General features: G+C 36.4%; 5 protein-coding genes, 1 long non-coding RNA gene and 3 pseudogenes across 7 annotated transcripts; 2 read left to right on the forward strand and 7 right to left on the reverse strand.

Annotated features, from left to right (window-relative positions):
- Positions 1-5,219: 5,219 nt before the first annotated feature.
- Positions 5,220-7,076, reverse strand: LOC110671598 (cinnamoyl-CoA reductase-like SNL6). Its single transcript, XM_021834099.2, has 5 exons — positions 6,802-7,076; positions 6,442-6,614; positions 6,163-6,348; positions 5,907-6,060; positions 5,220-5,806 (listed from the first exon to the last, which is right to left on the reverse strand). Exons 1-5 carry the CDS (start codon positions 7,010-7,012, stop codon positions 5,502-5,504), a joined length of 1,029 nt encoding a protein of 342 aa, XP_021689791.2. The 5' UTR covers positions 7,013-7,076; the 3' UTR covers positions 5,220-5,501.
- A 701-nt stretch (positions 7,077-7,777) lies between these two features.
- LOC131174465 (proline-rich receptor-like protein kinase PERK8) lies at positions 7,778-14,944 on the reverse strand. Its single transcript, XM_058137912.1, has 8 exons — positions 13,854-14,944; positions 12,137-12,547; positions 10,320-10,406; positions 9,824-9,894; positions 9,477-9,559; positions 9,051-9,198; positions 8,480-8,641; positions 7,778-8,392 (listed from the first exon to the last, which is right to left on the reverse strand). The coding sequence occupies exons 1-8, from the start codon at positions 14,896-14,898 to the stop codon at positions 8,174-8,176; spliced, it is 2,226 nt and encodes a 741-aa protein (XP_057993895.1). The 5' UTR covers positions 14,899-14,944; the 3' UTR covers positions 7,778-8,173.
- Positions 14,945-17,637: 2,693 nt separating this feature from the next.
- On the reverse strand, positions 17,638-20,540 carry LOC110671597 (glucan endo-1,3-beta-D-glucosidase 1). Its single transcript, XM_021834098.2, has one exon. The coding sequence runs from the start codon at positions 20,142-20,144 to the stop codon at positions 17,928-17,930; it is 2,217 nt and encodes a 738-aa protein (XP_021689790.2). The 5' UTR covers positions 20,145-20,540; the 3' UTR covers positions 17,638-17,927.
- A 4,124-nt stretch (positions 20,541-24,664) lies between these two features.
- Positions 24,665-29,804, forward strand: LOC131174477 (uncharacterized). Of its 2 annotated transcripts, XM_058137953.1 has the most exons (7): positions 24,666-25,134; positions 25,969-26,091; positions 26,272-26,457; positions 26,549-26,630; positions 27,200-27,264; positions 27,385-27,617; positions 29,680-29,804. In XM_058137953.1, the coding sequence occupies exons 1-7, from the start codon at positions 24,850-24,852 to the stop codon at positions 29,690-29,692; spliced, it is 987 nt and encodes a 328-aa protein (XP_057993936.1). In that variant the 5' UTR covers positions 24,666-24,849; the 3' UTR covers positions 29,693-29,804. The 2 variants fall into 2 exon arrangements, with proteins under 2 accessions (XP_057993935.1, XP_057993936.1); XM_058137952.1 differs by lacking the exon at positions 29,680-29,804 and having other exon boundaries at positions 24,665-25,134; positions 27,385-27,887.
- LOC131174476 (protein trichome birefringence-like 19) lies at positions 29,172-30,551 on the reverse strand (annotated as a pseudogene).
- Positions 30,552-32,542: 1,991 nt separating this feature from the next.
- Positions 32,543-34,374, reverse strand: LOC131174805 (protein trichome birefringence-like 19; annotated as a pseudogene).
- Positions 34,375-34,895: 521 nt separating this feature from the next.
- Positions 34,896-39,277, reverse strand: LOC110671572 (protein trichome birefringence-like 19; annotated as a pseudogene).
- Positions 39,278-67,551: 28,274 nt separating this feature from the next.
- LOC110671602 (protein trichome birefringence-like 19) lies at positions 67,552-69,190 on the reverse strand. The gene is made up of 2 exons (XM_021834103.2): positions 68,589-69,190; positions 67,552-68,473 (listed from the first exon to the last, which is right to left on the reverse strand). The coding sequence occupies exons 1-2, from the start codon at positions 69,042-69,044 to the stop codon at positions 67,664-67,666; spliced, it is 1,266 nt and encodes a 421-aa protein (XP_021689795.2). The 5' UTR covers positions 69,045-69,190; the 3' UTR covers positions 67,552-67,663.
- Positions 68,956-69,315, forward strand: LOC110671604 (uncharacterized). Its single transcript, XR_002498121.2, has 2 exons — positions 68,956-69,093; positions 69,190-69,315. It is a non-coding gene; the product is annotated as an uncharacterized LOC110671604 (long non-coding RNA).
- The last annotated feature ends 1,879 nt before the right edge of the window (positions 69,316-71,194 follow it).

Below are 71,194 nucleotides of genomic sequence, written 5' to 3' on the forward strand. Positions count from 1 at the left end.
CCATTTTATGGCCGGACTCTGTCCGTTTGTTTTCTTGAAATTGGGCCCAAATGGGCCTTAGAGTTGGGTTAATGAACAGTTAGGCTTACTACGGGCCTCGGGGGCTTTAGGCTGGCCCAGGTCCTAGTGCCTGTCCGGCCCATAGGTTGGGTCGTGACAAATGTGGTATCAGAGCTTAGGCTCCAGATTCATAGGGAAAAATTATCTAAGTGTTGGGAAGAGTCTACTAGGAGTCACATGCGGAGTATAGGATTCTGTTTCGTCTTTTCCTGTAATTCTTTATTTCTAGATTCTACGTTATACCTCGGGAAATATAAGATTACCTCAGTTAGTGTCTTGATTTTCGTGGAGTACACAGAAATGTGAAATAGAGTTAGTAGACATGTGAGGTCTATCATGAGGATACGTACTCCAAGAAATGTTATATTTTGTCAAGATGGGTTTAAATGGTGTGCCCATTTCGTAAGGCACGAGTACATAAAAGTGAGTCTTAAAAATCAGTTGCCTAGATAAGGATGAGGATACCACTCTGGCGGTCATCGGTAGATGACCTAGTCGAGAATAAGTTTGTGATAATAGAAGATTCGGAGAGATAAGAAATTAGGAGACCTAGTCTGCTAGGGCGTATCGTAGTAACTATACAATGTTCTCGATGTCCGCTCTGTAGCAGTCTGATGCGACATGAGATTATTGTGTAGAGCTGCGTGCATCCCGTAGTGCTCCATAATGAGGGTGTTTGAGATGGCTTGTTTTGGTACGATTATGCAGAGCGAGTTCTATATTTGCAGAGGAGTTGGGAACTCTGGCTAAGAGTCTAGAGTTAGAATATTGAAAGGTCACGGTTGGGTGATAACTAGAGTCGGTGACTCGATTACTGACATAAGCTAGAGTTACATCAAGAGTTGCCATCGGACTGGAGGTTTGGACTAGTTGCAAAGTAAAGGTGACACTTATAGAGTGAGAATAGTATACCTTGTGTGTATCAAGATGGAATAAAGTACAACTCTACTACCTAGAGAAGGTCGAAACTATGAATTGATGATTTATAGAGCTATGATATAATAAAAGAGTCATTAACTTGACATGGTTACGCAAGGTGGTAGATGTAGTACCTTTGTTGCGCAAGTTAGGATATAGTCCTATCTTTTGGAATGGATCGAAGGTTATTCGATAATGATGACTTATGGAATAGTGTCCCAGATGGATTGTAGAGTGTGGTAGAGAGTAGGTGGCTCGGGTATCACGGAGAGGATACAAGTTCCATTATAGGAAGCATATATAATCGATCACGATGGATGTAAATCCTTTGAATTGGATGACGGTTTGGGTGCGAAATCTTAAGTTTTTGAATTGATTAAACATTGAAAATAATAATAATAATAATAATAATAATAATAATAATAATAATAATAATAATAATAATAATAATAATAATAATAAATAAAATTACTGCAGAATCAGTTCTCGAGGTAGTAAGGGTATTATGTAAGCTAAAGGATAAGAATAAAGATCATACAATAAAAGTATGACTGTAATTTGCTGAGTTCCTTTCTAATTTTAAATTATTCAAAACAATAGTATAATCTAATTATAATAGTGTTAAGAGTAATAAATTAGCGAAGATAAATCACAGAAGGCCAATGGATAAAGAAAGTGCAGAATGAAAGTTTGGGCAATTGATTGCAGATGCTTTAAGCAGAAAATCTTCTGGCAGTTTGGCGCACATTTCAGCAGAGAAGAGACTGTTGATTCAGGAAGTACATGAGTTGATGGATCAAGGTTTAATCCTAAATCTTTCAGATGTGGTGGTCTTGTTGGCTCATTTTTCAATGAGGCCAGACTTGCGAGATAGAGTTAGAGTTTCCCAGCACAGAGACCAACAATTGATGAAGATTATAGAAAGAGTACAGCAAGGTGAAGGTGGTGAGTTTGGATTTGCCAATGATGGCGCCTTAGTGCAAGGTTCTAGGATATGTGTGCCCGATGTGGACAACCTCAGGAATGAAATCATGCGAGAGGCACACTACACAGACAAGTCTGATATCCACCTGAGTTCCACCAAGATGTACCATGATGTGAAAGATAGCTATTGGTGGAATGGCATGAAGAGAGACATAGCAGACTTTGTGTCCAAGTGCTTGACTTGTCAGAAGGTGAAGTTTGAACACGAGAGACCGTCGGGAAGGCGCAAGAGCTCCCTATCCCGAATGGAAGTGGGAAATGATCACTATGGATTTTGTGGGGTTGCCTCGTACCACGCGAGGATATGATTCAATATGGGTAATTGTAGACCGCTTGACCAAATCGGCTCACTTCTTACCGTAAAGACTACATACTGCACAGTATGCGGCTCTACATTCGAGAAATAGTCGATTGCATGGAGTTCCGGCTTTCATAATATCACAGAGGGCTGATTCACTTCTCGATTTTGGAGAAAGTTGCAGGAGGCACTTGGCACCTGATTGAACTTGATGCGGCTTTCCACCCTCGGACAGACGGACGATCGAAAGGACAATCCAAACATCGGAAGACATGCTTCGCATGAGTGTCTTAGATTTTGGAGGTCAATGGGATGAGACTAGCTTTGGTGGAGTTTGCCTACAACAACGATTATCACTCGATAGGGATGGCACCCTATGAGGCACTATATGGAAGAAAGTGTAGGTCTCCTCTGTGTTGGGCGGAAATGGGAGAAGCGAAGGTGCATGATGTAGACCTAGTGCGGTACACTTGAGGTAGTTCCTTTAATCGAGAGCGATTGAAAGCTTTTGATGGCGGAAGAGTTATGTAGACCCCAGACGGAGGGATGTGGAGTTTGCAGTAGGCGACTATGTATTCCTGAAGGTTTCTCCGATGAAAGGAGTCATGAGATTTGGAAAGAAGGGCAAGTTGGCACCTCGGTATATCGGACCTTTTGAGGTTACTGATAGAGTTGGAGCAGTTGCCTACTGGTTAGAGCTACCACCCAACCTCTCTCACGTTCATCCCGTGTTTCACATCTCCATGCTCAGGAAATACATTCCCGATCCTTCTCATGTCATGATCGGATGTGATAGAGCTAAAAGAGAACTTGACATTTGAGGAGCAGCCTGTAGCCATAGTGGACTACCAAGTGAGACAGCTGAGATCAAAACAGATCCCTATGGTTAAGGTTTTGTGGAGGAGTCAGTCAATGGAAGAGTGCACCTGGGAGTCAGAACGGGACATGCATAGCAAGTACCCTTATCTGTTCAATGTCTAATCATGTACTTTATTCTGCCTTGTGTAAAATTCGAGGACGAATTTTCTGTAAGGGGGGAAGAATGTAACACCCTGATTTTTATATATTATTATTGGGTTTCGTGTAGGTATCTTCAATTCGCGGAAATTCGACAGATGTCCGGATCTGTGAATTTCCGTCCAGACAGACCAGCTACCGGAAAAGTCTCCGAATTGGGCCGAGGTTTTGGCTAGCCCCCCATTGTCAGACATCCCGAGCGCGTTTCCGAAGTCGGAATTAGCAAAGGTAAACCCGAACCTTGCTTTTTCGTAATTTTCTAGTGCTTAAATAGGATTAAAAATCCATAAAATATTCATGGTAGCTTAGAAAATTATGATTCTTTTTGCAATAGCTTAGTAATATTGCTAAGGACCGCGGGGCAAAGTTTCAGAATTTTTAAAGCTGATTTAGGCAGTTTTTGCAAAAATGATCAATAATAAGGACTAAATTGAAATTTTACGTATTGTGATGGATGACTGATTTGATGGGCCCAGGAGGGGCTGTGTGTTGTGATTGAGTTGTGGACATATGGATGTGAATATAGAAGTGTGTTTTGAGCCATTTTGCAGGTTGGGTAGGTCCTAGGTATAGGGGAGACTCTGCCGGATTTTCGACACGACTTAGGACGTATTGGTCTTTTTCTTTGTTTGTATTGAGTCAGATTGTATTAAATAATTGTAATATAATTGTCAGGTGAGCCGGGACAGCCTTCTTCCTCCGCCCAGCTGCCACAGTGATTGTCGTCAAGTCTGTGAGTAAAATATTAATTTTAATTGTAATTTCGATATTATTATATGTTCAGCATGCCCATGCATCATTTATATGCATATAATTATGTAGTTAAACTCTAGGCACGATTTATGTTGCATTGATAACTGTTAAAGTGCCATGAATGTTGTTGCGGTAATTTGGAGCAGTGTGCGTGCGTTGGCGTGCGTGTGATGTGGTGTGGACTATGGATAGGACGGGTAGTCACGGCTTGAGTTCTTCGCTGGGACCCGATCCTTCGAGGGGTAGTCACGGCTTGAGTTCTTCGCTGGGACCCTCGATTTGGTTATTAAGTGGAAGTCAGATTTGAGTTCTTGGCACGGGTTGGATTTAAGAGAGCTGTATAGGGGATCAGCTCCCATATATTATGATTGATGCTACAGGGTGCGTGAGTGCTCCAAATTACCTTTTTGATGTTATGATGTGAAAATGTTGTTGATATTGCATTTCATTCCACAGGTTGCATTAGTTTTAGATAGTTATAGAGATTATAGTTAAAATTGATATTTTACTCTCTGAGTCGAACGCTCACTCCTGTTCAAAAATTTTTACAGGCCACAGGAGGATATTTTTTTGAGGTTAACCTGCTTTCTCCCTCGCAGGTCAATTATTACTATTTGTATAAACTTGTTAAATCTTAGAATTTCCGCATGTGTTAGAAATATTTATTTGATTTGGGTCTGTAAACTAAATTATTATTTTGGGACCTGTAAACTTAATATACTATGCATGTTTGATGGATTGGATGAGGGAGCTGAGCTCCCATTTATTATTATGTTGATGAGTATGTGGAGGGTGAGCTGAGCTCCCCAATTGACTATATATTGTGTTTACAGGTCGGGTGAGTCGAAAACTCCCCGTTGGTAAGTCCATTTTATGGCCGGACTCTGTCCGTTTGTTTTCTTGAAATTGGGCCCAAATGGGCCTTAGAGTTGGGTTAATGAACAGTTAGGCTTACTACGGGCCTCGGGGGCTTTAGGCTGGCCCAGGTCCTAGTGCCTGTCCGGCCCATAGGTTGGATCGTGACAATGAGTTTTTAAAACATAGTATAACACGTGTGAAAAGTCTCATAACACATCTCAATTTCTGTAAAAATAAAATTAAAAAACCTTAGGATTTTAGTAAATGGATTATTATGTCAGCGTGATTGAAAGTATATAAGGGACATTTTAGAAGTTTAGGTGCCATTAAATTTGATTTAAATTCAAGTATGAAATGATGTATTTAGTCTTCTTTTCATCATAGAATTATGAATGGGAACTTCACTCCATTATGATAGATACCATAATTGGCTTACAAGTATTAATTAATTCTCATTACTTGTTTCACTTCCCACTCTCATAATTTGAATTTGAGACCTCCTAGCGAAGAAACTAATGGGTGTTGTTGCAAGCTCTTACATCTCTTGGAAGCCCAACAAAGGTCAAGAATTAGCGTCGCAAAAGGCATATATCATCCATGATGGACTAATGGGTCACTGTCTGCAAGATTTGCATTGTGAGCTTTCAAGTAACAATTTGGCTAGCTTTGAATTACAAAGCTTGCTGTGTACTTCTCGTGTTTCTTCCGCTGAGACCACACTTCCAGGCCGCAGTCCATGCCTCTTCAATTCATTTTCCAGCTGCATGCCCTCATCCAATCTTTCCACTACCTTATCAAAGCAAAGATATCGCCCAAAAGCTCCATCATCCATAGCTTCATAAACGCGGACGTGTGCGTCTGCAACCTTATTCACATCTCCAGTTGCTAGTATGCCTCGTTGTAGCATGACCGAGCCCCCTGTATACCATCAACAGCTAATGATCATCAAGGTTTTTCTGGAATCAACAAAGGTATGGACTAAATAGAGTAGAAATAGATCCATCACTGTGATTATTACCTTTAAGATATGGTAGAGAAGTGTCTTTGTGAGCATAGGGGAACGAAGGAGCCATAAGAAGGCCAGGGCAGACTGTTACAAGCTTCACTTTCAATTCCTTTGACTTCCCCCAAGCAGCCTTCTCTGCGGTCGTCTTCCCTAAGGCAAGCCAAAGCTGTCCTCCATTTTCATTATACATCAAGATTAGATGATTCATCTTTGAATTACATGGATTTTTCTGCTAATCTGAAGTGTCAAATGCCAAGAATTTAACTACCTTGTTTTCTCTGCAGAATTCCTCGTTGCTCCAACAACCCTCATCAATAGTTCTGTCTAGATTGTCATCACTCCAGATTGATGCAAGAAGAGAAGAAGTGAAGATACACCTCCTCATGTATGCTGCCCCACTGCAAGCTTTAATAACATTCCTTGCAACCTCAGTCTCCAGGAATGCCATATGTTCCTGCAGATTGTACAGTACAGTAAATTTATTTTTTATTTTTTCAATTTTGCAGTCAAGCAGAATCAGGATCCAGTTTTTGCATAGTAAACTTACTGAATAACCTGAAACTCCATGCGGATCTATGAAAGATGAGGTGTGGAAAATAGCATGACAACCTCTAAATGCATCACAAAGACTTTCCAAATCTTGCATCTTTGCTACCACAACACTTTCTAGTTGGTTTATCTCTTCATCTTTCATTAGTTCCTTAATGTCTTCAAAATCCACTGTTAATGCAAAAACAAAAGATGGGTTTGAAATAAAATCAAAATAGGAACATATAGAAGAAAATAAAATGCATGCTGTTCATCTAGTTAAAATTGATAATAAAAGAATTACAAGAAACCAATAAAAGGAACGCCTCTTTACAATCCATTCCTAAGCACAACCTTGGAAAATATATGTTTTTCCAACCTGGGTTTTGAATGGTGACTCGAACAAGGTAGCCGTTAGCCAAGAGCTCCTTCACTATATGAGAACCCAAGCAAGAATTGCCACTGGTCACACAGACTAGCTTCTTCTCTCTTGCACTCAAACTGGAGCTAAAAGCTCTTCCAGTACAATGGACTTCTTCTGCCCGGAAAGCTGGTAGGATTAACGGTTTTGATAGCGTCGCTCCTTCCATCTCTCTCTCTCTCTCTCTCTCTCTCTCTCTCTCATGTGCGGTATTTAAGAGGGAGAGGCTACCGGATATTGGTGGCGGTAGTAGATGGAGAAGATTAGATGAAATTGCACGAGGGTGGTAAGTGTAGTTTCTTGTGAAGACGAGGAAATCATTTCCGTTATCCGCGTGTCATTTTTCTAAGTTGATGTTACAAATGGCACCCATTCAGTGGGTCAAAAGCCTAGAATCCCAGCCCCACTCAAGAAGAGATGTGTTCTGGAAGAAAAAGAACTAAAAAAGAAAAAAAAAGTTCTAAAATTAACAATTATTAGCATTCCCTAAAATACAAACAAACAACAGGCTGCTAACTGTATATGTGAGAATGACCTTTGAAGGATGATTGTGATAACCTAAAGGTGATAAGCCCATTGTTGATAATATTTAGCAGGTGATTTGCTGCGGTATGCAAAATTTCATGAAATTGATCAACCTGTGCAGACCTTAGTTCCACTCAATGGACCCAAACGCGTCTAACCAAGCAAGGCTACCCCCTTCATATAAGTCGTCACCTCTGTGACACAATGGACCCATCCACCCCATCACTGGGCAACTTTTTAGACTTTTCATATGATTAAGAATTTAAAAATCTCAGAAGTAGAGATAATTGGACTCCAGCTATAGTCAATGCATCTTATCCGATAATGATCTATACCAGTTCAACGAACATGGAATTCTTTTTCCTTTGCCAAAACAGGGATAAGTAAGGAGTATGAAGGCACTTGCATAACTGCAAAGTGCAAAACGCACACAATATGGCCTCAGTAGAAGTAGAAATATATGCATAACTAGGTTCAGAATAATACAAAAAGAAGACTTACATTAATTGGATATATAAATACACAAAAAAAAAAATCAATGAATTTAAATAATAAAGAATACAAAATGGGGCAAACTTAGAAGGAAAATCGTATTGGCCGAGAAGGAGGGGGTGGAGGGAGACTGGACTTGGTATGACCGGGCTCCAAGATGAACAAAATGGTCAAGGGGTCTCAAAATCCAGGATTGAGCCTGTAACCCTTCAGAAATTAGCTGCTATCAAATTCCATTTTATAGATCAGAAATTTAAGATAATTGTTTGCCATGGAAGACTTGAACTCATATCAATTCTGTACTGAGATGCACTTATGGTATGAAGTTACTCTGGCTATGCTCCCAACTCCTCCAGCTACTTTGATTGTTATCAAAAAAATCTGAACTATAGTTCTGACTACCAAATGCCAACCTCTGAAACATTCTAATCTGAGCAGAATGTTGTCTTGAGTCGAAGATTTCACTTTGGCCAGGTTTCATTCCATTAGATAGATCTGACAACTCATCTAACGAGTCCAAAGCTCTCACCACCTGTGGAAGTGAAGCAAGAATCTATTACCAGGTTTGTCCGTTGGAGTAAACAAGTAAGGAAAATACATATTAGAAATACCCAATTACCTGACTCATTCGTGGCCTTTTTGCAGCTGAATGACGCACACAAGCTGCAGCTGCCTCAATCATCCGAAACATTTCTCTAGCTACATAGTTCTTCTCCAGCCTTGGATCAACTAGTGCTACAAAATCTTCATTATCAAGTGCTTCAGCAAGTAATGGTCGAGCCTGACAATAAGTTTCAAGCTGGGTAAACTATATGATATTATTATCTAACTTACCAGAGACTTTTTTCTATAACATCTTCCCTACACTTCTCTATCAAAGAACCCCAATAAAAGGACGGGCAAAGTAGATGATGCTATGCATAACCATCAAGAAATTAACACAGGCAGAATAAGTGAATAATTCAGAACTACTTTGAATTTAATAATGTAAAGGTAGAAAAAGCGGATCAGAATATGTGAATAATTCAGAACTACTTTGAATTTAATAATGTAAGGGTAGAAAAAGCAGATCAGAATATGACACACGTAGCATCAGAATATGTTATAAACCATAAAATATGCATAGACTCTCGAACACATAGCATCCAAAAGACAATAAGTTAGAAACTTAAAATTTTTACAGAACTTACCCATTCAACTACGCTTTCATCACCCAGTGGCTGAGAGGCATCAACAGGCTTACGGCCTGTAATTAGCTCCAAAAGCACAACCCCAAATGAATAAACATCAGATTTTTCAGTCAACTTACCACTTGTTGCATACTCAGGGGCCATATACCTGGAAATTGAAGATCCGTTAAAAGTACAAATAGAGAAGGTTTTGCACGCACCTTAAGGATTTTTTTAACATTGTCTTTAATATATGCAAGTTATGAAAAGCCTATAAATATTACCTTTGTACTAAAAACAAAATCAGACTTATAAAAGAAAATTATAATATAAACCATTAAAGTAATGCCAGCCTTCTTTCGATGTTTTCCTAGATCAATGTTTATGATGCTAGTTTTACCACATAACAGCATCTATCAAAGTTAGAAGCACTTGTGGTTCACCTACCCAAAGGTTCCCATCACGCGTGTTGTTACATGTGTATTTGAATCCAGTTCCAGTGCAATCTTTGCAAGCCCAAAATCTGAAACCTGTAAGAAAACACAAATTTTCAGAAACACAATTCGCTAACAAAAGAAATTATAGTACTTAAGGCCAAAGAATCAGCTTTATTTGCTAAGGCATTGTAACAGGACACATCAGCTACTCTCTAAAATATGATATGCCAATTGCCAGGAAGACACTACACATGACAGGGTGAAATATTCCATCAGCAGTCAAAAGGCATTTGCAATTTTCTCTACAGCAAATCATGGTTCCTAAAAAAAACTTAGATTTTGCAGAAACAGGCATACCCGTGCTTCAAAATTGTTATCAAGAAGGATGTTTGATGACTTGATATCCCTATGGATAATGCGGGGATGACCTGATATGTAGGACAAATTAGAAAAAAAAGTCTCAATATATATTGTAAATAGGAATTCATGTGAGAAAGGAAGGAAGAATATAGTAAATCATGCAAATTCGAGAGTTGAATTTAACTTGTGTGGTGGGGAAATTGCATCCTACAAATTTCCCAAGCTTGTATGCTGTCAGCATGTTAATTTTGGATCAGAATTAAGAACTATTTCAATTTTTCATCAGTCTCTATTCTCATTATTTAAGAAGGTTATACACATATTTATCAATCTTATTGTAAATATTTAGTTGATTTACATTTAATTTTGCATTTATAATTCACCTCTGTATTCTGATTATAATTTTTAACTTGTAGGTAAGTGCTTCAGACTTTTGGGACTCCTGCTGGCAACCAAAATCACAATGCAACTAAGCTGAAAAGGTTAGTCTTACAGTCTTCATGTAGGTAAGCGATGCCACGAGCTGCCCCAGTAACAACCTTGACCCGAATTGCCCAATTCATAACTGGCCTGCCTTTACCTGCAAGAATGCAAGAAATAAGGTTACTAGATTTACAAGAGAGCATAACTATGAAACAAGAAGAAAGAAAGAAAAACTAGCAATAATGAAAATAAATTAAGATTGATTAAGTCATTAAGCCCATGGAGAAAGCAACAATAGGTAGGTAATAGTCCCAAGACAGCACCAAACCCTAATAATCTCAGAAAACCCTAATTGATCATTCATCCCCTAGTCTATACTTTTATCAAAATGTTCCTGATTAAACAGATAAAATCAAACATAGACAACTGGCCAATAAGCAAAAATCACAGGGCTGCATCAACCCTCAACAGAGAATAACTAGGCTATAAGAAGATGAAATTCAAATAAAGATAATAAAGATAAAAAAAAAAAACACGTCATTGTTACTCTGCCAATACAACACAACTATTCTCTGTGAATCTGTTAATTTTTCCAGTTGATGATACCATTAATTTTTTAATTTTCTCCGAAAGATCTTCAAAGATCATCATGCCATCCATGAAAGGTTCAATGCCTAAATTATTGAGCACAAAAAGTTCTGCTTCTGCGTAGAAATACCATATCTGGTCCCCAACATCAGTTGCTTTTTCCCTCTTAGGTTGATTAACCCTATCTTCTACTCTGCCGCTGCATGCTCCAATGGTCTCACTTGCTTCTTCATTGTTACACATGAAAAGACTATTCAGTACAACAATATCACGTCAACCAAAGGGGTCACATTATCCTCATAATGTATATCAAACTTATTGACATGAGAAACTTGACAGTGGTTGAAGGATTGAATTTGATTGTATTTGCTGTGTTTGAAAATTAGTTGAACACCATGGGGGTTAAAATCCACAAGTCACTTGATCATTTAAGCCTAGAATGATACTTTTAAGTCCTTTCTTAAACTCTTGGTGGGCATCCTATTTCTTGCTACTTTCTTATTGACAAGGTTATTAAGAACGTACACCTCTTACAAGTTACACTCTCATCATTGAATTAAATTTCAAAGATTGGTGAATAATCCAATCCATGGTTCGATCTCTTTTAACCTTTCTACTTCCATAGGAAGGACTGATAATCTTGTTTGTGGCATTAAATCCAACACCTTCATTTAGAAAAAATAATTGTTTTAATTATCCTTCCTAAGGGTTCTTGTGCCACAACTGCCGATTTTAACTTGGCAAAAACATCACTCTGTTGCTTTATTTACTGCTTTCGTTGTGAAAGGGCAGCTACTTGCCTAGTAAAATCCAGTGAAATTGGTCCATTATCAAAACTTAATGGAGGAATAAGAAAGAAGGAAATGCAAAAATTAAAATGAAACAAAATCTATTAAGATTGATTTAGAGAAACAAAATAGCAAATAGCAATTAACACATAAGAACAGCTCAAATAAAAAAAAAAAAAAAAAAAAACACTTCAGATTATTCGTCCTTGAAGCTTTCATTTAATGTTTATCTGTACTTCCCGATAAAACTTGTTTAAAGGATCAAAACATCATACGCTTAATAGCCTCTTCTCAGCAAATACCTCATAACCTAATATTTTACCCCACTAACTGCTGTTCTTATAATATATCTGCCAGCATCACATGAATTCACCTAGCAACTTAGTGGGAAATAATAAGTTCAAAGTCAATAGGAAGACTAAGGGTGAAAAATCCACAACTGACATTCATGGAGCAAAAAGTATTCAAATTGAAGAATTTATTCTCTTTTAAGCTCAGAAACATATCTTACCATGGAGATGGTAGTGAAGTGTATCATTTGGGACGTAGTCGTAGATGAGCAATCTTTGATTCTCTGATACACAGTAACCCACTAATGAAACTAAATGGCGGTGATGCACTCGGCTAATAATCTCAACCTCCGCTTTAAACTCACGCTCTCCTTGAGAACCACCCACCTTTAATTGTTTTACAGCAACTTCTCTACCATCCACCAGGATGCCTTTGTATACACAACCAAATCCGCCTTCACCCAAAAGATTTTGTGTTGAAAACCCATTTGTGGCTTGGGCTAGCTCCTCATATGTGAAACATGACCTTGAAGTGTTTACTCCTCCTGGCTCTGAAGGCGAATAGATGAAATCACTGCCAGAAGGGCTTCCTCCCAAAGGTCCATGAGAAAGGGGTCTTAGAAATACCGACTCTGCATGGTAAATGCAACTTTCATCAATTTTTGCTGCAGTTGCAATACAATTCACAATAGATGCCAGCTGTGTCATTCAACAAAAATAAGTTTGATAATTCAAATCAATTTAGAAACAACCTGAAAAGAATATTTGACACTACCTGACCTTTGAGAACAGAATATGAGAAGAACTTTCATGCTAAATTTATGTTCATATCCACAAACTAAATTTTACAAGATGGAAGACAGAAACTGTACCAGTCTGCTTCAAGTTAAGGCTCCACAAAGATTATGGTGGCTACAATTCAAGAATCGAAAATGGATATGGCCTCAAACAGAGTGGAGTGGCAGAACAGAACTTATGAAGCTAAGCCAAAAGGATCAGATACATAGTTATTAAAGGCTCAAGGGGCACTAAGGTGCCAAGGGGTCCTGGAGCATAGGTGCAAGGCGCAAGGCACAAGGCATAGGTGCGCGCTTGAACGAGATGAAGCGCAAAAGTAAAAAAAAAATTAAAAAATCCATAAAAGTCAAATAAATGTGATGCTTTTCCTTTTTCCTTTGGCATATATCTTGAAATAGGTGTAAATGTAATATTTTTAAAAAAAAAAATAATAATAATAGAGTGCTAGTGTTAGAAATATGGGAGGTTTGTGATCTTAGGTGTGCTAATGACTAATTATTAACAATAATACTAATTCTAAAACTCCTAGTGCATCAATATAGGATTCTTATAGATCAACAAATATCAAGTTTAAGTAGTAGTCCTTTTTACCAATGATAATGTACATTAAAGGTGGAAATAAAAAAGGAATGACTTTCTAGAACCTTATGCCCGGAATAAAGGCACATGCCTTAGGCACATAAGGTGCTAGGGTTCGAGTCTGGTGAGGCTTGAGCCTGAGGCATGCCTTTAATAACTATGATCTGATAGATTTTTAAGTAAATTTTTATAAAATTTAATTAATTTGAATAGATTGTATAGCTTTTATCTGAGTTGTCAAATCGCTAGATCTTAGCGACCAAGACTAAAACATCAGAAATCCTTTTAACTCATAAACTAAGCTCATATTTCATTGTATATGAGATAATAAATCCAGTGCAGACACAGGGAAACTTAAGAAAAGACAAATGGATTAACTTTCTAAATTTACTGAGATAAAAATTTACATCAAGATTGAAGTTCAGAGTCCACATCTAGTAAATTAGTAATTATAAACTAACAAAGCCTCTAACAACAATTATAACTACTTTCAATATTCTAGAGAATCAAAAAATGATAGCTGTATGAGGTGTTAACAATAAAGCCGCATCAATTCTTTACCTGAATTCTGCGGGGAGGCAAATGGGGAAGGCATAGTGTGCCCGATATTTGATTTAGCATGCCTTCTCTTTCGTTTATGTACAATCCACACAGCCATCACGAGAAAACTGAGTACTACAAACCCAACCACGATGCCTACTGCCACGGCAGCTCCAGTGTTTAAATTTTCTGCGACTGTGGATGTATTTTTGGAGACATTGGTACGATTAGTTGCTGTTGCAGTTGGCTTTTCTGTAGGGATAGAGGGTAAGGGTGACAAAGGAGAAGTTCCTGTTGTCGATGAATTATCTGGAGGAGCAGGAGGAGGTGTTACAGGCGGCATAGAAGTTGATGGGACAGAAGGAGGTGGTGATGTAGATGTTGGAGGAGGAGGAGAATTTGTTACAGGTGGAGGACTACTAGAATGAGAACTAGATGGTGGAGTAACATTTGGAGGTGCAGAGGAATTTTCAGGGGCCTTTTCTGCTGGTGGAGATGGTGTATCAATGGAAGGAGGCGCAGGGACATTAACAGGAGAAGGTGGAGGAGGGGCAACAGCTTGAGGGGAAGGAGGAGATGCAACAGGTGTGGTTGGGGAGAACTGGGGAGAGGGAGAGCTGCTTGCTGGTGGTGGAGGAGGAGATACATGAGGAGGAGGGGGCAGTGAAGTAGTGACAGCTGGAGGAGGGGCAATAGGTGTTGATGGAGGTGGTGATGTTGGAGGGGCTGGTGGTGGGGATGCTGGGGGTGATGGAGGTGGTGCAGATGGTAGTGGTGTTGAGGGTGTTGTTGTAGATGGTCGCGTTGATGATGGTGGAGATGGAGGGGGGGCAGCTGGAATTGCGGGCCTGGCGGATTGAGGAGGTTGAGCTGAAGAGTTAAAAGAGGTTGAAGGGACCGGGGGATCAGTTGTCTGATCAGGCAAAGTTATTGCAGGTGGAGGTAGAGTGGACGTAGAATTTGATGGTAAAGAAGGGGCTGTTGTTGATGATGGTGAGGTGGCGGAGGATGTTGTTGGTGGAACTGCAGAAGGGGAAGAATTTGGTGAAGGTGATGTTGAGGCCATGTCTGTTTCCAACAAAATGTACGAGAAACTATACCTCCATATCAAATTCTAGACGCGTAAATCTCAAGCAACTTCTCCACTGCAAATGTCCAAATAACTCAAGAACATTCCAATTCAAAAGTTCTCCTCCAAATTACCGGAGGAAACACAGATCTCCAAGCAGATACAGAGCTCAATAAAAACCCAAATTCACAAAAAACGACCAAAATTCAGTACAGAAGTCCCTAAATGACCAAAACTAGACAAAAGAAACTCCAAAAATCCAGCACAAATGACTTCAACTGTACCAATTTGAACCCTTGCTTAACTTCTTCTAACCAAAATCCAAACTTTACACACTACAATGGATTATAAACTGACGTTGGACAAATGCAGCAATATCCATAACACCAAAATGAAAACAAAAAAAAACCCAGAAGCGCAAAGTTCAACAAGGTCTTACCAATCTGTCTCAAATTGAGGATTTCTTGGGGGAGGCTTTGGTTGTTACAGGTTGGAACTTTTGAAATTGAAGTGGGTTTTCCCAAGAAAGCTTTTTTCTTTGACAGAAAAAAAGATGGAGAGAGAAAGTGAGCACACAAAACATGCAAAGAAACGTGGGAGGCAACAGTAGAGAGAGACAAAGAAATTTTGTGCCTTTGAGTCATTCACAGCATGTTCGGATGCTGAGTGAGCACCATCACCATCTTAGCTGTTTTTTTTTTTTTTCTGAAAAATGAATTGCATACAATGAAATTATTTTAGTGGTAAATAGAAATTTACTTGGATTTTTTTTTTTAAAAAAATTTACTTGTATTAGACTTTGAAATAAGATGTTTAGGAATTTATCCAATTCTTATTTTGAAATGCAACATGTGAATATAAGAATTAAGATTCTGCTGTTTTCTTCCTTAAAAAAAAAAAAAAAAAAAAAGGCCTCTGCTGCGTTCTAATTTTCTGAACTATTTCATTTTATAGTGATTGAGCTTTTTGCTAATATTGCTATCAGGCTCTGTCATTCTGTTCATTCTATGAGTTTTTTTGGAAATTGGATTTTCTCTAATCTCAATAATTTCAATATTAAAAAACAATGTAATATTTTAATTTTATTTTTTTAATTTATGCTATTATTTAAATTATCAATTTATTTCAATTAAAAAGTCCATGATCTCAATAACAATTAACAAATATAACGTTCAAACATAAAACTCAAAAAATTAATGATATTGCTTTTAAAAAATCAATTTTTTTAGAAAATTAAAAAATCAATTATGTTTTCCAATTTTGTCTAGTGAATTTTATATTGTTACCAAAAATATTTTCTTATTTTACATCGATAACATAATTAAATCTATTAGATAGCTATATTTTACAAAAAATATTAATAGCGATCAAAATTGAGAAAAAAAAAAAAAAGCGAAGACTCTGCACTGCACTTGCAAGATTGTAGAAGTGCTGCTGAAATAATGGATCCTCGCGTGTATGTTTCAAGAAAGTCAGCTTCCCCTCCGATGACACACCCAGCATATGCAGAGGAATCTTCTCAAGATTCAAGAATGATTTTATGTATTTTTTTCCCGGCAGAGTCTTTCAACTGCCAAGTTGTTTGAATGTGAAATCAAATAAACAAATTTTCAAACAATTATTAGATTGCGTGGATGGCTTCATTTTTTTTTCAAGTCCTTATGTGAGGAAGTTCACAACATAAGGTTAAAATAATTGGGAAGAAGTACATATGCATTATTGAAGTTGTTTTTATGATAAAGTCTTCAATAATTTCATTTTATAACTAATTCACTAATTATATTTTAAATTAACAAATAAATAAAGAAAATAAATATCTTTAAATATCAGTCTATAATAATTATATTATTTAGTAATTAAATTTTACAAGCAATTAAGTTGAGTTTGATGTCTTGATTATAATTGCAACAAATAACTAAAACATCAGTTATTAATTTCAAAATTATAGAGGGAATTTTTTTACTACCTTCAGAATATTAAACCAAAAACAATTACAATGATATAAAAAAAAAATTCAAGAAATACAAATAAAACAGTCTAAATGTGACAAATGCAGCAAAAAGCCAGTTATTATTGTGTGTTATAAATGAAGAAACAAGCAAGCTATTGAACAAAAGAAATGGTAACTGATGTCCATTCTGCAATTAAAGAACAAGAAAACAAATAAACTTGGATGCCTTCGCACATTTTTGCATGGAGGCCAGAGTACCTGTGAAACTCTCTGGTTCAAATTCAATCTGAAAATTGTTGAAACTTTGCATTCAACTATAAAGATTGCAGGTGAAACTATTCTTGCAAGTCCAACCACTATCATAGTGCATTTCAGTGTTTTTTATCTGTTTGAAAGTCAGAGCTAGAACCTTTAAGATCTTTACACATGACAAGCTGAAAGGTTTCATCATTTTTGAGATCAAACCAATTACAACTTTGAAAAGAAATTACTCTCGTGACATGCGATCCCTGATCATGGTAAACATGACTGCTGAATAAGTACACGATTTACGTGTATTCAAAACAAGGGAACCTGGAGCATTTCTCAGTGAACCAACAAATACAAGTGTACATGCAGAATCAATGTCCTGTGAAATCTAAACTTTATACCACATGTGATTCAGATGAACCATTGTAAGCATCAAGCCGTCTCACTTTGATATCCTTTGAAATTAAATCTATATGCCATGCCAAAAGCACAAATATATACATATGGACTCCTCAATATCAGCTAATGACCACGAATTTAGCCCGAAGCTCTAAGAGCAGTGGCTCTGCTCTTAAGCAGCTCAATATTTATTTATAAAATTGCCATACAATAATAAAGCTAATGCAAATCAGAGAATTCATATCTCCATTTCATCTTTGATAGTCGTATAGACATTCGCTATAAAAAAGAACATAAGAAAAATTCACAGAAAGGAACAATCATAAAAGCATACATTACCCCTAAAAAATAGTAGTTTCCACTCTAGGTTCTCTGATTGTTGACTTCATTTCTTATTCAATCCTATATCAATTATAAGGAAACAAATTCAGTGACAATAGTGACCAAACCAGCAGAATTTTCCTCCTCCTTCACACCATTCTTCATCCTCATAACCCCTGCTGTAAATCCACCATAAAAGATTAGAAAGTGAGTTGCCATCATCATGACCATTCAAGTTTCTGATCTTCATCAAGGCACTTTCTTTGTCATAGATTGCTTCCAAGGCATAGACAAATCCTTTCCACCCTTCTCCCACTCCTTCTCTTCCTAAAGCTGGTAATGTCCAATTCACAAGCTCCCTCACAAAGCTCACATCAGAAAACAAAGCCTCACTGATAGGCAACAAGGGCAATAATTGAATTCCAAGCCTACACTCTCTCCATTCAGCAGGTGCAAACCAAAGCCCACTATCCCTCTTGTTAGCCCACAAAACACCCAGCACCCTATTCTCTCTAGTGAAATCTTCCTCGTACAAATTATCACCCTCTCTAACATGCCACCATGTTTGTGCTGCATGAATCTCCATTGCAGTAAGCATTGATCCAATGGCCACGAGATGGGTGTCTCCATAGGCTAATCCCATCAAAGCTGCTGAATAGTATGCATTCACTGCCTCACTTGTGCTCTCCTGGTTCCGTCCATCGGCAAATTCAGTTAGGCCTCCAGCCCAAGAGTGTAATTTATACAAATCAAAGCACCTCAAACGTGGATAATATGAATTTGACCGCCTGCCCAAGTTCATAAAATCAGCCATAAGAGTATAAGCTTGTGGCCTATACTTCCTCCCCCACAATGGGTCAAATTTTGCAAGAACAGCAATGCCATAAAGAAAGTAGCCTATATGATAATGGTGATCATTATAAACTCCAAATCCAAAATCTGCACCAGAATCACTCGAACCTTGTTTGGTGACAATTCCACCCCACTTATCATCATACAGAAAACCATTGGCACCAAATGTACCCTCCAACCATGGCTCAATTGTTTCCTTCAAGTACTTCCTTATCACCGGAATCACATCAAGAAAACCCACCTCCTCAGCTATCAAAGCCAACCTTGCTGCTCTTGCAACCAATTTCCCATAAAAATAAGATGACGTTGTTGTTATAGCTGATGCATTCAAACCCTCAACATCCTTACAAAGTGCAGACACAATTTCAGCACATGATTCCTCTTTGATTCCCTTGATTGAATGCCAAGTTACTGAAATAGGATCAGATTTCAACACCCAGGAATCTCCAACAACACCAACAAGATCACCATCAATACTTTTATACTTAAAATCATTTAAAACAATAACGTTTTCATCCGATAAAAGCTTGACATGTAAGGGATGTGCAAGCATAAGCAAATCCCCCCACCCTTTCTTTTCCCATTTATACTCTAAACAAAATGGTTTAGTGAAGACTGCATCACCTGATACCGCATAGCAAGAACTGAACCGATCAAGAATTGCTTCATATTTTGGGTCACAAACCGGCAATATTGCAACCCTTATCATGCCGGAAAACCCATCAGAAGTAATGGAAGAAAGGCTATGACTCAAATTTATCTGCGAAGAGGAATATATAAGCCATGTTTGACCGTTATTAAGCGTAACGGTGTACTTGGTGAATGAATTATTCGAAGAGAATGAAAGAATGGCGTGGATTGTTGATATAGAAATTGCTGTATTGCCAGTTATAGAACATGTCAAAAAGGGGCTTCCTCTGACAAGAAAAAAACGAAAATTTGAAAAGGGTATATCCAAAGTGACACTGAGATCACTATAAGAAGAGATGATATGACTTTTTTGTGAACCTGGGTAAGTTTTATTTGATGCAGAGATGGTGAGATCAGGAACAAAAATCTGGTACGTGAAAGCTGAATTACGAAAAATAGATGGGTAAGAGATAGAAAGGGAAGAGTCAGAAGATTTGATAAGATAAGGGTGGATATATTCAGGTTGGTCACCATTTTTAAGGGCAAAGTTCTGAAAGAAAGAGTTTGTGGGCAATGGGGAGGAGAGGAGGGAAGGAGAATAGAAGAGAGAAGGATCAGGGAGGACAGAGGATTGGGCTTTAGGGAAGAGAAAAGGAAAAGTTGAAGGCCTGGGGTGGGACTGGGGAGTCATGGTTGAAGCTGGAGGAGGCGAAGCAGGCGGCGGTGATGGAGAGGGACTTGGCGAGGGGGATTTATAAGATTGGCGTTCGCGAGGTTTTTTGAAGGACTTGGTGACTAAGGTTTTAAGTCGTTTGACCCGTCTGCCCAGTTTTTTCAGCATTTTCTTCAGTGGGGACGTGGATTTGGGTGAATTTTTTTTATTTTTTTATTAAGATAATAATTATTAGTTGAGATTTCGTACAGAGGAAAGAGCAAGGAAATGGAGGAATTTGACTAGTTTGTTAATTATGAATTTCCTTCCCCAGATTGGAACGGGAGGGGGAAGATCCAGCGCTTTGTGGGGTTTGGGACCTGGCTTCAAGGTTCTGTTGAAGAAATGGAAAATGGAGGACAAGGGAAAATATAAAAAGTAGGTTGGATTGGAAGTGAAGTTGTGAAGGATTTGAAGTCGGGATTTTAAGGTATGTGATGATTGCAAGATACTTGAGAAGAGGTCCATTGAATCCCAGTAAGTGAAGGAAAGTATAAGAATTTGGGATTTTAAATGTTGTGTGCTTGAGAAGAAAGGAAGCCAACAAATTGAGTTATTATTATTTTTTTTTTTTTTTTATGAGGGGTGGGGAAGTTTTTTTTCTGTCAAGCAAAGACACACGTATATTTAAATTGGAAATAAAAATAAATCATACTTTAAAATCATGTACAGATAATAATAATAATAATAATTATTATTATTATTATTATTATTATTATTATTCAATGTAATTTGAACGCTAATAATTAAATATTGGGGAAGGAATTTCTGTTGTTGCTTAATGGGTTTGTATTAAGCTACGTGGAGTGAATGGCTATCTTTGAAAAGGATGAGTGTCCATTGCATGCTTAGATGTCGGATCAAAAATGAAAAGGTAATTTATACCTAAGTCTTTTGATATATAGCAAAAACTTATAAATTAATTTTTTATATATTTTTAAATGATAATTTGATTTTCAAAATTTAATTTTATTAACAAATTAATACTTACATTAAAATTTTAATTTTGTTAATAAATTAATGTCTATGTTAAAAACAATTTAATATTTGAAATTTTATTTTATTAATTAAATATTAACTATATCTAAAGCATATTCTATAATTACTTGATCCATCTTAATGAAATTTTATAATTCATTTTATGAGATTTTTGTAATTTGATATTTTTCTTATAAATTAATTAATTATGAAAATTATATTAATTTAATAAAAAAAATTAAAACTTCTTCTAGTAAGAAAACATATAATATGTTTTTTAAAGCCTCAATAAATAAATTACATATGTTGTAAATTTTATTAAAAAAATTATAGGATCAAATTATTTATCATAGAAGATGTTAAAATTGTAACTCCCCTAATTTTTTAATAAATTAATTTATATATAAATATTAGTGTTTTATTGTATTAAATATTTGAGAATTTTTTTAAAAATTTTTTGATTTTTAAAATCGAGTTTGATTTTCTGAAAAATGTGAAATTTTTATATTTTTAAAAATTAATTTAAAAACCACGTGATAAAACTAAAAATATATTTAGATTACAAATTTTTATGAGTTTTCTGAAATTTTTGAGTTTCGTTTTTTGTCTCAGGGCAGAGTAAAAATTTAATTTCAGGTATTATGAATCGGATCAACCGAATCAAACTGGACTGGGTCGGACCGGTCAAATCGGATCGGCCCTCTTCTTTTCTTCTTCCTTCTCCCCGCGCATCCCGACTCTCTCCCTTCCCTCTCCCTTTTCTCTCTCCTCTCTCCTCCCCTTACCGCCCCACCGCCACCCAGCCTTTCCTCGGTCACTGGTGCCTTGCCTGAACGCTTCTCCACCGCCAGCCGACACTCGGGTGAAATCCCTTCAACGCACTGTGCGACTTCTCATCTTCCCAGGTCGATTCTGCCTGATCCGGCCACCAATTAAATCGGGTCTTGTCTCAAAACCCATCTACACCTCAAGAGTTTTCCATAGACACTAAGAACACATAAATCTATCAAGCAATTTTATCCAATTTTTGCTCGGGAAGTTTTAGCCTATTTCGATTTTTGGACTAAATTTCTAGCAAATTGTAAACCCTACGAAAAATCCGAGAGTATCGGAGTGCTCCCTTTGACGAAAGCTTCGCGGCAATACCCATTTCAAAATTTTCCGACACCGTTTTTCTGGTGTGTTTCACGGAACTTCGCAGTATTTTTCTGGACATTACACGAGCTTAATAAATTTCGTAAAAATTATGTACTAACCCATGTGTTGTAGGCTTCGCGTAGGTATGCTCATTTCACCAAAATTCGACAGTTACTTAGGTCTGTAATTTCGGGGCTGGTAGGCAAGCTACCAGGAAAGTTTCAGAATCAGGTCGAGATTACAGGCTACCCCATCATTTTCAGACATCTCAGAAGCGTCCCAAGTTTCAGAATTAGCATAGGTAAACCCAAACCCTCATTTTTCTTAATGATCTAAGCCTGATTTTGATTAAAAATCTATAAAATATTCGTGGTATGTTAAAAAATTATAATTCATTTTGAATTAGCTTAATAATATTACTAAATATCGCGAGATAAAATTTTAGAATTTTTAGAGCTCATTTGGGTAGTTTTTATAAAAGGGTTAGTTGTAGGGACTAAATAATAAATTTTCAAATTTTGGTTGTTGACTGTTTGGATAGGCTCAGGAAGGGCCATATGATGTGATTGAGATATGGTTGTGTAACTTGCGGATATAAAAGTGTATTTTGAGCCCTTTTGCAGGTTGGATAAGTTCTAGGTATAGGGAGAACTCTGCAGGATTTTCGGCACAACTTAGGGTGTCTTTGGTTCTTTTTTAAGCTTATATTGAGTTAATTATATTAAATAATTATAATGAAATTATCAAGTGAGTCAAGATAGCCTTCTTCCTCCGTCTAGCCACCACAGTGACCTTGGTTCACGTCTGTGAGTAAAATATTGATTTTAATTATAATTTCAATATTACTATATGTTCAGGCATGCCCATGCATCACTTATAAATATATATTTATGTAGTTAAATATTAGGCACGTTTTATATTGCATTTTTATTTGATAAAATGCTATGGATGTTATTTTATGGTAATTTGGAGTAGTGCGCGTGTGTTGGCTTGCGTGTAGTGTGTGATATTAGATATGGACAGGACGGTTAGATGCGGGACCTGATCCTTTTATGGATAAGTCGGGGTAGACACGGCTCGAGATGATCTCACTGGCCCCCGCATTTGGTCTATTAAGTGAAAAGTCCAGTTTGAGATATACTCGCTGAAAGATGTTGGATTAAGAGAGCTGTATATGGGATCAGCTCCTATATATTGTTTAAATATTATATGGATGTGTGAGTACTCTAAATTATCTTTGTTTACGATGTGAATTGTATGAAAACTATGAAAGTATTGCATTCCACTCTTTACGATGCATTAGCTGTAGATAGCTATAGAAATTGTACTTAAAATCGATATTTTACTCTCTGAGTCGAACTCTCACTCTTATTCACCTTATTTTTTCAGGATATAAAATATTTTTTTTTTGAGTTCTAACCTGCCTCTCTCATTCACAGGGTATCTATTAATATCCGTTATGTTTTATATAATTTTACTAACTTATAGAACTTTGCATATGTTAAAAGTACCTTATTTGATTTTGATCTATATTATAATTGCCACGTTCGATTTGTAAACCTATTAAATGCATGGATAATTTGATTGTATGATAGAGCTGAGATCCCATTTGATTTTATGACATTATGAGTATGTGGAGGGTGAGCTGAGCTCCCCAAATTATTATATATTGTGCTTACAGGTTTGGTGAGTTAAAAACTCTCATTGTATAGTCATGTTATATTATGAGTCTGTCCAATTAAATTATTGAAATTGGGCTTAAAATGGGCCTTAGAATTGTGTTAATGAATAGTTATGTTTATTATGAGTATCGGAGGCTTTAGACTGACTCAGGTCCTAATGTCAGTCTAGTGCATATATTAGGTCGTGACAAAAATAATTAAAATAATATTAATATTACATATACTCATACACTTTATATAAAAAAGAAAATCATTTTTCAAAGTTGATCATAGGATAATTGTGTAATCTATTTCCGGAATTTTTTAATAAGATTTGAACATATAACTTATTTATTTGATTTTTGAAAAAAAATATTATATATATTTTTTAAGTAAAGAACTTTACTTTTTTCAAGCTAATAAAATTTTTATAATTAATTATTTTATAAAAAAATCAACTTAGAAGAATTTTAAAAAATAAATTATAAAATTTCGTTAAATATCAAATACACCTTAACAGAGGCAAAATTAAAAATTAATTTCTTAGTTAATTATAATTAAAAAGAAACTAATTGATATTTTAATAAAATATAATAATTAAAATAAAATAAAAAATATTAAAAATTTAACATCAAAATGAAAAATAAAAAAAATTTATATAAAATTATAAAGATTGAGATAAAAATAAAATATGAGAGGGCAAATAATAGTTTTTTTTTAAGTTCTGCCCCTGCCTCTTAAGTAATTATTTATTTTAATTTTTTTTGTTTATTTTAATTTTAATAGCCGAACGGAATCGCGCAACTAAAATTTTCGAAAATAAATAACTAAACTAAATCCTAAGAAAATAAAAACTAAATTAAATCATTTAAACTAAAAGATTAAAATAAAAAATTAATTTTTTTTTTAGGATATAGTAAAAAATAAAGTTAAATCAGTTTTTCGATTATAATCATATGGTCAACACGGTCTGAACCGGTGCCGTTTCAGGTTAACCCTGGTTAACATTCGCTGATTTTTCAGAGTTTCAGGCAGTAGGTGTACAGATTTCGAGAGCGATGGCGGGATTACTGGCCTGGGCAGCGGATGTTGTTGGAGGTCACGGCGGTGGCCAGACCAATGAAGCAGACGCCATCCCGATAACCTTCACCGAAGAGCAGCAAAACTATGTGCGAGAATTAGATCGAAAGGCAACCTCATTGAGCCGCACGATCCAGGATCTACGGCTCAGACTGCCTCCACCCGACATCTCCCAACGCCTTCCTCACCTCCACGCTCACTCTCTAGCTTCCAATGCTGCTCTTGCTCTGCAGTTGAACGCTCACTCTGCCACTAAGGAACACGTAATTCATCAATTTTATGCTAATTGTGCTCGATTTGTACCTGAGTCTTTCTTTTTGGTTGTTCTATTTGATCCTTATGTTGGAATATAGTGCAGTTTGTTCTTTTTGTTTATGCTTTTTATCATGAATTTTATATGGTGCGGAATTCTTGGAATAAATTTGGGTCTATGATCTGGCTTTTAAATAATTTTTGTTTTAGTTGGGAATCGTTATGATAACATTACAGTTTTTTTTCCTCTTTGATATACATTTTGCTGTTCTCCTTTTTTGGCTTCTGATTTTTCTAGATAGCGTTTTTTTTTTTTTAATTATAAATCTATCTTTATGGTACACATATATTCAAATTTCAGCTTTTTTTTATTTTTTTTTTCTGTGCTATCTTTGAATTTGGTGCTATGATTTCATGTCACCCCTAAATGATGCTTCATATCCCTTGAGCAGAATATCTAAATTGTGCTCGGAGTTATATTTTCTGTGTAACTTTTACTACTTAGTACTTTAGTTACTGAACATGCATATGTAATACATTTAGTTTCATGGAAAATGAGTCTTCATCAATTTACTCCATCCATTGAAATTCTTTAAACACAGAATTTTTTTTGTTTCTGCTCATGATAGTGTGACCATGAGTTATGATAACCATGAGTTATAGTGTGACCATGAGTCATGATAACCATGGGTTACTTGGATTGGTTTTGTTCTAAAGTTTTACCATATGTTGGGGTGACGTGTTTATCTATATGGATGAGTTTTGAAGGCTGATCTAATCCCTCTTTCAATAGTTGATTGTTCCCTCTTCATCTATTAACAGTTTCCACTCATTGTTATGACCAGGCCCAATTGAGAGAGGTAACTTTGCTGGAAGAAAATGTTGCATATGAAAAGGCTATATCAAATTGTGAGAATAAAATACAGGAGAAAATTCAGGAAGCAGATTTACTTCAGAGGAAGTTACAGGTTGGTGCTGAACTTCTGGGGCATGCCTATATTTCACTGCTAATGACTTTCACATAACGTGTAGCTTTTTTCTATTGAAAGGATTCTCTTTGACTGAATCTTATAGTGATGAAATCTCATCAAATTTACAAGCTGACTTCTAATCATTTGAATTTATCTGCATCAAATTATTAATTTCAGGAAATGGATGAAAATGAAAAGAATTTGAGACAGGAACTGGAAAATGCAGAAACTGCGCTGAACACCAGTCAGTCTGGAAGGCCTGGTGAATCAGTTGTATATGAAACAGAAGTTGAAACTGAACCAGATACACTAGCTACAAATTCCACTTTATTGGAGAAGTTGGAGAACAAGAAAAAAGAACTGGTACGTTATACCTTTTTCTCTATGTCTTGCAAATTTTATCCCCATTAGGTTTGCCATTATTGGGCACTGAAGATCTGCCTGATCCTCTCAGAGTTCAATGGAAGAAATTGTTCAAGATTTAGAGAAAAAATGGGCTCAAGTTCAAGATAGTGCTCTGAAGCAGCCTATGCCAGGTATTTATATCATATGTTTTGTAACCATTTTGCATGAACCTTTTAGAATTTTATGTGGATGTGTTTGCATACACAATCACTTGAACGCACAACACACATGCATAGAGGGGCTGAGATTAGGATTCCGGTTTACATCTTTCCCCCCTTTATGAGAAGGTAACAAAATTACGAAAGGAAAAGCTTGATTTGATTTTAGGACATTAAGGCTTAGCTTTTCCCTTCACCAGCAAAGGAAAAGGGTTTCCTTATACAGAAAACATTTTAGTCATCTATCTAGATGTTTCTTTTGCAAAAAATCCTTTTTGGGAATAGATCACAATTCAGAAAGAATCTATTCCTAGGCTGCAAGCTGGCTTACACTTTGAGTTTATGATTTGATCGTACGTGGCAATCTTATGACTTGGTCATAGAGTTGTTGTTTCCTCGGTTTCTCTTCTTGCAGTTTCATGTAAATTCATTTCTTTAAATGTATAATGAGAAAAATTAATGATTAATGGAAAATATTTGACATATTGGAACTGTCAACTCATACCAGGGAATTTGAATTACAAGTGATTTCTGTTTTGCAGCGCAGAGAGAGAAGATATTGGATAAACAGCTTCATAGCTTAATTGAGCAACTAGCAGCAAAGCAGGTGAATTTTACAATTTCTTATGGCTTTATAATTTTCTTTCAGCTAATGTATTATTATGTGTGGTCGATGTCTTATGAAGTGAAACGCCATCTTTTACAAATATAGCCTTCTTGTTTGTAGGCACAAGCAGAAGGCCTGGTCAGTGAAATCCATTTGAAAGAGATGGAGCTAGAAAGATTAAATGGCTTGTGGAGGCAGCTTGAAAGCAGCAATGCAGAGGCCAATACTGCTAGAAATCGGTTTGGGAGAAGCAACTCAGGCAGAGGATTTGCTTCTTCGGATTATATTTCTGACAAGCTTCCTTATTCAACTGGTGGTCAAACAGAGCAACAGCAGAGGCTTATGCTAATGAGGTCGGCTTTTGTGCTGTATATTTTAATGTTGCACATCATAGTCTTCATCAAGATTTCATTTTGACTAGCATCCGGATATACTCTTTCTTGTCTTCGAAAGATCTTTTTTTTTAATTAATATTTTTATTGCTTGTTGAACATGATGTATTATCTCTACTGTATAGAACTTATTTTGATATTTTTATACTCAGAAAAGTATAATTGCTATGTTGTTTTAGACTAGTGGTTGTACTAATATTCTCTTATGTATATTGAATGTTCTATTTATCATGTCTCGTACATATTATGATTCTGCTGACTGAAACATCTTGATTTACCACTTCCCTTGCATCTTTTGTGGTCTTTTGCATCTTTTGTGGTCTTGATCATCCTCTTAACCCTCATCACCTCTATCATGAATCCACCATGATAGATTAGCATGCGAATTTCCCTCACCGTAACCTTTCAAGTTTGTAATCTTCTTCAATGTGTTTACTGTCATAAATCCCTTCCAAGTCAAGGATGAATTTTTTTCATGGACATTCCACGGGCACTCTTAAAAAGACGACATCAGAAAATAAAACCTTAATCATAGGCACCAAATTCAGCTCCTGAATCCCCGGCTGGCACTCTTTGCCTCTGCTGCTGCAAGAATCTCTATGGCAGCAACCGTCGATTTAAAGACAACAGGATGGTTAGAATTGTAGGCTATAAAGCATAGAGTCAAGAACTTTAATGAAGACAGACTGTAGAATGTTTTCACTTGTCCCTAAATAATTACAGGCCTACCTAGGAATTATGAAGTGGTAAATAAGTGAAGAGGTTACATTCTTTTTGGATGTGAAGTTGAGGAAGATGATACTTATAATAGTCATTCAAAACATTTATTAGTATCTGTGAGCAGCAATTTTCACCCAAATGTAGTGACATTTAGTAACTTGAAATCCCTAGTACTATGCTCAGGAAGAGGTAGAATAAAGCAAGATTTTTAATGATTTTAAAAACTTAATAAATTTTTATTGTTTGAGCAAAATGAAGGATTTTTAAAGTTTTGAGATTTTAATGAGGAAAATTTTAGCAACTTATTGTTTAGTGAGTTGAAAATTTGATTTTTTTTATTTATTTTTATTTTTTAAAAACCTTTGAAAATCATACTCATTCCTTATAAAATCATGAGCTCTTTCAAATATATATATATATAAACCTTAAAAAAACCTCTCATTACCTTATAAAACCTCCTCTCAAACAGAATGTACGGACAAATGTAAACTTGATATGGTGTGGAAAACTGCCATGTGATACCACCTTATTGCAGCCAGTATTGTTAAGAGCCAAGTGATTTTCTTGAACTGCAATCTTTAATTCTTTATTATTACTTGATAAGAAAATCCCATCAAAACAGGTTTATCTGCTACATGCATTGAGATCATTTGTACCGTCGCAGAACTACTGAAAAACCAATGAGATTTCAAATTTCAGCTTTTAATTTACGTCAAAATAACAAATCATTGCATTATAAAGAATACTCATTAAATAGTATTTGCAACATATATGTAAAAAATGTATCCATAAACATCAAACAATTTTCTGCGGCTCACCACGAAAGGATCTCTGAGCGTCCCTCTTTATTACATAAAGCAGAAACTCATTCCAAGTGTCAATGGGGCCTGGCAAGCACCAATGAACACAGTCGGCTACGGTCACATTCCAATGCAGCGAGTGTCCATAATGATTTGGATGTCCATCTGGTCTAAGCAGCATTGCTTCAGTAGTAGCTAGCAGCACAAATTTCAAACCTCTCTTCCTCCCTTCTTTCTCTGCTTTCTTAAGTTCCTCAACCTGTGTTAAGTAGAATTCTAAGTTATAATCTTCTAGCTTCATTTCTTCACTTGTATAGGGTTTCGTCCTTGGACAACTCCCTCCTGCATTCCAAGCCCCATTCTCAAAGTGGGATGGGGAAAATGTCCTTAAAAATGTTATACCCTTGAATCCTTTTAGCCTCAGAAGGGTCCTAAAGGCAGTTCGAAAGGCCATCCTGTATCCATAGTACTTAGTAACAGCAGTAATGTTTTCTTTATTGCAGTTGTGACAGCTAACAATCTGGCCATTCAAGTAGTATATCAGAGGACGAAAGAACCATTGTCCGGCAGAGATGACCACATAATCAAAATTTTCAATCTGACTTGCCCATGCCTTATCAGCCTGGTCTAAGTAAAGGTTCATCAGGCTGTTGAGAGAATGACCACTGGGGTCTGCATCGCAGGATTTAACCAGGAAGGAGACCATAAAGTGGCTAAGGTAAACCTGTAATCACTATAGAACCAGTACCTGAAATATGTTGTATCTGATGTATATTTGTGAGAAACATCCACTGGGTGGACCACCTAAAAGACGTTGCAGAGTAGAAATGAGAGCACATTCTCTTTTGGGTTTCAGTTTAGAATCATTATGCTGGAGCATGCTTAGTAATTGAATGGAAATGAGCATTTGAGAACTTACACTGGCTAGGAGACACAACAGTGATTGCATTTGGTTCCTTCCCACTGAATCCCCAACAAAGGCCATCGATTTCCCTCTAACAAGACCCAAGAACTGCACTGTGTTAAAGAAAGGAAGCTCACATTCCTCTGGTCTCCATCTCCATTTCATGAACTCTGTATCAGGCCTCCCAAATTTCATGCAGTTTTGCTGATCTATGATCAAATTGCAGGTTGCATTAGTATAGTAAGGTCCTCTGAGATAAGGCACCCATTTTCCAGTAAAAATATCACATTCCTTCACTCTTTCTCTGCTTCTCAAATCACTGATATTGACACTATGAGATGGTAAAGGTGAGCGCGAATTCTTCAACTGATACAGAGGGATTATGGTGAGGAAAAATAAAGTGAAGGCTATCAGGAACAGCCTTTTCTGTGAGCTCTTTCCACTAGAAAGCTCAGTGGCATGAAACTTCATGGTGGGGAGTAATTGAAGTAAATTTGGTAGTTTGTGTCATTTTATACAGTGTGTATGAGCAGTGATGTGATTTAATTGTGTAATTTGGAAATGGATGCTATGTTCATGATAATTAATTTCAAACAGCTCTTTTTGGTTGATTTGGCAGCTCTTAATAGGTGAGGTTTGCGTGCGCCAGCTAAATCCTCCAATAGTAGTCGCCTTTATTGTTTGGCAAGGCATCATGATATCTTTGCAAAGTTCTAAAGCAGAAGTTCTAATTGCTTTTGTTTCATATTAACTTAATTTGCTAGTATCATGCCTTTGTAGATTAGAGTTTTTGGTAGAATAATACTTGTATTATTGCCTATTTAGTTTTTCAATAGTAGTCGATCGAATGCTTTATCTCACAGTGCAAAAAGTCAAGATTTTAAACTCTCACAATTGTTCTCCCTTTAGAAATTCCCAAGGCACTTAGAAGAAGTCTTAAATTGTTTGTTGCTCGACGTGCACTTAATGGTGTGTACAACTCGTTAAACAACTTGTTAAATAGTATGATTAAACAGAGAAGTACTGAGACACTTTTCTTGTAGCAAATAGTCTCCAACAATCATGAAGTTCATGAATTCCTTGAGACAGTTCATGGTGGTTAGACTCAAAGGTATCTTGAGATGTAAGTAGATGAGTTAGTGCTAAGTAACAATGGCGTGGCTTAGGAGGAAAGCAATTGATGATCCCAAATTTTCCACGTGTGAATATGGTCATTTGCCCTCTTCTTTTCCAATTTTCTTTTTCAAGAAAAGAAGGTCACTCTTCTTTTGCCTTGACAATACATGGAGATGGGGGTGCTGATCGTCCTTATCGCCTCCATTAGGGTCTCTGACATAAATTATACTCTGTAACTATCCCAGTATTATGACATGTTACAATCAACTTTCTATTTTATTTTCGTCTTAGATGATTCATTGAGCTATATATGATCAGTGGTTCAGCTTTCAAGCTCAGTAACTTTGTTTGAGATGGAAAGTTTTGAGGAACTTAATCTGTGGTTCTTGAGGCTGGGGAGGGTAGTACGGCAAGACTAAATTTTGATTGAGCTTTTGGGAGCATTTTCTTACCCAACTTTACCAAATTGAGTTTAATTAAATACTTGGAAATTGAGTGTAAATTCTTTGATGGTAGCTGGATTTTTCAATTTAGGCAACCCCACCCAATTTACTAAAATTTTTGTACATCAAAATGTTAGAAATGTAGTCAATAGATCAAACTGAACAGGCAATGACTACTTTAGACTCTTGCATTTGACTAAAAAGTGCATTACAGGGGGAAAAAAGGTTTCCAGCAGAAACCCAAAGCTCTTACCTGTATATGCTCTTGCAATTCCAAAGTCATCTTAACCTTTTTCTATAGAAAACGATCAGGGCCTAAATATTTCATATGCAAAGCAAAATGATTCTCTAGCGCACTTGGGAACACCATAATTTTAGTAGAAAAAGGTGATAAAATAGAGGTATTTGATTGCTATGTGAATGGTGGGTGACCTTATATTATTGCATCTACGTGTGCTCTAATGCTATCATATTCTATCATCTTACCAGGCTACATTTGTTTATAAATGTAAATTATTATTAGACAATTTCTAAACCTCCATGCCCATGGAAGAGTGAGAGCTCGTTAGGAAGAATGAAAGTAACATTTTCATTTCTCTTAATAATTTTAACTCGATTCTAATAGAATTTGAAATTGAAATGCATTAATTTAATTTAATTTAAGTTTCAAATGTTAATATTTAAGTGTCTGTTTGAGAACTAGTGCAGTGTATTATTGAATTGTTAATGAACTTGTCTGCATTTGGGAAGGCCTGAAAATTTGAATTTGAAGAGAGCATCCCATGCTGCACCCTGTTCCATTCAAAGACTATCTTTGCTAATGATGGCATTTGAGCACTTATTATCAGAAGCTCTTTTCTTTTAATCATCCAAATGACAGAAATTAACTCAATTTACTGTACATCCAAAAAATTAATGCTATGATTTTATTAGAAAGAAAAATTTTGCAACAAAGATTGGGCTAGCAGTATCTTTGAAATCAAATGGCTTCTCAATACCTTTCCATCTTCAACATCTGAAGCAAGAAATCATTCCAAGTATCAATAGGACCTGGCAAGCACCAATGCACACAATCAGAAATAGTCACATTCTCATGTGGCCAATGCCCATAATGGTTAGGGTGTCCATCTGGCCTCACAACCATTGCTTCATTTATGTCTAGCAATCTAAACTTCAAACCTCTCTTCTTCCCTTCCCTTTCTGCTCTCCTTAACTCCTCAACTTGAGTCAAGTAGAGCTCCAAATCATCCCCTTCCAATTTCATTTCTCCTCTTGAAACTGGCCTTGTCCTGATACAATTCCCTCCTCTGTTCCATTCCCCATTCTCAAAATGTGCAGGTGACAATGTCCTCAAAAATGTCACCCCATTAAAATTTTCAAGTCCCGTAAGGATCTTGAAAGCAGTCCTGAAAACCCTTCTGTATCCATATAACATAGTAAGGTTCTTGATATTGTTTTTGAGGCACAAATGGCAACCCACAACCTTGCCATTTTCAAAGAATACCTGTGGTCCATAGAACCATCTTCCAGCTGAGATGATGACATAGTCAAAGGCTTCAATTTGAGCTGCCCACACATCATTTGCCTCATCTAAGTAAAGATTCATGAGGCGATTGTAGGTTGGGCCATTAGGGTCTGTGTCAATGGCTTTAACCAAATGAGGTGACCAAAAGGATGCTAGTGTGAAGTTGTAGTTAACATAGAACCATCTTTTCAATCTTGAATCTGATGTATAAGAAACATCTAAAGGATAGACCACCTGCTGTAAGAGAGAGAAAGACAATAAGGAAAATGATTCAGTACTGATTGATTCTTGCAATCTGACAAGCCATGCACTTACAGTGGCTAAGAGGCAGAGCAATGACTGCATTTGGTTTCTTGCCAGAGAGTCCCCAACAAATGCCATTGACTTCCCTCTTACAAGCTCCAAGAACTGGTTTGCATCAAATAAAGGGAGCTCACATTGGTCAGGTTTCCATCTCCATTTCAAAAAATCAGTGTCAGGTCTGCCAAACTTGATGCAGCTATGTTGATCAAAGATTTCCTGACATGTTGCATTAGTATATTAAGACCTGTTGGGGTACCAAATCCATCTTCCTTGGAAAATAGTACATGTAGTCTTCCCAAAATTTATGGTCTTAAGAGTTCTAAAAGATGGCCAGGGTGAAGAGGAGTTGAAGATGTAGAGTGGAATAATAGTAACAAGAAAAAGGATAAGGCCTAGTAGGAGAAGTTTGATCATGGTAGGTTGATGCCAATGTGAAGCTCAATGAAATGAGCATAACTAGAGAAATTAAAAATGGGACAATTTGCATAATAGACACACCAATATAGGTAATATATAAACAACTGGATGATAAGGATGAAGTTCTTCGTAAGAGTGAGTAATATGGGCCAGGAAAATCCTTACCTACACTACATCCAATCAGTCTAAAAACTGTCACATGAAAAAAATGTGTTGAAATTATTTCAGGGTTCATTGTTTTTAAGTGTGAACTTATCAGTTTGGTAAAGTGAGAGAGAGACAGAGAGAGAGAGAGAGAGAGAGGAGGAGAGGGACAAAAATCATGGCAGTACTAGGCATTGTTATTATGCTTATTAAATCTTGCTAGAGTGATGAATGAAAGAATCTGAGGAACATCAAAGGAGGAAAAGAAGAGGTTCAGGAACCCGTCCCTGGTGTGACTTTAGAGCAAAGAAAACAAGGAGTTTTCGTTTTGTTACTGTCAAGAGTCCCACATTAAAAGAAAAAAAATCAAAGATTTATAAGAGTAGAGGGTTAGCAAACTAATTGATTACTCCTAATATTTTAACAATGATCGGTTCAAGTCTAAGTAAGTCTATCTCATTCTTTATTTACTCTTATCTCAATCCGCTCATTTACCTCTCCCACTTGATGAGTCTAAAACTTCTAAGTGTCTTAATCACTTATTAATTAATTTATCAAATTTATTATTTTTTTTATCTTTTGATTTTGTTTATTTATCATACAGAAAACAATGATGTTATCTACCATTATTTACTAAATAATCATAAAAGAAGTTCCACTAAAAAAAAATTATGAAAGAAGTTCAATATTTCTTCGTTGGACTAAGACTTCCCACTAAAGAAAATAGACTTTTAGCAATGGATTAATTGATTCATCGCTAATTTACAGTTAATTCAAATTTTGAGTTTCAACAACGAATTTACTCTGTCAATAAAATCTGTCACTAATTATTAGTGACGGATTAATAATATATTAGCAACGGTGACATTACTAATCATGTTATTCACAACGAATTTTTTTTTCTTTTTTTTATATCTCATAATATATATATTTTTTGCATCCATTCGATTTCATAGCATCAACCATAACCCGCACAAATACAATAATAAAAAATCACTAAATAATTAATAAAAAATTAAAAAAAAAAGACAAAAAACAAAGAATTGAATTTATCTAAGCTTCATTTTCCAGTCACTTGAATGAAGCTTCTCCTGATATGAGCTCTCATCATGACCACCACCTTCCATCTTCAACATCTCCAGCAAGAAATCACTCCATGTGTCAATTGGTCCAGGCAAGCACCAGTGGACACAATCATTATGCAATGTGACATTTTCATGTGGCCAATGCCCATATCTACTGGGGTGACCATCTGGTCTCAACAACATGGCCTGTGTAGTGTCAAGCAACCTAAACTTCAAGCCCCTTTTCTTCCCTTCCATTTCAGCAATCTTAAATTCCTCCAATTGAGTAACATAGAGCTCCAGGTTTATACCCTCTAATTTGGTCTCATTGGTCCGAAAAGGTCTTGTTCTCAAGCAATCGCCCCCTTGGTCCCACTCCCCGTTTTCATAGTGTGAAAGGTGCAAATGTCCTAAGGAAGGTTATGCCCTTAAAATTCTCTAGGCTATTAATGGCTCTAAAGGCAGTTCTAAAAGCCTTTCTGTACCCATAAGACATTGGCAAATCTGTCACATTGTCTCGGAGGCAATAGCGGCAGCCAACAATTTGGTGATTTTCATAGTAAACGCATGGACGAAAGAACCAATGGCCAGCATTTATGATCAAATAATTGAATTCTTCGATCTGGCTTGTCCATTCCTCATTGAATTGATCAAGGTAGAGTTTGAGAAGGCCAGTGTGGGTTGGTCCATTGGCATCTGCTTCTTCTTCTTTCACCAAATAGGGTGACCAAAATGTGGCCATGGTAAAATTGTAAGATGGGTACCTCCAACGTTTGAATTGCTCATCTGGTGTATATGAAACATCTATGGGATATTCCACCTGAAATTAGAGTTTCATCAAGTACTTAATTAGGGCATTAATAGGAACGAAAGGGAAATTCTTACTTAGATCAGACGAAAGGGAAATTCTTACTCAAATCAATTTATTATAGATTTAATATATAAATATGTGATATTTATATATTTAAAAGATAAATTTCACCATATATCGTCGTGGTAGACTGAGTCTAAGTAAAAAAAATACTTAAACCAATTAGACAAAAGCTTGTCATTACCTTGCCAAACTTAAATGTTGTGTATATGTGAGAATATTAGTAGCACTAATCATATATAACTACTACACTTTAATGTTTGTTGGATACAAGTAAAATTAAATTAAAACCAGTTTGAGTTTCGTGGTATTTTAGTTGCCAGTCAATTTCATAGTCAAGAGAGATTTGTGTGGCATCTTCTTCAAAAAGCACATATAGAGTTTTCAAATATATTAGTAGGAAAATTAAGTTTATATTAATTGTCATAATTATATTTCATTAGACCCACAACCATAAGTTATGCCCAGCAATTCCTATATATATATATATATATATTTTTTTTTTTTGTTTAGTATTTTCAAAAAATAAAAAATTTATCAATAAATCTTTCATGAGATAAACACTTAATTATATTGTAAAATAAATATTAGTTAGATATTAAAGGTCTATTTTCTCCTACTATAATTAATGATCAAATGTTAGCAGTTCTTAATTAAGATTTTTTTTGTTTAGACCTCTATCTAATTCAAGACACAAGATATATAATTAGACCCACCTATTAAATAGGTGGGTCTCACATATTTGTATATGATAGGGAACCAAAACTAGAAATCCCAATAACATTCAGTATATTACAACTTTGAACTGCTAATCATTGATTTAAAAAATTTATTCCTACAGTATTTACCAAACATCATAAACCAATAATTATATAGGAGCTTAAAAGCAAAAGCTTACTCTTAACGGTTCATCCAAACCAGTACATTAATTAATTAATTAGGTTTTTAGAACAATAACATGCATGATTGTGAAGATTCGATGTCATGCCAACACGTTGCATAACATCTTTCATTTATCTAAACTTTGAATTACATAATGACTTAGGTCAACTAATCAACCTAATTCATTCAAATCAAAACTTATGGCACTGTAAAAACGTTAATTCTGCATATAGATTGATAAGAGTTGGACTTTTTAACACACATCCATAAGTTACAAGAATTTTTATGTTGATTTTGTATTTTTGACGGCCTTTGAAGCCAAAAATAAAATTTTCAGTTACAGGGAAAAAAAACAAAGGCTCAAATAAAGAGAGAGTTATGCGAATACTCCCGACATGTTTTACCTAGTGTAGGGGAAAGGACAGATTCCAGTCTGCTTTCACTGCTTGAAAATAAAGGCTAAAAGACACAGTATATCACCAGCTTAATTTTCAGCTTTAACGCCAGGATGAAGAACATTTATTTGATCAAATGTTAACGTTTACAGTATTTGATTAAATATATTGTCAGGCCATTTCTTGTCAACTTAACTTATAGATCATTAAAACAACGAGAAATCAATACAAAATAATTCTTACTAATTCTGGTGATGAAATTTCCATGCGCATATAGACTTCGTCAAACCCACCAAAGCATAAAGAATTTCAGCATATAAAAAAAATGAACATACAGATGGTAATTAATAACACTTACCCTGGAAAGAAGGCATATCAGGGACTGCATTTGGTTTCTACCCACAGAGTCTCCAACAAAAGCCATAGATTTGCCTCTAACAATTTCCAGGAACTCAGCATGGTCGAAAACAGGTAGCTCACACTCATCAGGTTTCCATCTCCATTTCATGAACTCTGTGTCGGGTCGGCCATATTGCATGCAATTTTGATGCTCATGTATTGCCCAACATGTTGTGTTTGTGTAGTATGGGGCTTCAGGATTTGGAACCCACTCTCCGGAGAATATATCGCATTTCGTGGCTACTAGGACATGATCATCCTTGTTGACCCCACAAGCTCAAAGGAGCATAGATTTTGATGATACCAAAACTCAACTAGAATTAAACTAACATTGTTTTAAGTGTTGTGCATCTCAAAGAAAAAGACACAAGTATTTCATGATGGATTCGTGCTTCTAAAGAAAGGATGACATTCTAAGGATAACACAGGACGAATCAAAACAGATAAAAGAAGAAAATGTTACCTTCCAAGACTGCATTGAAAATCAGAATTGAAGGTACATATAGCATAGAAGTTAATTTTATTTTTAGGATTACTTTGAAAAGAATTGAGGAGTAAAAGTCAATGATGCTTATTTTCAATCCCTCAAAAGATTTTTCTTTTAAATATCATTATTGGCCTAAAAAGTGTTTGACTATGATTTGGTATAAAGTTTTATAGTTTTGAAAGTTATGCAAAAAAGTTTTCCTGGTATGCTAACTGGTTTGCTACTTATTTAGTATGCTAACTGGTTTGCTATTTTCTCAAGTATGCTAACTGTCTCAACTCTGTACAACATCGCAGAAAACGACAAAATAACGGCTATTTTCTTGAAATTTGTAACTATAACGTTCAAATGAGTTTCCAAACAGTCAAAAACATTCCAAAGCTATAAATACACCTACCTTTGGCCATTTTGCACTTAATGAAAGACTCTCCACTGTTTAAAATCATAAAAGCTTTCATTCAAAGTGCTAAAAGTATTTTTATTGCTCATCATTGGCTTATTTACTCATCTCTTCTTTATAGATTCTGTTGTATTGAGTGAGAGTGAGTTTTAAACACATTATTATCATTTATGAGAGGTCATTCAAGCACCTATTAAAGCTTAATTGTAAAAAGTGTTTGGGATAACACTTGGTAGAAGTGTGAAGCTACTTGTAAAAGCTTTGGTGAGAAGATTTGTAAAAGGCTTTTTGTCTCTTGCCTTTAAAAGAGAAGAATAGTGAAGTGAAGACTCAAAGTGGGATCTTTGAGAGAGTGGATGTAGGCTAGTTGAAGCCGAACCACTATAAAAATTTCAGTGTTCATTTTCTCAACCTTTACTTTTTACATTTATGCAATTTAACTTTATGATTGATATGATTTTGCTGATATGAAAGTTGAGGCCATTTGCTGGTAATCTTGCTGCAATATGAGAAAATCAGTTTACTGCTAAATCTGCTTTTACTGCTAAATCTGCTGATATCTGATTTAATCTGCTTGTTGTTTGATCTGCTGTCAGTTAGTATATCTGGTATACTGCTCTGGTTGCTGTGTTAAAAACTTATCCAGATTACTGATATCTCTGTTGAATGTTGATATAATTTGTTAGATCAGTATACTGATTGCATATAGCCTAACTTTGAATCAACTTGCCAATAGAGTTGTATTGTTCATATTTCACATTAGTCAATTGAGTTGAACCTAGCTGCAATTTTCAAAGGTTTTGAGCAAGAATCGAAAATTGTTTTTAAAGTCCAATTCACCCCCCTCTTGGACATATTTTGGGACATCAATTTGGTATCAGAGCTTGTCTCTCTTGCTTGAGGATTAAACCCCTTAGAGTGATCCATACACATGGCTAGTTCATCTAGAAACTCTGCTGGTATACCTGCCCCCTTAGCTGAAGGTTATTCCATCACTAGACCACCACTTTTTAATGGCACAAATTACTCTTTTTGGAAAACTAGAATGACAAACTTTATACAATCTGTTGACATTGATGCTTGGAGAATAATTAAAGATGGTCCTTATATTCCTTATAAAACCAGTGAAGGAACTGTACAAATTCCTAAAGCTGAGTTGAATTTGATGATAATGATTGGAAGAAAATTTCTACAAATGCCAAGGCTATTAACATTCTTCATTGTGCTCTTGATATTAATGAGTATAATTGTGTTTTAGGATGTCAAACTGCAAAAGAAATATGGGACAAACTAGAAGTCACATATGAAGGAACTGATATTGTGAAAGAGTCAAAGGCAAACCTCCTCATCCGTGATTATGAGTTGTTTGAGATGAAACCTGGTGAAACTATTGTTGAAATGAGTACCAGATTTACAGATCTTGTCAATCTACTTAAAGCTCTTGGAAAGAGATTCGAGGAACAAGAACTTGTAAAGAAAATTCTGAGGTCTCTTCCAAAGTCATGGGAAGCAAAGACTACTGTTATTCAAGACACCAAGGATTTCAGAAAATACACCTATGATGAGCTAATTGGTTCTCTCATTGCACATGAGATGATCTATAAGAAAGATGAGAAAGAAGGTGATCAAAAGAAAAAGAAAGGTATAGCATTCATATCCGAAAAGGTAGATGAGAAAAAGAAAAGTGTTGCTTTTAAAGCTAGTTCAAGTGATGATTCAAGTGCTTCAAGTGATGATGATGAAGATATGGCTATGATAGTCAAAAGATTCAAAACAGCATTTAGAAAAGGTGGAAGCAAATAAAAGAAATTCACAAAGAAATATGCTCCAAAGACTCCAAATCATTCAAGTGAAATAGTTTGTTATGAGTGTAACAAACCAGGCCACATTAAGCCAAAGTGTCCTACATTGAAGAAGAAAAACAAGTTTAGAAAGGATAAAAGCAAAAAGGCAATGGCGGCAACATGGAGTGATGGTGACTCTTCATCAAATGATGAAACAAGTGACAAAGAAGCTGCAAACACTTGTATGATGGCAATTGAAGAAAAAGGTGAAAGCTCACACATCGAAGATAGTGAAAATGAGGTAAATCTTGAACTTTTTAATGTTGATGAATTAGAACTTGCATTTATGAAGACATATGATAAATATAGAACTTTTAAAAAGAAATGCAAAATTTTGGTTCATGAAAATTGTGCTTTAAAATCAGAAAATCTATCCTTGAGTATGGCTTCAAAGGAATATGAATTTTACAAATCACAAATGAAATTATTTAAGGAAGTTAATGATGAGCTTCAAAGATCAAAAGAAGTGTGTGAACAACTTCTTGAGAAAAACAGAATTCTTGAAGCAAAAGTTGAGTCTTTGACAAGAGATTTAACTAAATTTACAAAAGGAAAAGAAACACTTGATATACTTCTTGGGAATCAAAGATCCACAAATGAAAAATCTGGAATTGGTTATGATGGATTTGTGAAGTATGGAAAATACAAACAATTTTTTGTTAAAGCTACTTCCTTTTCTCAACCAAGTATTACATGCTTTTATTGTAATCATAAAGGTCATATGATTAATTCTTGTCCTATTAGGAAAGGAACCTTTAAGGCAAAGAAAGTATGAGGGCCTAAAGGAACTTTACCTAATATTACTAACACACAAGGACCCAAAGTTGCTTGGGTACCTAAGAACAGTTAACTGATTTCAGGTCTGCCTAAGGAGTATGCTGGAAACAGAACATTGGTACATTGAATGTGGCTGCTCTAGGCACATGACAGGAAATAAAGGCAAGTTTTCCTCTCTTACTTTGAAAGAAGAAGGTTATGTCAAATTTGGTGATAAAAGTAAAGCTAAAATTATTGGATGTGGAACTATTGGTAAAAATCCTTGCATTGAGAATGTTGCATTGGTTCAAGGATTAAAGTATAATCTTTTAAGTGTTAGTCAACTTTGTGATAATGGTTTTAAAGTCATTTTTACTTCTACGCATTGTGAGATTCATGGAAACAATGTTATGTTTGCTGGTGCTAGAATAGATAATATTTACCTACTTGATTTAACAAGTCTTGAAGAAAATTGTGAAACATGCTTTATGACTTTAGATGATAGTGCATGGTTATGGCATAGAAAATTAGGACATGCTATCATGAGTACACTTGCTAAACTCTCTAGAAGAAACCTTGTTAGAGGACTCCCAAAGCTAAGATTTGAAAAAGAATTTCAATGCAAAGCTTGTGCACTTGGTAAGCATACAAAATCATCTTTTAAATCCAAAAATGTTGTAACTACGTCTAGACCATTGAAATTACTACATCTTGATCTTTTTGGCCCAATCACACCTAGAAGTCTAGGAGGCAAGGCATATACATTTGTAATTGTTGATGATTTTTCAAGATTCACATGGACTTTCTTTCTTGCTCATAAAGATGAAACCTTTGATATATTTGAAGCTTTTTGCAAAAGAACTCAAAATGAAAAAGGATATTGCATTAAATCTTTGAGGAGTGATCATGGAAAAGAATTTGAAAATAATTTGTTTGAAAATTTCTGCTCTCAAAATGGTATTTATCATACATTTTCAGCTCCTAGAACTCCACAACAAAATGGAGTTGTTGAAAGGAAAAATAGATCTTTGCAAGAAATGGTAAGAACAATGCAGAATGAAAACAGTTTGCCAAAATATTTCTGGGCAGAAGCTGTAAATACAACATGCTACATTTTGAACAGAGTTTCCATTAGAGCTATTTTAAAGAAAACTCCTTATGAACTATGGAAAGGAAGAAAACCCAATATTGCATATCTTCATGTCTTTGGTTGCAAATGTTACATTTTGAATAACAAAGACAACAATCTCAAGAAATTTGATGCTAAATCTTGTGAAGGAATATTTCTAGGCTATTCAACAAATAGCAAAGCATATACGATTTTCAATAGAAAAACATTGACCATGGAAGAATCAATGCATATACTTTTTGATGATGCTAACACTTCCTTGCAAAGGAAAGATTCTTGTGATGATGAAATTGAGCAGATTCTAAATTCAAAGAATTCGAATAATGATGAGCTTGAATCAAAAGAACTAGTGGAGGATGATCAAAATGACAAAGAAGAAGAACTCCCTTGCTCCACAAATGTTGAAATTCAAGAAGACTCCCAACCAAATGTGGAAGAACTACAAATTGAGGAACCTCAACATCAAGATATTCCACAAGAATGGAGGTACCATAGAAATCATTCCAAAGATGACATTCTTGATAGTCCATCACAAAGAATGATGACAAGAGCTCAACTTAGAAGATATTTTGGTAATGTTGCTTTTGTTTCTCAATTTGAACCCAAAACATATAATGATGCTCAAAATGATGAAAATTGGCTTTTTGCTATGCAAGAGGAATTAAATCAATTTGAAAGAAATAAAGTGTGGACACTTGTTCCTAAACCTAAAAAGCATTCTGTTATTGGAACTAAATGGGTATTTAGGAATAAGATGGATGAAAAAGGACATGTAGTTAGAAATAAAGCTAGACTAGTAGCTCAAGGATACAACCAAGAGGAAGGTATTGATTTTGATGAAACCTTTGCTCCGGTTGCTAGAATTGAAGCTATTAGAATGTTGTGTGCATTTGCATGTTTTAAGAATTTCATGCTTTATCAAATGGATGTTAAAAGTGCATTCTTAAATGGATATATTGATGAAGAAGTTTATGTAGCTCAACCTCCTGGTTTTGAAGACCCTCACTTTCCAAATCATGTTTACAAGCTTACTAAAGCTCTCTATGGTTTAAAGCAAGCTCCTAGAGCATGGTATGAGAGACTTAGTAAATTTCTGCTTCAAAATGATTTTAAAAGAGGAAAAGTGGATGCTACTCTTTTCATTAAGAAACTAAGAAAAGACATGCTTATTGTGTAAATCTATGTAGATGATATTATTTTTGGTGCTACTAACCATTCTCTTTATAGAAAATTTTCAAATATGATGAAAAGTGAATTTGAAATGAGTATGATGGGTGAACTTACTTTCTTCCTTGGATTGCAAATTAAGCAAATGAAAGATGGAATTTTTATAAATCAGTCCAAGTATATAAAGGATATGCTAAAGAAGTTCAAAATGGAGGATATGAAAAGTATCGGAACTCCCATGAGCTCAATAATTAAATTGGAGAAAGATGAAAAAGGTAAAGAGGTAGATAACAAACTTTATAGAGGTATGATCGGTTCTTTACTCTACTTGACAGCATCTAGACCAGATATTCATTTTAGTGTATGTTTATGTGCAAGATTTCAATCATGTCCAAAAGAATCTCATCTTGTAGCAGTTAAGAGAATTTTTAAATACCTCATTGGCACTCACAACATTGGTTTATGGTATCCAAAATGTGAATCATTTGATCTTATTGGTTATAGTGATTGATTTTCTTTGCTAGTAGATGACGGAAAAAGCACTTCTGGAACTTGTCAATTTCTAGGTCATGCATTAGTTTCATGGCACAGTGAAAAGCAAACCTCTGTTGCACTTTCTACTGCGGAAACTGAATATATTGTAGCTGGAAGTTGTGTTGCATAGATTTTGTGGATGAAACAACAGCTTGAAGATTTTGAAATTAAATTTGATCACATTCCCATAAGATGTGACAATACTAGTGCTATAAACCTATCAAAAAATCCTGTTCAACACTCTAGAAGCAAGCATATTGAAATTAGACATCATTTTATTAGGGATCATGTTCAAAATGGTGATATTCAAATTGAATTTGTCCCTTCTGAAAAACAGCTTGCTGACATTTTTATAAAGCCACTTAATGAGGAAATTTTCTGCAAAATAAGAAGAGAACTTGGTATGATTGATGCTCTTGATTAAGTTTTGATGCATTCTCATGTTTCTATATGAAAATGAAGTGATAAATGTTGATTTGTAGTGTTAAAAATGCATTCTGATATTTCTGGTGCAATTTGAAAAATTCTGGGTCTTATCAGATATGAGCAGATGTGCGAATTTGATCACAGTGGCATACTAATCTGTTTGCTAATTTTCGTGATTGCTAAATGCTTTACCACTGCTCCTAACTTTTCGTTGGCAAACTGGAAGTCAGGTTTGATTGTACTAAAACTCTAAATTATTTTTTTTCTTGAGCGCCTATTCTACATGTTTAAAGAGCATATTACTTAAATGCCCCTCTATTTAGAGTATTGTATCTCTATGCATTTTAAGGGAAAAACAGACTTTTAACACATTAATTAGCGCGGGACTCAAAATTTTTTTTTCTGAACCATCAATCTTCTCACTGCTTCTCCACTGATACACGGTACCCATTCTCTGCAAATGTCTCCATTTATGTCTTTTCAGTTTTAAAATTCAAAACTCCTTCTCTTTTCCGTCGCATCGCCTCCCAAAACCCGAACGGATGCATTTTTTTTTGCAAACCCATTTCGTTCGCATCCTTCCAAACCATCGTCTCCCTTCATCGTTCTTAAATATTTCTGAAACCCATTGGCTGTGAATCGATTAAATCGATTGTTTCAAGTTAGAAAATCTCCAAAATTTTTCATTTCCGTTATTTGTCTAAATCTGCCGAAAGAAACCATTTCTTGTTGGATTAGTTTTTGGTTTTTAACGTGCTTGGTAACGATTCGCACTCTCTGTCTCTGCAAATCTCAGGTATCAAATATGTAACTTTAATGGAATCGTGTTTTACATTTTGTTTGTGCTTGTTTTGTTTGTTTTGATTTCGCAATGTGCTGCTGGATTTTTTTTTGGGCATTAACATTTCGTAAAAAATGTGGTATATAACAAAATCATGAATCGGTTGCCATTGGTTCTTAAGAACCCGAGTATCTCTTACTGTCTGTTCTATTTTTATGACATTGTGCTAAGTTGTGCTAGAAATATATTGATGTGCTTCGAATAGTTATATATATTAACTGCTCACATCATTAAATTTGTGAACCCAATTTTCACTGTCCTTACGGCCTAATTTGCTTCTGAGTTGGTCATGGCGCGGGAAAAAGGAAAAGGCAAAGCAAAAATCCCCACATATTCATCATCTTCAGACTCCACTAACGCAAGTGTTCCTGCGTCTCATCCTCCACAAAAAGATGCTCCTCTGGTAATTGGAAAATCAAAAGAAACACCCAAGAAAAGAACCAGTGAGCCTGTCCAAGAAAAAGGAACCAAAAAGAAAAAGACTTCAAAAGCTCCAGTTATACATATGGAAAGGGCCATTCATGAACCCAGGTATATCCACTGGCCTGCTTTTACTGAAGTTTATGTTCCTTTACAATCCTTGTTTGAATATCAAAAATGGGATAAATTGTGCTCTGACACTGAAGGAGTATATGTGGACTTAGTTCAAGAATTCTATAAGAATTTAAGGGTTGATGATTCTGACAAAGATGAGTCTTTTAAGGTGAAAATGAAAGGGAAAGTCTATGAAGTGACAGTTGATAGATTAGCCAAAGCCCTAGGAATCCCAAACAGTGGGAATAAAATTTCCTCTCACAAAGATGTCTTTGCTGTTGGTGGATTTAACAAAAGAGATTTTGAGGCTGAAGTGTTTAAAGGGGAAGTAAAGGATAAGACTAGCATTACCCATGCTCATCAACACATCAAAATTCTTCATAGTTTTATCATCTATGTGTTGAATCCTAGAACTGGCAGTCCAAACTATTTAAGTACCCTTGATCTCTGCATAATTTGGCATATTGTGAATCAAATTGAATTTAATCTTGCCTACTTTATGCTGAAGCAAATCATGAAATGGAAACCACCTTACAAGCTACCCTATGCCTATCTTCTTAATGGTCTATTTAGAGACTTTGGGATCCCTTTGGAAACCGAGAAACTTAGAACAAATATGATCCCAATTACAAGTCTGCAAAAATATGATGATGGTAGAAAGCTTAGATTTGAACAAGGTGCTAGTTCCAAGGATAGTGCAAGCGGTACTGTTAATGTTGAAGGAATTCTGGAAGAAGTAAACAACTTGAGGGAATTTGTTGAAATTGAACTTAGAGAGCTACAGAAATTTAGAGGTTTTCAAACTGTTCTTATGAATGCTCTTGATTCTAAAGTTGATGGCACTTTGATGTTAATGTATAAAATTGCGGAAGAATTGTTTAAACTCAAAGTTCATCAGGTATTTCAAATCTGAATGGAGAAACCAGTAAAGTACTCTGAGTTACATTCCTCAAACATAGAAATAAAAAGAAAAAGAGGAAGAGAAAACAGAAGAGGAAGAACAAGAAACAGAAGAGGAAGAAGAAGAAACAGAAGAGGAAGAAGAAGAAACAGAAGAAGAAGAAGAGAAACAGGAAGAAAAGGAAGAAGAGGAAGAAGAGGAAACTGAAAAAGATAAAGATGATTCTGATGATGGGAATGGTAATGGAGGCAGCAAAGAAGGAAGTGGGACGGATATGAGTGACTCAGAATCTGAGGCAGAACCACAGACTCCTGCTCCTGCTGCTCCTGCAAAAGACAAGGCAAAACCAGCTCAAAAGGAACAAAGAAGGAAGCAAAAAGAGGAAACTGGTAAACCATCTGGCAAAAAGGCTAAAGCGGAAAAAGTTGATGTGAATCTGGTACTCTTTGCAAGAATCGAGTTAGCAGTGGGCTATTATTCCCTTGACACTGAGGCTGAAATGGTCTTTGAAATTCTTCAAACCTTGAGTGATAAACCTGTCAAGCCAAAAAAGTTGAAGATGGCTGCTCCAAAACCAATTAGACGAAGCTCTAGGCTAAAAGGATAAATAACCATTCTGCATGTTTAATGATTTAATTTTGTCTAACAGTCTGTCTCTTAATTTGCTACTTAGTTTGCTGCTTTTAGTTTTTCTGAACTTTAATTAGTTTGCTATATCAGTTACTGTTTTGACTGTTTATTCACTGCACTTAAACTGAATTTTGATTTATACATATGTGCATGATTTCTCCTATTATCTTTTGATGCTGACAAAAAGAGGGAGAAAATGAATGAGTAATCTTGTTGATATAACTTGTGGTTGATATAGTTTGTGATTACTTATGGTTGATATAGTTTGTGAATAGTATATTGTTGATATAACTTTATAGTGTGCATATTGTTGATATAACTTGTGAATGATATACAATTTGTGATTAGTGTGCATATTGTGCATATTTAGTTAGTATCTTTAGTCACACTTGACTCCTTAAGAAAATGCTTATGAATATTTCATTGAAATTATTAAGGGGGAGTTATTTGTGATTAATTGTTGATATAAGCACATACATAGGGGGAGTTATTCTCACATATACATTCATACACATACTCACACTTATTAATATTTACATGGTGATTCAATTGAGTTTTGTCATCATCAAAAAGGGGGAGATTGTTGACCCCACAAGCTCAAAGGAGCATAGATTTTGATGATACCAAAACTCAACTAGAATCAAACTAACATTGTTTTAAGTGTTGTGCATCTCAAAGAAAAAGACACAAGGATTTCATGATGGATTCGTGCTTCTGAAGAAAGGATGACATTCTAAGGATAACACAGGACGAATCAAAGGAGATAAAAGAAGAAAAGGTTACCTTCCAAGGCTGCATTGAAAATCAGAATTGAAGGTACATATAGCATAGAAGTTAATTTTATTTTTAGGATTACTTGTGAAAAGAATTGAGGAGTAAAAGTCAATGATGCTTATTTTCAATCCCTCAAAAGATTTTTCTTTTAAATATCATTATTGGCCTAAAAAGTGTTTGACTATGATTTGGTGTAAAGTTTTATAGTTTTGAAAGTTATGCAGAAAAGTTTTCCTGGTATGCTAACTGGTTTGCTACTTATTTAGTATGCTAACTGGTTTGCTATTTTCTCCAGTATGCTAACTGTCTCAACTCTGCACAACATCGCAGAAAACGACAAAATAACGGCTATTTTCTTGAAATTCGTAACTGTAACGTTCAAATGAGTTTCCAAACGGTCAAAAACGTTCCAAAGCTATAAATACACCTACCTTTGGCCATTTTGCACTTAATGAAAGACTCTCCACTGTTCAAAATCATAAAAGCTTTCATTCAAAGTGCTCAAAGTATTTTTATTGCTCATCATTGGCTTATTTACTCATCTCTTCTTTATAGATTCTGTTGTATTGAGTGAGAGTGAGTTTTAAACACATTATTATCATTTATGAGAGGTCATTCAAGTACCTATTAAAGCTTAATTGTGAAAAGTGTTTGGGATAACACTTGGTAGAAGTGTGAAGCTACTTGTAAAAGCTTTGGTGAGAAGATTTGTAAAAGACTTTTTGTCTCTTGCCTTTAAAAGAGAAGAATAGTGAAGTGAAGACTCAAAGTGGGATCTTTGAGAGAGTGGATGTAGGCTAGTTGAAGCCGAACCACTATAAAAATTTCAGTGTTCATTTTCTCAACCTTTGCTCTTTACATTTATGCAATTTAACTTTATGATTGATATGATTTTGCTGATATGAAAGTTGAGGCCATTTGCTGGTAATCTTGCTGCAATATGAGAAAATCAGTTTACTGCTAAATCTGCTTTTACTGCTAAATCTGCTGATATCTGATTTAATCTGCTTGTTGTTTGATCTGCTGTCAGTTAGTATATCTGGTATCTTGCTGCAGTTCTTTGTGTTAAAAACTTATCCAGATTACTGATATCTCTGCTGAATGTTGATATAATTTGTTAGATCAATATACTGATTGCATATAGTCTAACTTTGAATCAACTTGTCAATAGAGTTATATTGTTCATATTTCACATTAGTCAATTGAGTTGAACCTAGCTGCAATTTTCAAAGGTTTTGAGCAAGAACCGAAAATTATTTTTAAAGTCCAATTCACCCCCCTCTTGGACATATTTTGGGACATCAATCCTTAGAACCAAGTGATGAAGAGGGTGGTGACTTGGAAAAATTTTGATACAAAGGGTACCCTAGTAAAGGGTAACACAGAGGAATGATTGTGAGAAGAAGTAGGGCAAAGGTTCCTAGTAGGACTAATATAATTGGTGTCTTTTGTGGTGTGTGAGTTTTGCCAAAGGGAATAAACTCCATAGCATGAAGCTTCATTTGAGAGGGAGAGAAACAGAGGTCGGGCATGAAGAAAATTAGGAGAAAGAGACCATGCTCTTGTATTTATTGAGAGATTGAGACCTATTGCTTTCGTTTCTATGTTCAAACAACTAATTAATTAATTTTGGCACTTAATTATTTTCTTTATTTGGTTTCCAAAATCTAACGTGGTATATATATAATAAGAGTCGGAGATTTCTAGCGTAATCTGAATACATATAGTAAAGATTGAGTTGTTGCATTACTTTTAATAATTGAATCCAATGCTTTTAATTTTTATTGATTAGGGTCATAAATTTTAATTAGTATTTATAATCTTTCCTCGACATTTAGATATTATCATGGACATTAAAATTTTTTACAAATTCGCATTATGCTAATGATATATATATTTTAATATAATTAGTTTCAATCGAAATTGAAATTAAAATATTATAATTCTGAATACGATTTTAATACCACATATGATATAAATTTATTAAAAAAATAATAAATTTTTTTTTTCTATAACAGCCACAATTTTTTTAAAAAAATATGTTAAGGTTATGATTTTTTTTTTCAAAGCAGATGCCATTGGGCCAATGATGTCACGACCCAACCTATGGGCCGGACCGGCACTAGGACCTGGGCCAGCCTAAAGCCCCCGAGACCAGTAGTAAGCCTAACTATTCCTTGACCCAACTCTAAGGCCCATTTGGGCCCAATTTCAAGAATTCAACCGGATAAAGTCCGGCCATAAAATAGACCTTTCAACAGGGAGTTTTTGACTCACCGTACCTGTAAACACAGTAAATACTCATTTGGGGAGCTCAGCTCACCCTCCACATACTCATATCATCATAAAAATAAATGGGAGCTCAGCTCCCTCATCCAGTCCATCAAACATGCATGTGATAATAATTTTACAGGTCCAAAATAACAATTTATATTGCATACCCAAATCAATTAAATACTTCTAACACATACGAAAATTCTAGAAGTTTATAGAATTACACAAACATGAATAGATGACCTGCGAGGGAGAAAAGCAGGTTAACCTCAAAAATATCCTCCTGTGGCCTGGAAAAATATTGAACAGGAGTGAGCGTTCGACTCAGAGAGTAAAATATCAATTTTAACCATAATCTCTATAACTATCTAAAACTAATGCACCCTGTAGAGTGAAATGCAACATCAGCAATAATTTCACATCATAACAGCAAAAAGGTAATTTGGAGCACTCACACACCCAGTAATATCAATCATAATATATGGGAGCTGATCCCCTATACAGCTCTCTTAAATCCAACTTGTGCCAGCGAAGAACTCAAGCTGGACTTTCGCTTAATAAACCAAATCGGGGTCCCAGCGAAGAACTCAAGCCGTGACTACCCCCGAAGGACCGGGTCCCAGCGAAGATCTCAAGCCGTGTCTACCCGTCCTATCCATAGTCCACACCACATTACACGCACGCCAATGCATGCACACTGCTCTAAATTACCACAACAACATCCATTGTACTTTAACAGTTATGAATGCAACATAAATCATGCCTAGAGTTTAACTACATAGATATATGCATATAAGTTATGCATGGGCATGCTTGAACATATAATAATAGTGAAATTACAATTAAAATTAATATTTTACTCACAGACTTAACAGCAATCACTGTGGAGGCTGGGCGGAGGAAGAAGACTGTCCCGGCTCACCTGACAATTACATTACAATTATTTAATACAAATGACTCAATACAAATCAAGAAAAGACCAAATACGTCCTAAGTTGTGCCGAAAATCTAGCAGAGTCTTCCCTATACCTAGGACCTACCCAACTTGCAAAAGGGCTCAAAACGCACTTCTATATTCACAACCCATATATTCACAGCTCAATCACATCACACAGCCCCTCCTGGGCCCATCAAATCAGTCATCCATCACAATATGTAAAATTTCAATTTAGTCCTTATAATTGATCATTTTTGCAAAAATTGCCCAAATAAGCTCTAAAAATTCTAAAACTTTGCCCCGCGGTCCTTAGCAATATTACTAGGTTATTGCAAAAGGAATCATAATTTTCTGAGCTACCATAAATATTTTATGGATTTTTAATCCTATTTAAGCACTAGAAAATTACGAAAGCAAGGTTCGGGTTTACCTTTGCCGATTCCGACTCTGGGGACACGCTCGGGACGTCTGACAATGGTGGGGTAGCCAAAACCTCGATTCAATTCGGAGACTTTTTTCTTGATGCATGCGGCGAGAAATTCTGCACTGGACAATCGCGAATTTCCGCGAATTGAAGATACCTACATGAAGCCCACAACACGGGGTTAGTACATAAATTTTACGAAATTTTCTAAGCTCATTAAATACTTGGAAAAACACTGTGAAGTTTCGTGGGACCCACCGAAAAAAGGTGTCAGAAAAATTTGAAATTTATATCACCGCGAAGCTCTCAACGAGTGGAGCGCTCTGGTACTCTCGGTTTTCTTGTGGGGTTCACGGTTTGCGAGAAATCTAGCCCAAAAGTCAAAATGGGCTAAAACTTTCTGGGCAAAAATTGCACAAACCGCTCAATGGATTTCAGTATTCTTGGTGTCTATGGAAAGCTCTCGACGACTAGATGGATTTAGACATAAGGCCCGGTCCGATTGGTGGTCGGATCGGCCGGGAAGACGAAGCAGCGCGCTTGCGTATGAATTGCCGCCCCACTCCTCCCAAAATTAATTAGTTGAATTATTTAATTGGACTTTTTGTGGTCTTCCATAAGCCTAAATAAATAAAGAAAATAAAAGAAAAAAAAAACAAAAATCCTTTCTTCTTCCACCTCTCTTTGCCGCCCCACTCCTCCCAAAATTCTCCATGGAAGTTTCTTCATTAAGCTTACACTTAAGCTTAATTTTCTCCATTTAACCTTTATAACTTCCCTAAAAACTTCACTAAAGCTTGTTATTACAACTTGAGAAGAAGAATTACAAGAAGAAAGAAGAGTTAAAGATAGGGTTTGAAGGATTTAAGAAAGGTTAGTGTGCTAACTTACCATTTTACTTCTTTAAATGCATAATTAGTTGTGAAAGAGAGCTTAGAACTTGATTAAATGAAACAAATATGGGGGAAGGACCATTGCTGAAATTTTGGTCTGGTTGAAGGGAGTATGAATTGCATGAATTTAATGAGTTTTAATGAGTTTATGGATCTCCATTAGTTGAATGATTAGCACTAAAACCATTAAATGTAGTTAAATGCATGAGATGAATAAGTTAGGGTTTGAATGTTAGGGTTTGTGAACCAAATATTGGAGAAATGTATAAATGATATCTTTGACCAATTGTGGACTGAAAAATGGTCAATAATGACCAAAGGAAATGTGTGGGAATTGTTAGAATGGAAGTCAAATTCGTAGGTCAAATGGTCATGCTGCTGGCAGCATGACCAAACCAACTTTGAAGGACCAAAACGGAAATTTTATCAGTCCAATTAATATGCCACGAATTGGAGATGAAAATAGACATAAAATAGCACAATTTTCATTAAGGAACCATGGCCAAAAACTGACTAAAACTTGGTGAACCAATTGACCAAAGTGAAATGAGAGCAGGCTGCCACTGCACCAAACTGACCAAATGAACAGTAACGAGAGCATTTGGTCATAATTCAAGCTAGACAAGTCAAATTGACCTGAAATTTTACCAGAAATTAGATAAGATATAGATCTAAAAGTTTCATGAAGAACACCAACCCAAATTATGCCATTAACCCATTCAAATTATTGAGCAAAGTTGAGTTACTGTACCTGCAAAACTGCAGGATTGCCATTTGAGCAGTAATGTTTGAATGGCTATAACTCTCTCTTAAAAACTCTGATTTAGGTGATTCTTAAACCGATGGAAACCTAAGACATAGTAGAACATTTCATATGAAGAAAGTTAGACCAAATTATGAACTTAACTTGATCAAATTACTGAACAAAATTGGATCAAAACCTGCGAACCATAGTTGCGGTATGAGCGATTGCGTGAGCGATGGCGTATTTTGGCTATAACTTGAGTTACGAAACTCCGATTGGGGTGATCCAAAAATGGGAATACACTTAAGACAATAAGGAACATTTTCTATGAAGGAAGTTTTGCCAAATTCCGACAGTAGATTGACCAATGGAACAGTGCAACTTCGGAGCACCAAAACCGAAAATTGGCAATTTTGCCAAAATGACCTAAGCTTTGAGAAAATGACCAAAACCAACAAGTTTAGTGACCAAAATGTGGTATGTGGGTGAAGTTGGAATTCCCATACCTATTAAGCCTTAGAAAGTCAACTATTTGACTTGAATAGTGCAGTGAATAGTAACCCAAAACACAAAATTCAAAGAACGTCGAATTTAACACGTTAGAGCTAGGTAATTGTGAAGCTAAATTTATTTTGGATTTATGTTAAGTTCTAGTACTGAAACATTGTAAAATTATGTGTTTCAGTTGAAAAGAATATAGGGAAGGAACCCGAGGAACCGAGTCGAGGCTAAGGGACGACTCGCTTGAGGTTTGTGCATAATAAACCCTATTTAAGCATTTTATCCTTGAAAAATTGATTTAGTACGCATTATGAATTTATGAACTTTTGTGTTGCCACCTTGTGATCAAATTTTAACTTTGGAAATTGATTTGATTTTTGTATGCAATAGTTGAATGAAATGTTTGAAATGGATTTTTGATTCACACTTAGCATGACAGTTACTTATTATTCCTCCTCCATTTATGGGGTTGAGATCGTTTATTTTCCTCCATCTCTGGCTTGCCAGTTGAGGTTGTAGATCGAATGAGTACTCATTAGCTAGCTAGCCACCTCCCTCATTGATTTTCATTAATGGGGTTGAGATTGCTTTGTCGTGGTGTACAACGCGGCATTGATCGGAAATTTTGTGTCATTGCTTAAGTTGTGTATAATTTTGGCAACACTGTGTTTATGAAATTGTTTGACTAAACTGTGTTTAATTAATTATTTGACAAAATGATGTTATTATGAACTTTAATATTTGTGAAATGTAATTGAGAAACATTTAAATTGTGTTTGGCAATGAATGATTTATTTATTGCATTTTAAATTTTTATTGTGCACCACTGAGTATCTTTATACTCAGCGATAGCTTATTTTGCTGTCGCAGATAAGAGCAAGGAGAAAGCAGCAGAATCTGCTGCTGTTAAATCGAGGACTACTCTGATCATTTTGTACAGGTATTATTTTATACCCTTGTAGATAATCTTGATGTAAATATAGAAATGTTATTTGTATCAATGTAAGTTGAGCAGTTGTAAATAAATTGTAACAATATTATTTTGGATTCTCTTCTGTAAATTTAATATTTGTACATATGAATTTTCTGCTTTATGCTTTGTGAATGGAGGTATTAAATATTTTGAGATGAGAAATCTTGATTTGTATTGTGAAATTATTTTGAAGTGCATTGAATTAAGATGATTGAGTTATTGAAAGTTGGGAGTTGTGAAATATTTTTAGAAGTGTTTTTTTTTAGGTATTTGAAGAACTGCTTTCTCCAGTTTCAAACGGAACTCTGTCAAAATTTTTATAAAATTTGCGGCAAAATTTAAATGGATAAAAAATTTTTACTAGTCTTTAAGCTTTGAATAAATGGTTTTTAATTCTCACTAAAATGCTCACCAATTACAAAATGTAAGAAAATCATTTTAAAATCCCTTGTAGGGTACTTAATGAGTTATCGGTAGGTAAAGTTCGGTAGTTCATTAAGTATTCTACGGGATCATGTTATGCCTTACGGAAGGGTAAGGTGTGACATGTTTTAGTGGTATCAGAGCATGGTTTTTCAATAAATTTTGACTATGTGTATGAACATTTTATTGATAAGTACAACTGCTCAAGTGTCTTTTATTGATACATATGACGTATTTACATCATGAATATGTACTAACGGAGGTCAACCTCCTTGTGTTTGATCACAGGAAGTAGAAAATTTGAGAAAACGGAATGGAAGGAGGAGATCATTCCGAAGAACAATCTGTTGAGGCTGAGGTTCAAGGGGAAGCCCTAGCACTCCAGAACGTGAGTGGGTCAGCCACTCCAGCTCCTACTCTAGCACCGCAGTTTCCTGCTCAATTTGTACAGCAGATGGCTGCATTCTTCCAGCAAATGGCGGGTAATGTGCTACCCCAAGCTCAGATGCCAGTACCTGTAGCACAACCACAGCCCTCAGCTCGACAATATGAAAAACTGATGAAATTTGGGGCCACTGAGTTTAAAGGCACTGTGGATCCATTGGAAGCAGAACAGTGGTTGGAAAGAATGGAACGAGTTTACAGAAAACTGCAGTGCACGGAAGAGATGAAGTTCGAGTATTATGTTTCCTTTTTACAAGGGGATGCATATGAATGGTGGAAGACCATCCCCCACAGCCTGGTTGAGCCGCCTGTGCTGACATGGACAGACTTTTTGAGGGAGTTCCGACATTAATGGGTTCTCGATGCATATGCGGACATGAAGTTGCAAGAATTCTTGAGTTTGAAACAAGGGAACCGAACTGTAGCAGAATATGAGAGAGATTTCTCAAGGCTAAGCCACTATGCTGGAAGCTTAGTCTCCACCCCCAGAGACAGATGCAAGAGGTTTGAGTCTGGGCTAAGGCAGAATTTGAGAATGCAAGTAGTGGGTTTCAGACATCAGAATTTTGCTGAATTGATCTCACAGGCCCTGAAATTGGAAAGGATAGAATTAGAAGGGGCAGTGAAGAAGGGTACATAAGAGAAAACTGAAAGACTCTTTGGACAAGCATCCGAGAGTGGTTACGGAAAGAGAAAAGCAGTTTGGGGATCCAGCTCCGTAGATCCGGCAGAGGCAGATTTTTCGGCCAAAGACCACCCGGTTTGGTCGTGAGACCAAAGAACACCCGAGGAGCTCTATCGGTCAAGATGTGAAACTTGTGGTAGAACTCATGGTGGGGTTTGTTTGAGCTCTTGGTGCATGTTTTAATCGTGGAGGAGCGGACATTTCGCTAAGGATTGTACTAGTCCGCGCCGTGCGGATCTTTCACTACATCGAAGGTTGGCCCAAGTCTCTCGCACCTGAAGGTCACGATCTGTGTTAGAGGCAGGCAGAGGCGGTAGGGGTCTTGGTAGCACTCTGGTAGTCGAGCACCGTTAACCAGCCCGACCTGATGGCGCACGGTCAGTGTATAACATGCGTCGAGAGGAGGAGGTGAAACATCGACGTTGTATGGGTAATTTTTCCATCCTTGACCAAGATGTGCATGTGTTATTTGATCCTGGCTCCACACATTCGTATGTTAGTGCTATGTGATGTGTTCTACTGCTATTCAGTGTGTACCAATGGACTATGATGTGCTAGTAACTAGTCCATTAGGCCAGGAGGTCAGGGTAAATAGGCTATATAGGGATTGTCCTTTGGTGATCCAAGGACACACTTTTTTATCTGATTTAATTGAAATGCCCTTCAGAGATTATGATATTATCTTGGGCATGGATTGGTTAGCTGCATCATGCCATGATTGATCAGAGATCAAGACGATTACTTTTGGTCTTCCTCAGTATGGTGATATAGTAATACATAGGGAGAGACAGTTATTGCCTTCAAACATCATTTCAGCTGCACTGGCCAGAAAAATGATTAGAAAAGGGTGTGAGGCGTACTTGGCACATGTGATAGACACCCAAGTGGGGACACCCAAGTGATGAACTTTAATATTTGTGAAATGAAATTGAGAAACATTTAAATTATGTTTGGCAATGAATGATTTATTTATTGCATTTTAAATTTTTATTGTGCACCACTGAGTATCTTTATACTCAGCGATAGCTTATTTTGCTGTCGCAGATAAGAGCAAGGAGAAAGCAGAGTGAGTCATAAATCGAGGACTACTCTGATCATTTTGTACGGGTATTATTTTATATCCTTGTAGATAATCTTGATGTAAATATAGAAATGTTATTTGTATCAATGTAAGTTGAGCAGTTGTAAATAAATTGTAACAATATTATTTTGGATTCTCTTCTGTAAATTTAATATTTGTACATATGAATTTTCTGCTTTATGCTTTGTGAATGGAGATATTAAATATTTTGAGATGAGAAATCTTGATTTGTATTGTGAAATTATTTTGAAGTGCATTGAATTGAGATGATTGAGTTATTGAAAGTTGGGAGTTGTGAAATATTTTTGGAAGTGTTTTTTTTTAGGTATTTGAAGAACTGTTTTCTCCAGTTCCAAACGGAACTCTGTCAAAATTTTTATAAAATTTGCGGCAAAATTTAAATGGACAAAAAATTTTTACTAGTCTTTAAGCTTTGAATAAATGGTTTTTAATTCTCACTAAAATGCTCACCACTTACAAAATGTAAGAAAATCATTTTAAAATCCCTTGTAGGGTACTTAATGAGTTATCGGTAGGTGAAGTTCGGTAGTTCATTAAGTATTCTACGGGATCATGTTATGCCTTACGGAGGGGTAAGGTGTGACAGGCAAACTCCACCAAAGCTAGCTGATCATCCCATTGACCTCCAAAATCCAAAACACTCATGCGAAGCATGTCTTCCAGTGTTTGGATTGTCCTTTCAATGTCCGTCATGCGAGGGTGGAAAGCCATACTGAAGTTCAACTGTATGCCAAGTGCCTCCTGTAACTTTCTCCAAAACTGAGATGTGAACTGTGGCCCTCTGTCAGATATTATGGAAGCTGGAACTCCATGCAATCTAACTATTTCTTGAATATAGAGTCAGGCGTACTGTGCAACAGAATATGTAGTCTGCACAAGCAAAAAGTGAGCTGATTTAGTTAGGCGGTCTACAAGTACCCATATCGAATCATATCCTCACGTGGTATGAGGCAACCCAGTCACAAAATCCATAGTAATCATCTCCCACTTCCATTCTGGGATAGGGAGCTCTTGCAGCTTCCCTGACGGTCTCTGATGTTCAAACTTCACCTTCTGACAAGTCAAGCACTTAGACACAAAGTCTGCTATGTCTCTCTTCATGCCATTCCACCAATAGCTATCTTTCATATCATGGTACATCTTGGTGGAGCACAGGTGACAGCATGCTGTATAGTGTGCCTCTCGCATGATTTCATTTCTGAGGTTATCCACATCGGGCACACATATCCTAGAACCTTGCATAAGGGCGCCATCATTGGCGAATCCAAACTCACCACCTTCACCTTGCTGTACTCTTTCTATGATCTTCATTAATTGTTGGTCTCTGTGCTGGGAAACTCTGAGCCTATCACGCAAGTCTGGCCTCACTGAAAAATGTGCCAACAATACCACCTCATCTGAAAGATCTAGGATTAAACCTTGATCCATCAACTCATGTACTTCCTGAATCAACGGTCTTTTCTCTGCTGAAATATGCGCCAAACTGCTAGAAGATTATCTGCTCAAAGCATCTGCTACTACATTGGCCTTCCCAGGGTGGTACTGGATGGTGCAATCATAGTCCTTTAGAAGCTCCATCCATCTCCTCTGTCTCAAGTTTAAATCCCTCTGTTGGAAGATGTACTTCAAACTCTTGTGGTCGGTATATATCTCGCACATTTCACCATACAGGTAGTGTCTCTAGATTTTTAGTGCAAAGACTACAGCCGCCATTTCCAAATCATGGGTGGGGTAGTTTTGCTCATGCCTCTTTAGCTGCCTTGAGGCATAAGCCACTACTTTTCCATTTTGCATCAAAATACACCCTAGGCCAACTCTAGAGGCGTCACAGTATACGGTGTATCCTTCACCACTTGTAGGTAGTGTCAACACAGGGGCGGTGGTTAGACACTCCTTAAGCTTCTGGAAACTCTCCTCACAGTCATCTGTCCAAATAAATGGAACGTTCTTCCGGGTAAACTTAGTTAGGGGAGCCACTATCCTGGAAAAATCTTGCACAAAACGCCTATAATAGCCAGCTAGACCCAGAAAACTTCGCATCTCAGTGACTATTGTAGGCCTAAGCCAATCAGTTACAGCTTTAATTTTCTTGGGATCCACTTGAATAGCTTCACTAGAAACCACGTATCTTAAGAATGAGATGCTTTCTAGTCAAAATTCACATTTTGAAAATTTGGCATATAGCTGGTGCTCCCTTAAAGTCTGCAACACCATCCTCAAGTGCCACACGTGCTCTTCCTTGGTCCGAGAGTATACCAAAATGTCATCTATGAATACGATGACAAAATGGTCCAAAAATGGCTTGAACACCCTATTCATCAAGTCCATGAAGGCTACTGGTGCATTAGTGAGTCCAAAAGACATCACCAAGAACTCATAATGACCATATCTTGTCCTGAATGCCGTTTTGGACACATCCTCATTCCTTATTCTCAACTGATGGTAGCCTGATTGCAAGTCTATCTTGGAAAAGAATCTAGCCCCTTGGAGCTGATCAAACAGATCGTCGATCCGAGGAAGTGGATACTTGTTCTTCACAGTCACCTTGTTCAGCTGTCTATAGTCGATACACAACCTTAATGACCCATCCTTCTTTCTCACAAATAGAACAGGAGCACCCCAGGGTAAAGTGCTCGGACGTATGAAACCCTTGTCCAAAAGCTCCTGTAGTTTCTCCTTCAGCTCTTTCAATTCTGCTGGTGCCATCCTGTAAGGCGACATTGATATGGGGTTTGTACCCGGCACAACATCAATTCAGAACTCTATTTCCTTTCCTGGTGGCAACCCTGGAAGCTCCTCAGGGAAGACATCCATGAATTCTCTGACAACAGGAACATTTTCTATGTTGACACCTTCTACAGATGTATCTCTCACTAATGCCAAATACCCTTGACATCCACGCCTCAACATTTTTCTAGCACTAATTGCTGACACCAAATTATATGGAGCCACGCTCCTATCACCGTCAAAGCTAAACTCTTCCACACCAGGTATGTGAAAATACACCTTTTTGTTCCTGCAGTCTAAAGTGGCATAATGAGTTGCCAACCAATCCATTCCCAAGATTACATCAAAATCCATTACTGGTAGAGGAACCAAGTCTGCTGGGAGGATCTTTCCATCCACTACTACTGGGCTACCCGGAAAAACCATATCTACATCTATGTTATCACTAAGCGGGGTAGCTACAGACAATGGGCATTCTAAAGTTGTAGGGTTTCTACCCAATCTCATGGCAAACACAGGGGAGACAAATGAGTGCGTAGCACCCGGATCTATCAAAATACGAGCCTCATAGGAACAGACTAGAAGAATACCTGCCACAACTGCATTGGAAGCCTGAGCATCCTGGTGGGTCAGGGTGAAAACCCGAGCTTGACCCCTACCTTGAGTGGCGTAACCACGATCGACTTCTACCTCGACCGCCTCCAAATCCACGTCCCCTTGTCCTCGCCTGTTGGCCATCGAATCACTGCCATGCTGGAAGCACCCGGATACAACTGGCGAGGAACATTTGCAACAGAACCTTGTGACCCCATCTGTGGCTCGCTGAACACGGGGCATTCCCTAGCAAAGTAACCTGGTTGGCCACACCTGAAGCATACTCCTGAACCCATCATACAAGGTCCTGAATGTCCTCTTCCACACTGTGCACAAGGTGCCAAGGAGGATCCAGAACCAGACCCAGAACTGCTGTACCCTGAACTGTGACCACTGCTGGATCCGTATCCTGGTCTGAACCCTCGAGGTTTATGTCTAAAATCACTCTTCTTGTTCCTACTTCTTCCTCTGTAATTACTCTGGCCACCACTATCCGGAGTACCCATGTGGGGAACACCTGAAGAACCCTCTGCTCTATTTTTCTTTGTCCTTCCGCTATCATCCACAACATAGCTAATCTCTATCTGTTTGGCTCGATCAACCACCACATCAAAAGACCGATCGGACATCATGGCCAGGTTTGCATGCCTCCTGTCAAGCCCTTTTAGGAATCTCTTCACCTTCATAGTTTCTGTAGCTACTGCTGTAGGGGCATACCGCTCGCTTCGAAATTCAGAGCATATTCATCTGCTGCACGCCATTCGTCTTAAGGCCTCAAAGGCTCACTACTTTTGATCTCTGAAGCTTTCTGGCACAAACCGATTGATAAACAGTTCTACAAACTGAGTCCATGACAAACCCTCCATCCGAGGTAATATGTAGTCATTCATCCATTGTCTAGGCATAGGCCCCATGACATGCTACATACACTCTATAAGTCTTCTATCAGTCAACTGCAATTCTGTTCCTGCCTGTCTGCAGGAATCCAAAAACCGATATGCATCGTCTGACACATCATAAGTACCAGGCACTAACTTCTTGAAATTGATTATCTGTTTGTAAGGTTCCCCTCTTGGTATGGTGGACTACTGCTGCTGTGGAGGGTGGAACATATACTGCGCCATCATATCGATGGTTCTCTGCAACCCACTAGTAGTCGCCATTGGGTCCATGGGACCTGTGCCATAAAAGCCGATCTCGACGGTGGCGGTGCTCTTACTTGAGCAGCTCTAGGCCTCCTACCCCGCCTCCTTGGGGCGGCGCCTCATCTGTGGCCGACACCTCGCCAGCACATCCGTTACAGTGCATGGCGGCTCTCCTGCTTCTACGCATTTTCCTGAAATTCAGCAGCATTAGCCCACAATATTCAAAACAACATGTTACATAGCTCTATAGACTCATATTTATACATAATTATATGAAGCAGAAACTAGAAGCAAAGATGACAATGCAAGACGATTGTGGACCCTATTTTCGGCATGTGACTCCTAGCAGACTCTTCCCAACACTTTAGACAACATTCCCTAAGAATCTGGAGCCTAAGCTCTGATACCACATTTTGTCACGACCCAACCTATGGGCCGGACCGGCACTAGGACCTGGGCCAGCCTAAAGCTCCCGAGGCCCGTAGTAAGCCTAACTATTCATTGACCCAACTCTAAGGCCAATTTGGGCTCAATTTCAAGAATTCAACCGGACAGAGTCCGGCTATAAAATGGACATTTCAACGGGGAGTTTTTGACTCACCCGACCTGTAAACCTAGTAAATACTCAATTGGGGAGCTCAGCTCACCCTCCACATACTCATATCATCATAAAAATAAATGGGAGCTCAGCTCCCTCATCCAGTCCATCAAACATGCATGTGATAATAATTTTATAGGTCCAAAATAATAATTTATATTACAGACCCAAATCAATTAAATACTTCTAACACATGCGAAAATTCTAGAAGTTTATAGAATTACACAAACATGAATAGATGACCTGCGAGAGAGAAAAGCAGGTTAACCTCAAAAATATCCTCTTGTGGTATGGAAAAATATTGAATAGGAGTGAGCGTTCGACTCAAATAGTAAAATATCAATTTTAACCATAATCTCTATAACTATCTAAAACTAATGCACCTTGTAGAGTGAAATGCAACATCAGCAATAATTTCACATCATAACAGCAAAAAGGTAATTTGGAGCACTCACACACCCAGTAATATCAATCATAATATATGGGAGCTGATCTCCTATACAGCTCTCTTAAATCCAACCTGTGCCAGCAAAGAACTCAAGCCGGACTTTCGCTTAATGAACCAAATCGGGGTCCCAGCGAAGAACTCAAGCCGTGACTACCCCCGAAGGACCGGGTCCCAGCGAAGATCTCAAGCCGTGTCTACCCGTCCTATCCATAGTCCACACCACATCACACGCACGCCAACGCACGCACACTGCTCCAAATTACCACAACAACATCCATGGCACTTTAACAGTTATGAATGCAACATAAATCGTGCCTAGAGTTTAACTACATAGATATATGCATATAAGTGATGCATGGGCATGCTTGAACATATAATATTAGTGAAATTACAATTAAAATTAATATTTTACTCACAGACTTGACAGTAATCACTGTGATGGCTGGGCGGAGGAAGAAGGTTGTCCCGGCTCACCTGACAATTTCATTACAATTATTTAATATAAATGACTCAATACAAATCAAGAAAAGACCAAATACGTCCTAAGTCGTGCCAAAAATTCGACAGAGTCTCTCCTATACATAGGACCTACCCAACCTGTAAAAGGGCTCAAAACGTACTTCTATATTCACAACCCATATATCTACAACTCAATCACATCACATAGCCCCTCCTGGGCCCATCAAATCAGTCATCCATCACAATATGTAAAATTTCAATTTAGTTCTTATAATTGATCATTTTTGCAAAACCTGCCCAAATAAGCTCTAAAAATTCTAAAACTTTGCCCCGCGGTCTCTAGCAATATTACTAGGTTATTGCAAAAAGAATCACAATTTTCTGAGCTACCACGAATATTTTATAGATTTTTAATCGTATTTAAACACTAGAAAATTACGAAAAAGTAAGGTTCAGGTTTACCTTTGCCGATTCTGACTCAGGGGACGCACTCGGGACGTCTGACAATGGTGGGGTAGCCAAAACCTCGATTCAATTCGGAGACTTTTTCAGTGGCCAGTGCATGTCGGCGAAAATTCATGCACTGGACAATCGCGAATTTCCGCGAATTGAAGATACCTACACGAAGCCCACAACACGGGGGTTAGTACATAAATTTTACGAAATTTTCTAAACTCATTAAATGCTCGGAAAAACACTAAGAAGTTCCGTGGGACCCATCGAAAAACAGTGCTGGAAAAATTTGAAATTTATATCGCCGCGAAGCTCTCGACGAGTGGAGCGCTCTGGTACTCTCGGTTTTCTTGTGGGGTTCACGGTTTGCGAGAAATCTAGCCCAAAAATTAAAATGGGCTAAAATTTCCCGGGTAAAAATTGGACAAACCGCTAAATGGATTTCGGTGTTCTTAGTGTCTATGGAAAGCTCTCGACGAGTAGATGGATTTAGACACAAGACCCGGTCCGATTGGTGGCCGGATCGGCGGGATTTCGGCCAGGAAGAAGAAGCGACGCGCTTGCACGCCGCGTTGCTTCGGGCGCCTTTTTCAGGCGTTCCAAGTGGCGTAGGGCGGCCAAGACGGCGCCGGCAATGGGTGGCAGAGGCGGCGGCGCAGCAAGGGGAGGAGGGAGGAGAGAGAAAACGGGAGAGAAAGAGAGAAGAAAAACGCGCGCGGGAGAGGAATAAAAAGGAAGAAGAAAGGCCGGTCCGATTTTGTCCGGTTCGATTCGGCCGGTTCGATTCAGAATACAAAATTTTGAAATTTTACTCTGTCTTGGGATCGAAAACGAGGCCTAAAAATTTCAAAAAAATTCTTGAAAACTCAGAAAAATTTGTAGACTCCAAATATATTTTTAGTTTTCTCACATGATCTTTAAATTAATTTTTAAAAATCATCAAAATTTTATATTTTCGAGAAATCAAACCCGATTTCGAAAATCCGAGAAATTTCAAATAATTTTCTAAAATTTAAATAAAATAAAAACATCAATATTTGTCCAAAAATAATAAATTTAAAAATTAGGGGTGCTACAAATGAGCAAGGTAAGAACCAAGAATATTACAATTAAGTATATGATAAGGAAGGAAACTAATGATAGTTGGTGGAATATGAATTTTCAATTTAATTCTAAGCTTTTTGACTTTTTGTCTCATTTGTAAATGAATATTAATTTTAAAATATAGATGTATGTGAGCAGGTGAACAACACAAAGCGTTTGCCAAGAACCTTATCATCATCAGAATCTAATGCTATGCCTTTAACTCCATGGTCAATTAGATTCATTTACTTGAAAAATAATATATAATAATTGACTCATTCTTTTGGACATCTCAACTCAAAATAGGCAGATTGCAAGTTTCCAACTATCTTGAGAAAAACCATTCCTTTTCAGTTTATTGTCTATTTTACATGGGTTCTTTTTCACACACATATATATACATAATTCCATTAATTTAATCCAATTAACATGAGAGTAACCAATAAAAAATTAAGTATATAACTTAATTGTAATAAACCTTTCCCATATTCACATTTTTTAAGATATTTTTTTAATGAAAAATTAAAAAAGTAAAAACTCGAACCTGACACCTGCCAAATGAGTTATATATAAATTAAATAAACTAAATAATATTAATTTAGATATTAATGTGAAATAGTTTTAAGAAAAGAATCCATGTTTATATTTATTTTTATTTAATTTTTTGGGCAATTTTATTATGTACTTTTATTAATACTCACAACATCATCATATATATATATAGATAAAAATTTTCCGTATTAAAATTGTGCCTACATAAATTGCCAACTGTGTTAAAACTAGAAAGGAGTCCACACATTATACGTCACTAGTTTGGTATTACATTTCCATCATATTGGGCAGAAAGAAATTAAAATTATAGTTGGGTTTTCATTTTCACATATAGAAAGATCACATTTATTAGTTATTCTTAGTCTAATCACAGCGCAAACCCGAAGGTGACTTCTTGGACTAGCTCAATAGGTATTCCAGCCAGAAAATTATGCATGGGCAGTGGCGGATTTAGAAGAAACCACTGATCATTCCTGAAATGAAGCATATAGCTGCCAATAATAATAATAATAATAATAATAATAATAATAATAATAATAATAAAAGACAAGCTAAGTTGCATATGGGCAGACAGCATTTATCATGGATTAGCGGAGGCCCAGTTTCTGTTGGGTTGAGATTGTTTTCCATAGGCAGAGCCTAATGAATTTGATGTAATCAGCCTAAACGAATTGGGCCAAATTTAGGGAGAGAGCACAGTTAGTATGTCCTTATTGACAAAAGCAACTAAACAGAAAGACAGCTGCTGTAATAAATGCAGAATGGCATCAACCCAATTGTCCTTGTTTTTTCTTTAAGGTTTAGCTCATACTATTAATGGAGATTATTATTCATTGCTCTGTAGGGTGTAGGGTCTCTTTCTAGAGAATTATTGGCCTTTAAATATGGTGGTCAGTAGGCGAAAGAAAGTTGCCAAAAAAAAAAATCATAAGGGAGGAAAGTGATGGGTTTGGATTACATTTCACTACAAATCCAATTCCTAAACTAACTCTTTTATCACATGTTCGACAGCCGTTTGACAAATTAAATAAAGTGAAAAAAAAATCAATAATTCAAGTTTAATTGGTATGTATTATATTGATGTTAACAACCCTTAACTGTTAAATTGTTAATAGTCGACACACCCTTCAATAACCCTTTGTTTATAATTATGACTCATAATTAATTAAAGATTCATAAAGCTATAATTAACAGATTTCATACATTCTAATAACCCTATTAATCCTAACCCCTAGCCAAGCCAACCAGAAAGTTGTCAAGTACCTCGCTAATCCTTTGCGGCTTTGCCAAATCTCCAAATCCAAATGATCTTAGAGATTTGAGACTATGGAAAACAGTATAATGTCAAGCATATTCTGAATTGTCATTCAAAATGTCAAACAGTGAAGAGGTTACATTCTTTTTGGATGTGAAGTTGAGGAAGATGATACTTATAATAGTCATTCAAAACATTCATTAGTATCCGTGAGCAGCAATTTTCACCCAAATGTAGTGACATTTAGTCACTTGATATCCCTTGTACTACGCTCAGGAAGAGGTAGAATAAAGCAAGATTTTTAATGATTTTAAAAACTTAATGAATTTTTATTGTTTGAGCAAAATGAAGGATTTTTAAAGTTGTTTGAGATTTTAATGAGGAAAATTTTAGCAACTTATTGTTTAGTGAGTTGAAAATTTGATTTTTTTTTTAATTTTTATTTTTTAAAAACCTTTGAAAATCATACTCATTCCTTATAAAATCATGAGCTCTTTCAAATATATATATATATACCTAAAAAAACCTCTCATTACCTTATAAAACCTCCTCTCAAACAGAATGTAAGGACAAATGTAAACTTGATATGGTGTGCAAAACTGCCATGTGATACCACCTTATTGCAGCCAGTATTGTTAAGAGCCAAGTGATTTTCTTGAACTGCAGTCTTTAATTCTTTATTATTACTTGATAAGAAAATCCCATCAAAACAGGTTTATCTGCTACATGCATTGAGATCATTTGTACCGTCGCAGAACTACTGAAAAACCAATGAGACTTCAAATTTCAGCTTTTAATTTACGTCAAAATAACAAATCATTACATTATAAAGAATACTCATTAAATAGTATTTGCAACATATATGTAAAAAATGTATCCATAAACATCAAACAATTTTCTGCAGCTCGCCACGAAAGGATCTCTGAGCTTCCCTCTTCATTACATAAAGCAGAAACTCATTCCAAGTGTCAATGGGGCCTGGCAAGCACCAATGAACACAGTCGGCTACGGTCATATTCCGATGCAGCGAGTGTCCATAATGGTTTGGATGTCCATCTGGTCTAAGCAGCATTGCTTCAGTAGTAGCTAGCAGCACAAATTTCAAACCTCTCTTCCTCCCTTCTTTCTCTGCTTTCTTAAGTTCCTCAACCTGTGTCAAGTAGAATTCCAAGTTATAATCTTCTAGCTTCATTTCTTCACTTGTATAGGGTTTCGTCCTTGGACAACTCCCTCCTGCATTCCAAGCCCCATTCTCAAAGTGGGATGGGGAAAATGTCCTTAAAAATGTTATACCCTTGAATCCTTTTAGCCTCAGAAGGGTCCCAAAGGCAGTTCGAAAGGCCATCCTGTATCCATAGTACTTAGTAACAGCAGTAATGTTTTCTTTATTGCAGTTGTGACAGCTAACAATCTGGCCATTCAAGTAGTATATCAGAGGACGAAAGAACCATTGTCCGGCAGAGATGACCACATAATCAAAATTTTCAATCTGACTTGCCCATGCCTTATCTGCCTGGTCTAAGTAAAGGTTCATCAGGCTGTTGAGAGAATGACCACTGGGGTCTGCATCGCAGGATTTAACCAGGAAGGGAGACCATAAAGTGGCTAAGGTAAACCTGTAATCACTATAGAACCAATACCTGAAATATGTTGTATCTGATGTATATTTGTGAGAAACATCCACTGGGTGGACCACCTAAAAGACGTTGCAGAGTAGAAATGAGAGCACATTCTCTTTTGGGTTTCAGTTTAGAATCATTATGCTGGAGCATGCTTAGTAATTGAATGGAAATGAGCAATTGAGAACTTACACTGGCTAGGAGACACAACAGTGATTGCATTTGGTTCATTCCCACAGAATCCCAAACAAAGCCCAACCATTTCCATCTAACAACACCCAAGAACTGCACTGTGTTAAAGAAAGGAAGCTCACATTCCTCTGGTCTCCATCTCCATTTCATGAACTCTGTATCAGGCCTCCCAAATTTCATGCAGTTTTGCTGATCAATGATCAAATTGCAGGTTGCATTAGTATAGTAAGGTCCTCTGAGATAAGGCACCCATTTTCCAGTAAAAATATCACATTCCTTCACTCTTTCTCTGCTTCTCAAATCACTGATATTGACACTATGAGATGGTAAAGGTGAGCGCGAATTCTTCAACAGATACAGAGGGATTATGGTGAGGAAAATTAAAGTGAAGGCTATCAGGAACAGCCTTTTCTGTGAGCTGTTTCCACTAGAATGCTCAGTGGCATGAAACTTCATGGTGGAGAGTAATTGAAGTAAATTTGGTAGTTTGTGTCATTTTATACAGGTATGAGCAGTGATGTGATTTAATTGTGTAATTTGGAAATGGATGCTATGTTCATAATAATTAATTTGAAACAGCTCTTTTTGGTTGATTTGGCAGCTCTTAATAGGTGAGTTTTGCGTGCGCCAGCTAAATCCTCCAATAGTAGTCGCCTTTATTGTTTGGCAAGGCATCATGATATCTTTGCAAAGTTCTAAAGCAGAAGTTCTAATTGCTTTTGTCTCATATTAATTTAATTTGCTAGTATCATGCCTTTGTAGATTAGAGTTTTTGGTAGAATAATACTTATATTATTGCCTATTTAGTTTTTCAATAGTAGTCGATCGAATGCTTTATCTCACAGTGCAAAAAGTCAAGATTTTAGACTCTCACAATTGTTCTCCCTTTAGAAATTCCCAAGGCACTTAGAAGAAGTCTTAAATTGTTTGTTGCTCGACGTGCACTTAATGGTGTGTACAACTCGTTAAATAACTTGTTAAATAGTATGATTAAACAGAGAAGTGCTGAGACACTTTTCTTGTAGCAAATAGTCTCCAACAATCATAAAGTTCATGAATTCCTTGAGACAGTTCATGGTGGTTCGACTCAAAGGTATCTTGAGATGTAAGTAGATGAGTTAGTGCTAAGTAACAACGGCGTGGCTTAGGAGGAAAGCAATTGATGATCCCAAATTTTCCACGTGTGAATATGGTCATTTGCCCTCTTCTTTTCCAATTTTCTTTTTCAAGAAAAGAAGGTCACTCTCCTTTTGCCTTGACAATACATGGAGATGGGGGTGCTGATCGTCCTTATAGCCTCCATTAGGGTCTCTGACATAAATAAACTCTGTAACTATCCCAGTATTATGACATGTTACAATCAACTTTCTATTTTATTTTCGTCTTTGATGATTCATTGAGCTATATATGATCAGTGGTTCAGCTTTCAAGCCCAGTAACTTTGTTTGAGATGGAAAGTTTTGAGGAACTTAATCTGTGGTTCTTGAGGCTGGGGAGGGTGGTACGGCAAGACTAAATTTTGATTGAGCTTTTGGGAGCATTTTCTTACCCAACTTTACCAAATTGAGTTTAATTAAATACTTGGAAATTGAGTGTAAATTCTTTGATGGTAGCTGGATTTTTCAATTTAGGCAACCCCACCCAATTTACTAAAATTTTTGTACATCAAAATGTTAGAAATGTAATCAATAGATCAAACTAAACAGGCAATGACTACTTAAGACTCTTGCATTTGACTAAAAAGTGCATTACAGGGGGAAAAAAGGTTTCCAGCAGAAACCCAAAGCTCTTACCTGTATATGCTCTTGCAATTCCAAAGTCTGATATCTTAACCTTTTTCTATAGAAAACGATCAGGGCCTAAATATTTCATGTGCAAAGCAAAATGATTCTCTAACGCACTTGGGAACACCATAATTTTAGTAGAAAAAGGTGATAAATAGAGGTATTTGATTGCTATGTGAATGGTGGGTGACCTTATATTATTGCATCTAAGTGTGCTCTAATGCTATCATATTCTATCATCTTACCAGGCTACATTTGTTTATAAATGTAAATTATTATTAGACAATTTCTAAACCTCCATGCCCATGGAAGAGTGAGAGCTTGTCAGGAAGAATGAAAGTAACATTTTCATTTCTCTTAATAATTGCTCACATTGGTCAGGTTTCCATCTCCATTTCAAAAAATCAGTGTCAGGTCTGCCAAACTTGATGCAGCTCTGTTCATCAAAGATTTCCTGACATGTTGCATTAGTATAGTAAGACCTGTTAGGGTACCAAATCCATCTCCCTTGGAAAATAGCACAAGCGGTCTTCCCAAAATTTATGGTCTTAAGAGTTCTAAAAGATGGCTAGGGTGAAGAGGAATTGAAGATGTAGAGTGGAATAATAGTAACAAGAAAAAGGATAAGGCCTAGTAGGAGAAGTTTGATCATGGTAGGTTGATGCCAATGTGAAGCTCAATGAAATGAGCATAACTAGAGAAATTAAAAATGGGACAATTTGCATAATACACACCAATATAGGTAATATATAAACAACTCGATGATGAGGATGAAGTTCTTCGTGAGAGTGAGTAATATGGGCCAGGAAAATCCTTACCTAC

Source organism: Hevea brasiliensis, chromosome 16 (assembly GCF_030052815.1).
Source record: "Hevea brasiliensis isolate MT/VB/25A 57/8 chromosome 16, ASM3005281v1, whole genome shotgun sequence".
Taxonomy (NCBI): domain Eukaryota; kingdom Viridiplantae; phylum Streptophyta; class Magnoliopsida; order Malpighiales; family Euphorbiaceae; genus Hevea; species Hevea brasiliensis.

What these genes read in the sequence shown, in the direction of transcription:
- LOC110671598 (XM_021834099.2), bottom strand. Translation starts at nt 7,012, where the DNA reads ATGGAAGGAGCGACGCTATCAAAACCGTTAATCCTACCAGCTTTCCGG. An exon ending in AGTCACCATTCAAAACCCAG is followed by an intron (nt 6,615 to 6,801) that starts GTTGGAAAAACA and finishes TTGCATTAACAG; the next exon opens with TGGATTTTGAAGACATTAAG. An exon ending in AATTCTGCAGAGAAAACAAG is followed by an intron (nt 6,061 to 6,162) that starts GTAGTTAAATTC and finishes AATGGAGGACAG; the next exon opens with CTTTGGCTTGCCTTAGGGAA.
- LOC131174465 (XM_058137912.1), bottom strand. Translation starts at nt 14,898, where the DNA reads ATGGCCTCAACATCACCTTCACCAAATTCTTCCCCTTCTGCAGTTCCA. An exon ending in ATAACAATTTTGAAGCACGG is followed by an intron (nt 9,560 to 9,823) that starts GTATGCCTGTTT and finishes GTTTTCTTACAG; the next exon opens with GTTTCAGATTTTGGGCTTGC. An exon ending in CGCGTGATGGGAACCTTTGG is followed by an intron (nt 9,199 to 9,476) that starts GTAGGTGAACCA and finishes TTCAATTTCCAG; the next exon opens with GTATATGGCCCCTGAGTATG.
- LOC110671597 (XM_021834098.2), bottom strand. Translation starts at nt 20,144, where the DNA reads ATGCTGAAAAAACTGGGCAGACGGGTCAAACGACTTAAAACCTTAGTC.
- LOC131174477 (XM_058137952.1), top strand. Translation starts at nt 24,850, where the DNA reads ATGGCGGGATTACTGGCCTGGGCAGCGGATGTTGTTGGAGGTCACGGC. An exon ending in TACTTCAGAGGAAGTTACAG is followed by an intron (nt 26,092 to 26,271) that starts GTTGGTGCTGAA and finishes TATTAATTTCAG; the next exon opens with GAAATGGATGAAAATGAAAA. An exon ending in AGAACAAGAAAAAAGAACTG is followed by an intron (nt 26,458 to 26,548) that starts GTACGTTATACC and finishes TGATCCTCTCAG; the next exon opens with AGTTCAATGGAAGAAATTGT.
- LOC110671602 (XM_021834103.2), bottom strand. Translation starts at nt 69,044, where the DNA reads ATGAAGTTTCATGCCACTGAGCATTCTAGTGGAAACAGCTCACAGAAA. An exon ending in TGTTGTGTCTCCTAGCCAGT is followed by an intron (nt 68,474 to 68,588) that starts GTAAGTTCTCAA and finishes AACGTCTTTTAG; the next exon opens with GTGGTCCACCCAGTGGATGT.